General features: G+C 47.8%; 1 protein-coding gene across 1 annotated transcript; it reads right to left on the bottom strand.

Moving 5' to 3' along the window:
• Positions 1 to 24,841: 24,841 nt before the first annotated feature.
• Positions 24,842 to 36,082, bottom strand: SPRY4 (sprouty RTK signaling antagonist 4). The gene is made up of 2 exons (XM_065644333.1): positions 35,968 to 36,082; positions 24,842 to 25,787 (listed from the first exon to the last, which is right to left on the bottom strand). The coding sequence occupies exon 2, from the start codon at positions 25,739 to 25,741 to the stop codon at positions 24,842 to 24,844; it is 900 nt and encodes a 299-aa protein (XP_065500405.1). The 5' UTR covers positions 25,742 to 25,787; positions 35,968 to 36,082.
• Positions 36,083 to 53,524: the final 17,442 nt, after the last annotated feature.

Below are 53,524 nucleotides of genomic sequence, written 5' to 3'. Positions count from 1 at the left end.
CCTAATCTGTCCACGGAGGAGGAAACGTGGGATCTGCCCATTGTCCGTGCGCTTCCGCCTGTGAAAGGATCAGTGCTAATTGTCCGTGGCATCCATGTGAAATAGAGGATTAAGCTGAGGAATAAAACCATTAAGAGGGAGACCTCCCAGTTACTTAAAGACTTTTTTTCCCCTCTCCTCTCGCTCTAGCTGATGCACAATTGTATTTCCAAGAAGTTGACAAATATTGCTAGATTTAGGAATGAATTCTATAACCCTTTTTGCTTCACTGCAAAAGTCCTTTCTCACAAGCAAAATGCTGCAATGAATTCATTGCTTTGTGTTTTGGCCACACAAAGCCAAGGACTGACTAATTTTCGGTGGCTTTGTTGGTGGAAATGATTCAGGGGCTGCGTTGCCGTGACCTCTGCCGGCTGCTGCACTCGCCTCTTCTGAGAGCCCCGTGGTGGGGGGGCTGGAGCGGACCCTGCGGCACAACCTGGTAGGAATCACCCGAAAGGGCCAGAAAATGGGACTCGGCCAAAAGCCCAACCCAGCGTGTTAGTGCTCCCCTGTTCCCAGAGCGTGTCTGGGCACTTGCTGCCGTCTCCTTACGCGATGAGGTAAGTTTTCATAGTAGCCACGGTTGTTTTCATTGCCTCGTGTTTAAAAGACAGCATAGCTTTAATTGGAAGGAAAGAGAAACGAATGTGTTGCAAAAATACCATAAACCAAACCTGGTAGCAGTTGGATTCACAAACATTTTAAAAGCTTCGTGAATGCGGAACACTTCCAAGGCTGCTTTAGCGGGGACGGCTGGATCGTGCCGTGGAACCGCGGCACAGTGCAGGTACCACAGCGCCGTCCTGCTCGCCCAGCCCGTCCTGGCAACGCCCGAGTCCATCTGCTGCTCCAGCCAGTACATTTACATCAATTCAGCAGCTGTTTCTCAACAGTAGTTGAGTAAAGTTGCATATATTTTCATTTTAGGTATCTCTGTTGCCCAGAGGGTTGTGTTAGGGGCCATCCTTATCACGTGTATTGCTGAGAAAAAGTTATGGAGTTACCATGACCTTGGACAATGAGGAGTTGCTCCTGCAAATAGTTCTTAGCTGGTTTCCGTGCAAAATAATTGTATAGCATTTTTTTGAATAATCACTTGCTCTTGTTGTTTTGTTTTTGTTTTTGTTTTTTTTTTTAATTAGCGGAAGTCATGCTCAAAGTATCAGCTGGGGGTGTTATTATTGCGGTTTATCAAGTCGAGTACGTTTGCTGTGGAGCAGCAGAGCTCCCTGGAGCAAGCGGAGCACGGCAGCTTTGTCCCTGCACTGACCCACACGGGGACTGAACCCGCGAGCAGCTGAGTGACCCACACTCCTGCTATCTGGGACTCGGACTATGGGGAGAAAACCCTACCCGGCTGCTGGCAAATATCTCCAGGTGTTTAAATACAAAATACTGCCCATGTATTTGTCTGTGCTTTGGGATTTTCTGGGTCTTGCTGAATTGAAACTCCCAGGGAACAGGGAAGGGCTGCAGGGGGGCACGTGGAGCTCCTTTTGGGCACCCCCGGGTAAGGGAGGTGCCGGGGTAAAAGGAAACGCCTTTGGGAGATGCAGGCAAAGGTGCTGCTGGAGAGGGAAAATGGACAAAAGCCAGTTTGGGAAAGAAAATGTCAGAGTGCGAGTTTAACATAAAAAAATCAATCACAGGGTGTATCCTAGAAATGATTTCTAAAGTGTAGGACTTACACAGACACAAGCCCTGTTTTGCTAAGCTTTCACAGAATCACAGAATGTTAGGGATTGGAAGGGACCTCGAAAGATCATCCAGTCCAATCCCCCTGCCAGGGCAGGAACACCCAGATGAGGTTACACAGGAGGCGTCCAGGCGGGTTTGAATGTCTGCAGAGAAGGAGAATCCACAACCCCCCTGGGCAGCCTGTTCCAGTGTCCGTCACCCTCACTGAGAAGAAGTTTCTTCTTGAATTTAAGTGGAACCTCTTGTGTTCCAGCTTGAACCCATTACCCCTTGTCTTACTGTTGGCTGTCACCGAGAAGAGCCTGGCTCCATCCTCGTGACACCCACCCTTTATATATTTATAAACATTGATGAGGTCACCCCTCAGTCTCCTCTTCTCCAGCTCAGAGCCCCAGCTCCTCAGCCTTTCCTCACACGGGAGATGCTCCACTCCCTGCAGCATCTTGGTGGCTGCGCTGGACTCTCTCCAGCAGTTCCCTGTCCTTCTGGAACTGAGGGGCCCAGAACTGGACACAATATTCCAGATGAGGTCTCACCAGGGCAGAGCAGAGGGGCAGGAGAACCTCTCTGACCTACTGACCACCCCCTTCTAATCCCCCCCAGGTCCCATTGCCCTTCCTGGCCACAAGGGCCCAGTGCTGGCTCATGGTCACCCTGCCGTCCCCAGGACCCCCAGCTCCCTTTCCCCTACACTGCTCTCTAATAGGTCATTCCCCAACCTGTACTGGAACCTGGGGTTGTTCCTGCCCAGATGCAAGACTCTACATTTTCCCTTGTTATATTTCATTAAATTTTTCCCCGCCCAACTCTCCAGCCTGTCCAGATCTCGCTGGATGGCAGCACAGCCTCTGGCGTGTCAGCCACTCCTCCCAGCTTGGTGTCATCAGCAAACTTGCTGAGAGTACACTCAATTCCCTCATCCAAGTCGTTGATGAATATATGAATATATTGAATATATTGAATAGTATTGGCCCCAGAACTGACCCTTGAGCACTCCACTAGATACAGGCCTCCAACCAGACTCTGCCCCATTGACCACGACTCTCTGGCTTCTCTCCTTCAGCCAGTTTGCAGTCCACCTCACTACCGATCATCCAGTCCACACTTCCTCAGTTTTGCCGTGAGGATGCTGTGGGAGACGGTGTCAAATGCTTTGCTGAAGTCAAGGTAGACTTTCAATATGTTAATAAAACCTAATAGCAATGTAAGAAATAAAACAACAGGTGAGGATCTCTGCCTGGGCTTTGGAGCGCCAGAAGGGTCCGTGCCAAGAGTCAAAAGGTGCTGCAGTCCCAGGGCAAATAAAACACCGTCCACGGCCCAGGGGCAAGGGGAGCGAAGTCCAAGAGCACTCTGGACTGCTTTTAAAAAAAATTGAATTACTCAGTAGAAGTTATGCAAAGCAAGAAATCAGTGTTTCCAAAACGCCCATAAACTGTCTGTGAGCTGTGATGGGCTCCTGAACCGTGACCTCGGCTGTTTGTTTGCTGAAGCCACCTGGGCACCAGGAGGTGGTCCTTGGAGCACCCTTTGGGCACTGGTGGGTGCAGTGCCGGGGCGGGGGGTGCGGGCATCATCCCTCCTGCCCGTGGGCATCGTCCCCGAGCGGTGTCGCCTGCGGCAGCTGCCGGGTCCAGAGGCAGCACAAGGGGCTTCGTGGGCCAGTTTGCCCCATGCCCGCAGTCACGGACAAAGCAGGCGGCAGATTGAAGCACCGATGAGGAGAAAGGCCCATCTTCGACCAGATTTTGTGTTTGTTTTTGTTGTTGCTTTAACCAAAGTGACTGGAGCGCGGTAATTAAAGGCTCAGTGGCTCTAATTGGAATAGGTTTAAACTGGAGGTCAAAATCCCTTCTGGCACTTCCTCTGCCTAATAACCATCAACAGAAATCAAACAAATCCAACTGGCTCCAGCCACTAATCTGCAACCAGCAAAGGTCGCGGCGGCGATAAGGGAGCGCGGGGCCAGAAACAGCCCCGCACGGAAACCCCCGCTCCGGCGGGTCCGACAGCTGAGCGCCCAGGGACGCCCAGCCGGGGACGGTTCAACATCCCCGTGCCAGTGCCAGGGGACGAGTGTCGGTGGGGCAGTCCCTGCCTGCGTGCGATGGGTCGGACCCGGAGCTGCCCTTCTGGGGGATGGAGAGAGGACGGAGCATCTCATGCCAGTGCAGTGCATGTGATGGGGACGGGGCGTGCGCTCAGCATGGCTCTTTCACCAAAATGCCTGTTTTCTTTGAGCAGAGGAAGAAACCGAGGTTGTGATGGGGATTGGAGAAGGAGCTTTTGCAACTTGAGTGTGAATTCCTGGGCGCTGTGCGCAGCGCGGGGCTGCACCCCCAGCCCACCCACCGCTGCCGCTTCCTGCCACCGCCCAAGGTCACTGCCCTCGCCAGCTCGCCGCTTTAACTGCTTTTCTAATTATGCCCTAACTTGGACCTTTAAAGTGATCTGTGAGGAGGAAGAAAAAAGAAAAGCAAAGGGGTTGCAGATGTGCGGGGCAGCCAGGACCATCGCAGCATCCTCCCTCCCAGGACGGCTGGTTGGGCGCCGCGGGGCCGGGATGCAGCGGGTGCGTGCGGAGCCGTCTCTCCCCGGGGCAGCTCTGACTGGCCTCGCTGGGACGCCTCCACTCACTGCTGCCTACGGATCACATCGTTTTAATGTTTTCGGGCTCTTAGTTGAGCTCCTGTCTCTGCCAGCCCGCTCACACACTTTGTACTGGTTCGGTTAGAGGGTGCTGGTGAGTTACTGCAGCGTGTCCTGGGCTTCATTTGGAGGGTTTACTTTCCATGCAAACACAGACCCTGCACTGTGGCTGCCTGCACACCGGGGCTGCCCCAGGCTTGTTGCAGCGGCTCTTTACCAAACACACTCCTGCATGGGACAGAAACTCGATGTCCTGGGCTGGGAGCAAGGTGGTGACTGCACCGGCTGCTCCATCAGGGTTGCAGAATGTGGCTCCCCCGTGCAGCATCGTCCCACCCCAAAACCAGCTGTTTGTGCTGGGGGTGTCAGGGGATGGAGAAGCTGAGACGGCCCTCCTGCTGGCACTGGGACAGAGCTGCCCGTGCCAAAAAGCACATGGTGTGACGTGGTGTGGTGCCAGGACTGGGGCTGGCGGGCAGTGCTGTGACTGTGGACATGGCTCCTGCTGCTGGCTCTGCCACTTCTGATGGGTGTGTGGAGCAGCCAAAAAAAATGGAAACACTGCAAGAGCTGTGCTGCCGTGTGCTGCTCTATGACGCCTTGCAATGCCATGCAGTGCCATGGGAGACCGTGCAGTGCTGCACGATGCTGTGCAGGGCCATGCCACGCCACAGGATGCCGCAGGATGCTGTGCAGAGCCATGCCATGATGCATGATGCCGCAGGATGCTATGCAGGGCCATGCCGTGATGCAGGATGCTGCAGGATGCTCTGCGGGGCCATGCTGTGATGCAGGATGCCGCAGGATGCTGTGCAGGGCCATGCTGTGATGCAGGATGCCACAGGATGCTGTGCGGGGCCATGCTGTGATGCAGGATGCCGCAGGATGCTGTGCGGGGCCATGCCGTGATGCAGGATGCCACAGGATGCTGTGCGGGGCCATGCCGTGATGCAGGATGCTGTGCCAGGCCACGGCTGGAGAGCAGCAGCTGCAGCTGCCCTGGCTGAGCCCCCAGCACTCCCTGGGCAGTGGCTCTGGCTGGAGCTGCTGGAGCCGTGGGAGGCTGTGATGCAGCTGCAATTGCTGCTGCCTCCCTCCCACAGCTGTGACCAGGGTGGAAGGGCTCAAAAGCCCCAGCTGTGCCTGGTTGTAACTTGCTCTGAGGCTTCTGTGCCTGCAGCAGGTGATGGGGGGGCCCTGTCTGGGGAAAAACCATCTTCCCTACACTGCAGTCCAGCTCTGGGGTCCCCAAATAGGCTACAACCTGCAGCAGCCCCATTCTTTGCCGTGGAGTGTGCTCCTTACTTGTGCAAGGCCATGCTTGAGCTACTGCTTTATTTCCCCAAGTTGCATAGAGGTAAGTGGGACCTGCAGAAAATCTTACTGCTAACTATGATTTAACAAAAAAAACCCCCTGCCAACCACCCCCCGCCAAAACCAAACCAGCTTACCGATGCCCAACAAATCTAAAGATTGGTTGAAGTCTGCAAGTGCAATCGGTGACATAAAGAATATGACAAAATGATGTTTTGCAACTCCCAAAAGAAAAGTAAATTCAAACCACTGAAACATCTGTAGTCTGAAATATAAAGTACTGGGCGGTGACCAATGGTGGTAGAACGGGATTCACTTTGGAATATTGAGCTGATGTAGACATGAGCTGGTTCTTCTGAGCTTGGCTGGAAGCTCTTCATGCCCACACTCTGGGTTGTAGCTGGGGCTGTTGTCTCCTTGGACTGACCCCTGGTTTTAGGATGAGGCCAGGGGCTGAGCACAGGGGGACCGAGGAGCCTGGCAGGGCAGATTCCGTGCCAGAGGAGAGCTGGGGGTGGGATCTGGCACTGGCCAGTGCTTGGTTTGGGTACCAGTGCGGAGCTGCGGCTCTTGCAGCCGCCTCTCTCTCTCCCAGGAATGTCGCTGAAGGATACTACCAGCAATTCCACTAATTCCTCATTTTCAGGTGTCCCTGGAGCTCTGTGCGAGGCGACGGGCCGGGTCCTGGCGGTGGAGGCTGCAGACCTGCCTGGCTTTGCCAAATCCTGCTGAGCTGGAGGTGAGCACGGCACCGACGCGGTGGGACCTGGACGGCTTGTTTGTACCTCAGGGCAGCTGTCTCTGCTTGTACCTACACTGAGGCAAATTGGGCCTGGCTTTAGGGCTAGGGTTTGGGAAAAGCGGAGCTGCAGATGCTGCAGCGCTTTGTGAGTGCCTGAGGTGAGCAGGAGCTGGAGGCTTGGCTGCAATGATGGATCCGTGATGTCTTGCTGGGAGCAGGACCTGGTGTCAGCAGCTCTGAGCTGCCCTTTGTGTCCGGTGTGAAAATCCATTTCTCCGCTCTGTCATGGCTGGGTAGCGCAAGTTCAGGCTTAATTTTTCCTCATCACATGAAGTGATTTTTGTCCGTTAGAGCGCTTTTGTCTCAGTGCTCTCCTCTTTGTCCCGACGTGCGTCCTGCTTATCGGGATACGACTCAAATCTCCCCTGTTGCTCTGGGAAGGTGTTCGTGCAGGAGGCAGGACGGACTGACAACCAAAGGGTTGTCTCACTCCGTCTCGCCCGGAACAGCCTTTGAAAGTTCAGCAAGTGCCAGGAGGAGAGCTGCAATTAAGGCAGTTTGCTTTTTGGGAGATGCAATACTTCTATCAAGCAAGCGCTCTGTTTATGTCCCTGCTAATTGAAGTAAATTGCTTTCTGCAATCAAATTGGGAAGTTTCCCTTCCGATCATGATGTGAGTTGTGATTTAGTACACGATTTCCAGTATTTAGTCTGCTTTTAGTGTTCTTCCTTTAATTAATTTTGTGTATTAAGTGGATTTCTCTGAGCCTGCAGTGGTGGTGTTTGAAGGGCTCCGTTGCTTCTTAGAACAGAAGGGAGACAGAAGGGGTTTCTTTGTCTTGCATTTATTTTTCTCGTTCCCCTGCCTGTGTTTCCTGGTGCATCGCTGAGCTGGAGCTCGGATAATTTTGAGCCTGGCTTTGTCCAGCCATTAAACCCCAGCAGCGGCCAGTGCTCCCAGTGTGGGCTGCTGGATCCCTACAGGCTCAGCAGGAGGAGAAATATATTTAATCTGGTCCAGCAGAAAATTACTATTCCAGATTAGAAATGAGGACCATCAAGTAAGCATGAGTCATGCTATTTGCTGTGGTCACAGAATTTCCTCTTATTAATCTTACTGCCTGTTTTCACTGCTGCCCTTTGAATGGGAGAGGAGACAGTAATGTAAATGCCGTCTCCCTGGTCCAGCAGCTCTCGTCTGCTGCTCCTCGGGCTATGCACGATTGCCAGTATCCTTTTCTTTCTTCTTTTTTCTTTAATTCTTCCCATTCTGTAGAGTATCTCAATGTTGTCCCAAGTGTTTTGCAATAGCTGTGTTGAAGAACAAGGCCTTATCTGCAAGCAAACATATACTACTTTAATTTAACTAGTGTAAAACCCTGTATCAGATTAATACTGTTTTATTTTGGTTAAGTTTAAATCGATTTTGAATCGGCATAAAACTTAAAGGAAAAAAGCACTCTAGAACTGAAATAAGAATATGCACAGGAGACTCCACACCTACACAACCGAACTAGTGACTTCCACTAGTTAAGATAAAGTGGTGTCAGTCTCTGAGGATGCGGATGGACTTGGTGGGTGAGCCGTGTCTGGGGGAGCAGCCGGATGAAGTGGGAGGGGACGGTGCCCCCTGCAGTTCTGCAGTCTGGGCAGGCGGACACCGAGAGATCAGCGTGGTTACGGGGGTTTGCACAGGTGCAAGTAAACCACCAATGAAGTGTAATTAAATATTAGTAAATTTACACCCTTCGGTGGGCAGCAGGGTCTAGAAAAGGGGCCGGGGGGTTTGCTCTGCGGCCGGCGCTGGCTCTGCGGCTCTTGGCTCAGTTCTCGCGGGGTCACACGAGCTCTTGGGCCACCCCACAAGCAGGTTGTGTGGATTGAGGAGTTCAGCTTGGTCCTGTGGTTTCAAAGTCTAAAGCCAAATCCATCCCTGGGACAATCCCACTGGAGGCAGTGGTGCCGAACCGGCACATAGCAGGGTTTTGCTCTTGCTCGCGATAAGAACAGATTTGGGTTGCTTGTGGTGACTTGAATCACTGTCTCTGTGGCCAGTAGTCAGAAGAGAGGAGCCAGTTGTGTTCTGGACTGCGACAGCTCTGCACTGTGATGACATGATCAAAACATTAAGGATCCTGCTTCTTGGGGAAATGCAGGAATCCAAAACATCTGGTAAGTTTGTTTGTGCTCATGTTGCCTTCTTTCGTGCCTTTGTTCATCCCTTCCAATTACTGCTTCTAAGTATAAACTTAAAACAGAGACTAGGCTGAGTTTGTGGGGAACATATGGACAAATGGAAAATAAACAGCATGAGGAATTCCTGGCTAATGAGCTCTTGGATGATAAGATACCACCAAAAAAAAAAAAGACGACAGAGGTCTGAGCTTCAGCTCTGTCGTATCATGAGAAGAAAATGTCACTAATGATACCCAGCAACGCCTTGATGCCGTGCTGCCGTGTATCTCTTATGGTCTACCCGGGCTCCAGCCCACGGAGGACACGGTTGTGTCTGTTTTCTGTGCTGGGCCAGGACTGGGAGCTCGTTGCAGCCCCGCAGGGACCCGGCTGCGCTGGGGCCGCGGCCGCGGTCCTGCAGCCCCCGGCTCCGCTGCGCTGGGGCCGCGGCCGCGGTCCTGCAGCCCCCGGCTCCGCTGCGCTGGGGCCGCGGCCGCGGTCCTGCAGCCCCCGGCTCCGCTGCGCTGGAGCCCGGTGGCCGAGCTGCAGCTGAGCTGGTGGAGGAGCCGCGTTCTCCCGAGCCCGTCCCGCCCGTGGCACCGGCTCCGTGCTGGCTGTCCTCAAGAGCACGCGTTCCCCTTCTGGCCTCTCTCCATGCGTATGCAATTAATTACTCCAACTGAACAACAGGAACCCGGTCCTTCCTCCTCAAGTTCAAGGTTCGCGTCTCTCTTTCTTCCTGGCAGAAGAATAGATGTTTCCTTGCACTCGAGGCAAGAGTCCCTCTACTAGCTTTGCTATTTATTTGTGGTTAGGTGGCTCCTTGGATTATTTTTGGGTTTAGAGTTTCTGATCAGCAGTTACAGTCGTTGCAATTCAAGGTGTTCATCTCTGCTCAGGCACCCAGATCTGACCCGCAGTGCTTCTAAAACTCCCTCGATTTTCTCTAATGACCATTAAAAACTTCTGGAGCAAACTGGAGGCTCGCGGGGCACATTGAGTGTGTATCTTGTTTCTCAGTGCAGTGATTTACACCCACAGACTTCTTGTAAGTTCAAGGAAACTGTATTTTCCCATCCGAACACCACTGGGGACAGTGGAGGGGACAAACTTTGGGGCCACACAGGAGCTGGCCACGCATGAGCGCATCGCCTGGGGCGTCCCACAAAACCTCTGAAAATAAAAGCAAAGACCAGAACGGGTTGCCAGGGATGTGTGTGAGCGTTGAGGAGTTTCTACCCCAGCAGCCGGTGCAGGGCCATGGGACCACACTGGGGGCTGGCTGGGGTGGGGTTTTTTTGGTGGGGGTGATATTGTTCAAGCTGCTTCTGTGATCCAAAATAGCTGCTGCTCAATAAATGCAGTGCTGGACTGTTTCCTTCCAGAGGGCAGGAATGCAGTTATAAATGCCTCTATCATTCTCTTCTCTCTGGCCAAAATACTGTTTAAGCATTAAGCCGCGCCAACCAGAGTGAGGTGGCAGGTTTTGATCCAACTTGACAACAATTAGTTAAAAATCAAAGAAGCGGGCGCATTGCTTGTTTCCGGTTTATGCTTTTTTTTTTTTTCCCCAAGGGAAATCGGGATTGTTTAATTGGCTCAGCTGGAGAAAAAACCCCAGATCAAACAGCGAGTGAGCTGGAACAACAAAGGAATGTCCTGGTATTTCTTTTTCCAAGTTTAGAAATGGAAGTCAGGGCAGCCTTGGGATTTGTGGAAATTCCTCGGAGCATTGTTAGGAGGCAGAGGAAGCGGTTTCAAGTTTAGCTACTGGTTTCTGCATCACAAAGCGGGGCCGGTTCCCACTTGCCCCGTTCAGGTTGTCCCTGGCTGGGCTGCGAGCGGCCGCACGGTGCCCTGGACGTTTCCCTCCCTCCCGAGGGGCTGGGGGGTCTCGCTGAGCCCCCCGCCCGCTCTGGGGCTCTGGGATGGCACAGGGCCCAGGAACATACGTGGAAACATTTTTCCATTTCTGCTGGTGTTTCTTTCTTGCGGCTGCTTGGCACAATCGGAATTGGAAAAGGTGGTTTTTAGTCCACTATCAGCTTCTTGAAGAACTTTTCCCATTTCTACATAAAGCTGTTCATGTAGATATAGATCACACTTTTAACTTTTTACTGCTTGTTTCCCAAAGCCATTAGGGTCATTAGGTAACAAAACAGCCTGAAAGACCCTTGGGTAGATCATAAATCCATTGCGGGGGGGTGAAGAGAAGAGAGATCCTGGTTTAAAGCACGTATCCTGTGTGCTGTGACAGTATAAACGTTTTGTCGATGTTTGTTTTGGTAGTTGTGTTTTTCTCTTTTTTTTTTTTTTAATTTCCTTTGGTTTTTTGGACAGCATGCCCACATGGCTGGAGGGTAGAGGGTTTTCTCCGCTGGCCAGTCTGGAGGGGAGAGAGCCCGGGAGGCAGGACGTGGAATGGGATGTGCCGTCCCCACGGTCTCGGGGTCCCCCGGGGGGACACGTCCCCCCGCCGGGCAGGAAGCGAGAGCTCCATCAGCTCCTGCCAAGAAAAACCTCTCCAGAACATCCTCCCCGCTCTGCTGAGACCAGATGGTTTTCGCTCGGCTGTGGCCCCGCTCTCTGCCGCGGGACGGGCGTCACTGTCCCGTGAGGGCTGTCCCTGGGCTGGGGACGGCGCTTGTGGCTGTTGCCTCTTGCTGCTGCCACTTCATGGGGCGATGCCCTGGGGCTCCGAAGGCAGGGGCAGACCTTGGATCTGCTGAGCGGAGCTTCTGCACAGCCTCTTGGGAGGTTTTCCGCAGAGCAGGCGGTGTCAGCGTGGCTGTGTCACCGTGCCGGGACCCACCAGGGCCCCTCCATCCCCATGTGCCCCCCAGAGCATCTCCCACCCCAGGACCTGCCCCAGCTCTGCAGCGAAGCAGAAGTGGCCCAAGAGCACGAACCCTCTGGGCACAGCAGAGCTCTTGACAGATGAGCAAGTGGGATTTCTTTTTATTTTATTTTTATTTTTTTCCCCCAAGTATCTTGTGCCCGTGGGCCCTGTGGGAGAATGGCAGTGAGCAACTGCCTGAGTCTGTGTTTCCAGATCAAAGCCACCCCTGCACGAAGGTGCCTCAAGCAGCTCTGCCCACCACCATGCGTTTGCTTGTAACAGTGGATGACTTTTTTTAAGTGGTCATTTTTGCCTATATATCTTCTCTGTACATGGTTTATTCTTTGTTCTAATGTTTTAATGCAGTTTCTTCGTACAGTCAGTGAAGTGCTTTGGAAGTTAATATGAAACAGTATTACATTTTTGTGTGTTTTGGGTTATAAGTCTGGGCTTTTATTAGGCTTGTCATGCAAGTCATCATGCAAAAATGTAAAAGAAAAAATTTTGTGTGTGTGTTCTTACTGGGGACCAAACCCAAGACCCATCAATGCACGATGCAGGGAATTGTTCTTTGTTTTTCAGGGAAATTAAGACCCTGTACAAGGAAGCCCTCAGGGCAATGAGTGGTACCTATTGTGTTGTTTTTATTGATGCGCTCTGTCAGCCCTGCCTTTCCCAGTGCCCGCCACACACTCTCCCTTAGAGGTACTGAAACCGGGATGTGTCTGATGCTGGCGTGAGAGGGGCTTTGAGACACCAGCAGATCCCAGGGGTCCAACACCCGTTTTTTTTCCGCTGGGTTATATATAAATCCGGGACTCAGGAGCCGGTTTGGCAAGGCCAGTGCAGGCGCAGCCAGCTCAGTCTGCCCTGGCTTTGATTTCAGGCTGGCCCAGGGACGGGGCAGGTGGCACAAGCTCGATGCTTTGGGCAGGGTCCCCAGCACTGCCACCCTCGTGCCTGTGCCGTGCGGCGATGCCGTCCTCTCGCTTGCCGAGGAAGCAGGAGATGCGTTTTTGGGTGGGCGAGCTTCCTGGCACTTTTGCTGCAGGATGTGATCAGCTTCATATGAAACAGGGAAAAAGCAAAAGAAAACTAGAAGAAGAGGAGGAGGTTTGTTTTGTGCACAAGTGGTGCTTCAGTTCCCCTGCCGCTGGCTGGGGCTGAGAGGCAGAAAAGGGAATTATTGTGTTCCCAGAACGTAAAGCCAGGTGGAGGCGGCAGGAGCTGTGGTGAGGCTGGTGTCGGTGCGGGCAGAACACGGGGGTGGAGCGTGAGGGGTCGTGCCCGTCACCCTGGGGGCAGTTTGGGCTGTGGGGACAGTTACAGGGTTGGGCTCCCTGGCTCTGGTCTCAGTTGTCCTACCAGTGACCATGTATTGAAAGAACCCGATATTGAAAGAACGTGCCTGTTACAACACCTCAGGAATTGTAACTCGTGTAAATGCCGAAAAAATTTACATGATTTTTGGTTTATTTGAAATATCTTTTTAATATTCCTCAGGGAATTGAGAGGTGTCTGTAACATTTCCCAATAACTGACAGTCTGTATAAAGCCGAACGTTTCAAGCGGTGCTGCTGACTGCAGCTCTGCTCATTTTATTCGGGCTCCGGGCTGGATGCTACGGCTGCTGCTGCAGTAAATCCTGCCCCCCTAGGAGCTCTCGAGCTGTGGTAGAGATTTTTACAGTCCACATATGAATGAAAGAGACTTCCTTGACATAACGGGTACAACTTTCTGAATGATTCAGTCTGGAAGAAAAATTCAGCTCCAGGCCTCTGTCTCAGGGAGGCACTGTCCTTGCTTTGGGTACAGCGGGTTCGGTGCCCGCGAGATGCTCTGCTCCTTCTGCAGCCGTTTGCAGTGGCACAAAATAGCTGTAACAATCCTATTGTAATTCCACTGCATCTGTCATACTGTTAGAACCGAAGTACTTTTTTTGTCGGTGCTTTTAGCCTGGTTGCCAGCGGGGTCCCTGCCTGCGCCCAGCCACTGTCCTGGGCGCTCCCCGGCGCGGAAGCGAGGGAGCTGTTACTGGTGACGAACGGGGCCGCTGGAGCACGTCCTCCGCTCAGTGCAAACATGACATTAGAACACTTATGGCTGACATTTCAGCATTTTTAACTCCCTTGTTTCTTCCAAGGTATGTAATTTTTGGGGTAGCCTTTTTGTTGTAGCATAATCGTTATTGTAATGATTTTATTCCCAGTGCCTGTGGCGTGGAAACTGAGAAATCCAGAGAGAGCAGGAAAACTGTTACATGAACTGACAGAGTGAATCGTGTGAACTGAGCAGAAATTTTGGTGGAAGCGTGTTGCTGAGAGCTCCCGACCAACGGGACCTGCTCCAGGCTGAGGACACAGCTCCTGCTCAGGTCTGTCCGTCCATTACAGCTCTAGAATATATGGAACCAGTCAGTGGCTGGAAGCGTTTCCCCAAGAAAAAGGCAAGGAGGCAATTTTGACATTAAAATGACAAGATTTAGCCTCCCTTGAGCTCTTGGTTGTACTGGATGCCATCGAGTCGGGGTGCTGTGTAGGGTTAAGTACCGTTCTCCCAAAGGCTGGGTATTGCGTTCTGCTATCAAATGCCATTTTAGAGCATCTTACCATTGTTCTTTGTATTTTTATCTCTACACACAGTTAGGACTGAAAGTGCCTAGATGTGCCAATGTGTTTAGCCAGTGTTTTACTTGCAGCTTGGATGAGCTGTTTGAGTCTGGCCCTGGTTTGAATGAGTCTGGGTGGCTTCTCTTGAGGCCATCTGAGATCCTCTGTTGTGTGAGGCTTTCACATTGAAGTCCAAAAAAAGCTTGCCGTTCCTGGTTCTAGTTTGTGTATTCCAGTTTTAGGCAGGAAGCATGGGCTGAGCATCCCTCCCTTGGGTGAAAGAAAGCATTTGCACAGCTTTGCCTGCCCGAAGGATGAAGATCTTTGCTCCTGGGAGTCCTCGGGTGCTGGAGCAGCCCCTGTCCTGCCGGAGGGTGGGAGGGACCGTCCTGCAAACCCCCCAGCAACCCGGAGAGAAACCTCAGCTCTGAACTCGGAGCACAACCCGGGGTCATGGTGGTGGCGTGATGCAGTGGTTGGCTTCCCAACATCCCAGCGTGGTGGGACACCCTGCTGGGAACAGAATGGGCATGTCGGGAGAGGTTAAAAATGCTCAGAATTGAGAATATATATTCAAGAAAGAGAATCCTACTTGCAGAAGGGAGAAAGGGAGGAGGATGGGGAGAAGTTGTTTGTTAATAATGAAGAAAGAGCTTTTACAAAGCGCTTGTGTCCAAAGCTCTTTAACTTTTCCTGGCATTTCCCATCCATTCCATTGTTAAATCCTCTGCCATCGGAAAACAGCGCCGGGCCAAGGCGCTCGGTGATCTCATCGCGAAGGCTTCTGCAGTCGCCTCTGTTTACACGCCTCACAGCATTTGCTCCTCAGATTTAGTTTCCTACTTTGAAGGAAAAAAAAAAAGAAAGGAAAGAAAAAAAATCTTTCATTTGTGCAGTGGGCTGTGAGGAAAATAGCACCTCGGTGGTTTTTAAGGAGAGGGTGGACCGCAGCGGATTCCCACAATTTATAAGAGGAGACAGGAAGGTCTTCGTGACTCATAAACACTAACAGATTCTGTGTATGAGTTTCTCTTTGTTGTTTGTTATCCTTAATTTCATGGTTTTCCTTCTTTTGAGCATGTTTTATATTTTAGATGATGCCATCATTTTGTCAGGACACTTTGTGTGTGGTTCCCACACAGGAGCAATGTTGTCTGCCTGACGGCTCTGCGCAGAAAAATAAAAAAAGCAGCCGGTGGAAAACCTTGAGGGCTCCGTTTGGTGCCACATCCTGACATGCGGATCATGGGACAGTGGGAAGGAGCGGGAGGGACGTTTCCCTGGCATGTGGCAGCCGTTGCTTTGCCCCGAGGGGCTCAGGACCTCGCAAATGGGAGCAGGTCAGAGGCTCAGACTCAAAGGTCCCAGTTGCACAACCCTAAATCCATCGCTCCTTGGTCATTCGCACGGTGCTGGGAGGGTGACCTGGGCATTTCCCCATCCCTCCTGGGTTGTCCCAGCAAGGAAGCCGGGGGTTCCTAATTAATTTAAACACAATTATTTGTCAGAGGCATGGGATGAGTTTCCCTTGAGCAAGAAGGTCTTTATTGCTTTGTACGGCCATTTGTGTGGTCGGGTGCATCTGGCCTTACACAGGTGCCTGTTTCACTTTTCCCCCTGCCCTCTTGCCAAATCCTCCTGCTTTTTTGCTATCGCAATGTGTGTGAGCTGATACCCACATTTTCAGCGCTGGGGATAATTTAACCCTGCTGGGAAGCCCACATGTTAAAAGGCACAGAGAAGCCCCTTTTCAGATGAGGCATTTCGTTGATATATTATTTAATTCAGCAAGGTGGCTGTCAGCAGTTGGGATGGCTGAGCTGCGATGGTCACATCCCTGTGTCCCTGCAGATGCAGTCATCTGAAAGACCTTTTCATGCTCTTCTCTGGATTTGAGGACGATAACCATGCAGCTGTTTAAATACACTTGAAATTTCAGAAACGCACAAGCAAGCACTAAACTTTCCCAAGGTGGCTGAGTGATCTTGTTTGCTTTAGCATTTTAGTCCCCCAATTACCCAAGTGAAGGATATGGCCTCTTTAAACAGAGTTCAAAAAGCCCAAGAAATTTTTATAAATAGCTCACATCCTCTTGATAACAACCAGGCTGCTATTTATTGCCCACTTCCCCCCAGACAGACAGGTTGGAGTATTTAAAATCGCACTTCCCATGAAATGCAGAGGAACTTGGTTTTTCAGGTTCCTACAATTGTTTGTCATTCTGGGTTTCCTTTGCAGTTTACAGCGTTTAGCCAGGCTAACCCTGAAAAGGAGCCGGCTGAGGGATTGTTAAGATATATTGCTGCCTCACTGGAGTCCAACCCGCATTTTCCACTCGCTTCTTTGGGACAGGAAAGCTCATCACTTCCCAGCAGCATGGGGTCTTTCCAATTCCTTTTTTTTTTTTTTTACCTTCGGACCTCAGTGAGCACTCTCTGCCCTTACTTTACACCCCCACCTCCTATTCACTCAGCAGCCAGGTGGCCCAATCTCTCTCTCCTGGCGCAGAGCGGGTGGGGCCGCGTCCCGATGCTCCGGGGGGACCGGGTGCTGCAGGCACAGGGACCTCCCCGGGGGCACCGGGGCTGGGGAGATGCTGCTGCTTTCGGCGGAGTTTTAGGCAAATCTGCACAGGTGAGCTGGGATTTATCCTGTCCATAACTGACAATAACTCAATCCTGCTCGGCTAGGCATGAGCCCTTTGCTGTGCTTCAATCACTCTGAAATACGGCTGGGGTTTTCTTAGCAGTGGTACAGACACCCATCTAAAGGAAACAATACGTTTGGTGGTTGTCTTTATAAGGATTATTCACAGGAATGTCAGGGGAGCTGGTTCGTGCCAGCCTTGCAGCTACCTGCAACAGTGCAGCAGCACGATGAGGCTGCTGCGGAGGGGAGGCGCAGCTGGTGGGAACACGGTTGTGACTCCTTGTCCTCAAACATGGGAGATGCTAAAAACTTGAGTTTGATGGGTTCCTAAGTGCTTTAGACCATAGATCCCTGTTTAGACCCCTGTAGGGTCTAAAGTGAGAATCTGTGCTAATAGCTCACCCTCTTCGTGAAAAGCAATTGAATACTGTATCAACAATAACGTGGTTTTTTTTATTATTCATACTTGGGCATCTGTTTGGGCAAGACAGCTCCACTGAAGAGGAAACGTGAACAGTTTCCTTCCCAGCTCAGAGCAGGAGATTCCTTAGGGGAGGATTTTGCTGCTCCGCACACAGTCGGACGCTCCAGGGCAGTAATTGGAGTGAAGGGCCGTGGTGCAGAACGTCCCAGTTTCATGCTCCAAGAATATCATGTTTCTGATTAGGAAAACCCAGTTACATAACTGCATCACATAATCACAAACATACCTGGCATCGAGCAGAACTTGGGTTTATGATTTATTCATCAGAATTTCTTCGTGCATGAATTTCTATTTATTCCTTTGTTGTAAGGGGAGAAAAATGTCAATGAAAGCTGCAGTGCAATGGAGCACAGTTCAGTCTTCCCTCTGCTCGGTATACAGAAAAACAAGTTATTTCAGACTTTCTGTTGAGAAATTCCTGGGACTTTGTGCTTGGGAGCACAAACTCCGCTTGTGTTTGCAGAGCCCACGTGCAGGGGAGGGAGGTGCTGGGGGCCGCCCGCCCTGGCTGGTCCCTGGCGGGGGCTGCACCCCAGATGCTGCCCCACTGCCTGCACAGGGTGCGGGGACAGCGGGCTGGCAGGGGCGGACAGAAACCGTGGAGACTTGAAATCCTGGCTGTTTGGTTCAGAGCCTCTGCTCCACCTCCTCTGCTGTTTTCTGGGTTTCACAGGCAGTGGGCGTTGCTGGGGGGTTGAGCACTGAGTCCTGACTGTTGAGACTGGGTGAAACAGGTGACACCAGGGAGACTCAAAGGATTGTGCTTTGTTTCCTTTATTTAAAAAAAAAAAAAAAAAAAAAATCTTATGAAGACTATCTCCTCCAATCATGCCTTTGACAGCTCTTTCTCAGCTTTCTGGTTATTTTTTTTTTACATGTGATAACCACCCTGGAGGAAGCAGCAGAAGCCTTGATGCACGCAAGTTGGGTGCCCAGGGCTGATTGCCCAGGGGCCACGAGGAGTTCTGGTGGCCTGGGCACAACCAGCAGCTTCTGTGAGCCCCCTTCACCTCCTTCTGCCTCAAAACCAGTGACCCACTGGAGCTCCAGCTCTGTTTGGGTGAGCGTGGCTCTGTGCCCCAAAGCCCCAAAGCAGTGTGAGTCTGAGCCCCGAGCTGGCGTGGGGTGCAAGAGGAGGGGTGAGACCTGCATCCCCCTGCTGAAAGGCTTTGACCTTTGCAGCCATCTCGTTATTTCCCGGCAAAGGAAGCGTTTGCTCTGTGTGGGAGCGCAGGTGCCCTTGGAAGGGTCGCGGTCATTCTCTGCTCTTTGAGCAGATCCCTGAAGTTTTACAGTGCTCAGCGGGGGTCGGAGCGGGCAGCCTGCTGATTCGCTGTCTCACACAGGAGGTTATTATCGTTAGGAAGTAAAACAACATGCGAAGGCAATTCATCTTTATCCCAGCCATTTGTCTGCTGCTCACAAAAGGCCAAACTTCATCTATGGGTGCTGTGTGCTGGTCTGTGGATCCTCAGCTTCTCATCTGGCCGGGACACGGGGCTCTGCCTCCTGGCACAGCTGCCCTTGTGCCCGTTCACACACTGCTGGTGTCTAATCCCAGCAACAGAAATTATTTATTATTGGGAAAGAAGCTCCGTGGGAGGTGGTACCCACGTGGGAGCAGCAGAGCCGTCCCGTGCCGCAGCCAGGCTCCCCCATGCCGTGCTTGCCCCAGCATCACACCTGGAAATTCGAGAAATGAGAGAAAAGCCCCTGTATGAGCAGCACGGACGCCCACTGCAGCCTTTTCCTGGATGCCGTCCTGTCTATTGTTCCCCTCGCTCTTGCAGAGGCGTCACCATGGAAGAATGCATCCTGCCCCCTCAAAAAACTACCTCCAACCTGCCAGTGAAGGGGAAGCCCCATCTCCAGGGCTTTGGTTAGGTTTTGGTGCAAAGCCGTGTTTATTGCCATGTTTGTCTTTGAGGATGGATGCAGCTTGTGTCTGATGTCGCGTATTTGCTCTCCCCGTCCCCTCCTCCCACTGCTAGCAGTGCTGACAGATCTCCCATCTCACCAAGAGTGGTTTTTAAACCTTTGGAAAAATCTCAACATGTTTATTAAGTACATATTTTAGCAAAATAGCCTTAAAGGAAATTTCAAAATTAGCCTTTTCTCTCATTTCTATAAGTTTCAGCCCACTCACTCAGAATTGATGCATTGCTTAATGGGTATTTTGGATGCTTTGATTCACTAGAAATTCGCTTTCTGGTCTGACCTCCAAGAGCTGTGGTTGCTTTGCACCTGACAGTGAACTGAGAAGTCTGTTATTCTTTTAGGTTTCTATCTCTCTTTGCCACCTTATAACCTGTGCTTGTGGTATTGGACTTGGTTTCCTTCAATGATCCATTATTGAAAATGGTGTAAAAATGATTTCAAAAAAGATGATAATTCTGACTGAAAAAATATTATTTAACATCTACTAGTCAAATTAACAAGAGTGCTCTGATTTGCTTCCAGCAGAGAGACGTGAATGCCGAGTTGATATTTTTAAAGCTTTATGTGCAAGACATCAGCCAGTGTTGCCAAACTCAGATTTAAATCTGTACATCCTGGCTCAGTCTGTTTGGTTAAAAAAAACCCCACCACCAGCATAACAAATTCAGTATCTTTTTCGTATTGCAAATTTTTTGGCATCAGATGTCATGACATGTACAGTGTAGTTGTTGTCTCTTTATCTGATCCAGTGACTAACTAAACTTTATTGTTTTGATATTATTTCAGGGCAGGTAAAGCACTTGGGTTCTTTGTGGATGACACAACACGTGGCTTGTCTTTTAATGCGTCATAGCCTGAGCTCCATAGTGCATGCATATAAAGAGCAGGAATGGTGACAAATAACCTGAATACTTTATTTTTAGCAGTCTAATGCGACGCTGGTGACACCCGCGGCAGCAGCCGCCGTGGCGGCAGGCGGGGTGCTGCGTGCCGGTGGATGGGAGCCGTGGGTGCTCCAAATCCACCCTGGGCCCTGGCCGTGCCGATACCGGTGTCTGGGTAAATCATGCGTAGGAGCAGCTCTGACGTTGTGTCTGTGAAAATAACTAATTGTGAAGGGAGCAGTGCCCGGCTCTTTGGCGAGGCGGCCGCATTCGCGCATGTAGGACCTGGTGTGTGCTCGGTGCCGACTGCTGCTCCCACCCCGTGTCCCCCAGTAAACAGGGCTGGAGTTTGCATCCCACCCCACGCTGCCCTCCCCAGGGGGTCTGGGTGACGGCTGTAGCTGTGGAGAGCTAATGTTGATGCCCACCTATTGTTTTATTAACATTCGGATGAGTGCAAGAGGAGGCGTTGGAAGGACAGAGCCCTGTTCCTCTGATCTCCATCCCTGTCCTGCAGTCTGTCTGTCCTCACCCTGTCGGAGGGGCTGTGGTGTTCAAACAGACCCCATCTCTGGCTGCTCGGTGTATGGAAAACATGGGATTTGCTCCTAGAAGTGAGAAGTGTGACAGTAGGGAGTGAGTCTGAAACGTGGAGGGAGGCTCTGTAGGATGTGCCTGTCAGCAAAATCCCTCTATGTGACAGTATGTGACAGGTCCCGCTGACTTTGGGGTGGGTTGTTTTTGGTTTTTGTGTCATGGTGTTGTAATTTGTTTTGGTTTTTTGTTTTTATTTTCATACTGGAAGTTTAGCTCTAGTCTGACTTCAGTGCACGTGTCCCTGGCATATTTTAGAGGCAGAGGGAAAGAGACAATTGCTCCTATGAGTGGACAGCGCAGGGTGTTCTCCTCACCAAGGAACAAGCTCGTTCTGCTGCAGGTGAATTGGGGGATATTTAAATGACGCACACCCTGGAGAGCCAGGCCATGGGGCAGCACAACCCCAGCATCGCCTGGAGTTCCTCAGCCGGGAAAAAACAGGGTCTGTGATTCCCTTTGGGGTGAGGGGTGTCTGCACCCACACACCAGTGTCCCGGGGCCAGCGCTCTGTCTGTGTTACCAGTTCCCCTGCCCGGGCCCTCCATGATCACTCCTGGTGTGTGTAATATCAAATAACCAAGTTTGGGCTACTCTCTACTTGTATTTTTAGAATAACTGCTATAAACAGTGCTTGGGAATTTTTTGTTTTTAAAAACCACAACAGCCATTTATATATTTAACAATATATATTTTTATATATATATATATATATATATATAATTTCTAGATCAGTACATTCATCAGTACTTGTTTTTCTTCACAAACAGAAGAACTCTTACAATAGTAGACTTTCTAAAATAAATACTATTAAAATAGAGCTTCAAAATAAATATTCTATACAAAGAAAAACCTTCTGTGGTAACTTCTCAGGGTGTACATGTGATGGGGTGGCAACAGGAGAAGGGGGAAACCTTTCTCAGCGTGTCCGAGCGAGGGAGGGGAGGAGGAACACCCCGTGCTGCGACAGGGCGAGGGCTCGTCCGGGCGGGAAAGCCGGCGCCCGGGGAGCAACGGGGTGAATTTAGTAGCTACTCCTTGTACCCAGCAGGGGCTGGGACAGAGGGGGCGGTGAGGGTTTAGTCGGCTGGCGATGCCGCTCTGCTCTCGGTGAGCTCCAGCTGGGGACGTGGTGTGGCACCGCCGGCATGCCGCTAAGTCACCCCTTCTTGCTCTCCAAGCCTTTGCTTGTGTGTGTGGGCAGAGGCCAAAGCCCAGCAATGAGCCTGCGACAGCAATTAGCAGTTTGGGGCGGTAAAGCCAAAGTGCTCTGCCATCCTCCTCCTCAGAGCTGCTCCGTGGTGGCCCAGTGCCGGGGGAACCTGTCCTCACCTCCCCTCTTGCCTTCGTGGTCCCACCGCACCGACACGGATGTGGCCAGAGAGCAAGTGTCGTGCCTGAGATTTGTGCTAATTAGCAGCTGTTCATCAGTTTGCAGGAGGGGACACGACCTGCAGGGAGGATGAGCGGAGCCGCTGCCATCCTGCCCTCGCTGGGGCTGAGGTGACACGGCACAGTGCCCATGGTACATCTCAGGGGTGGCAGGAGACCCACGTACCTTAAAAGGGGATGGGGGAACAGAGGTGTTGGGATAGGGGAACAAAGACATTAGTCTTCGCCGCGGCCGAGCCCCCGTTTTGGCGGACCTTGAGCCTCTCCGAGCGCTTCCCAACGGGCTCGGCGGCTCCTGGCCGAGCCGTGGCCGGTGCAGCAGAGCCCGGCACCGCGCCGGGGGCTGAGGAGGAGAGGGAGGGTGGCTCTGCTACGTTTACCACTGCTCTAACACATCCACTAACGCTTCACAGCCTTCCAGCTTGGGAGCGGCTTACACCATAGCAGGACTTATATATTAAAAGAAACCAACAGAGAAATAGTTTACAAGTATGTACAATGAAAGGAAATCCAGAGGGGATTGCTGGGTGTATATACATGAGTGTAGGTTGGCACAGCGGCGACCACTCCAGCGGTGTATTTGCTTGCAAGGACCACGTGTCTAAGCCATGGATTTTGCTATTGCAGGTTTTCAGCACAGATCCCCCAAGAACAGCCAAGGACAGAGGGGCAAAAAGGCAAAACAACTGTAGGTGGAGGCCATTTGGACATGTGTGGTCCCAATAGAGGAGGGCAGCAGGTAAACACCTCTCCTGCTGTGTTTTCTAGCCTGTGTGCATCTTAGGAAAATGATTTCTCTTATTAAATACAAGACCTTATACATTCAACCAACAGTTCAGCTAGTTTGAGGTTGGTTTTCCTTTTACCCTTTCCCCTCTCATTTGTGCAAGATAATATACACAGCTTTGGACCCCCAACTGCTCCCTTCTTTCTGGTGTCCCCATATAGTCAACACAAGGATAAACTATAGGAATCGGTATCTGGTGACAGATATACTATGCCTTTTCCTATGATTTATCGTACACAAGCTAGCAAATGTTATAAATATAGAAAGTTTGCCTTTTTTTTTTTAATTCCCCATTCAATAAATATCTACAATTAAGTTTAACTAAACCCCAAGTCATCCAGGTTAAATGAATTCTTAAAACAAAAGACACCAGAACTCCAGAACAGTACTGTCAGTACGCTCCTGTCAACCCCCACGCAGCAACTGTGTTGCAACCAAGCAAATGGGATTCCTGGAAATCCTACATGAGCTCTGCCTATCGCTTATCTAATTAGAGATGACATTTCACTGTCGCTGCTGTGCATTTACTGAGGAAGTTTCTTCTAATTAAAAAAAAAAAAAGTGGCTAGATCAGTTTTCTGCATGCAACAAGTACCTACCTATTTATTACAGCGTTGCATGTTTGGACAAAGATTTTTATTTAGCACCTTGTAGCTGTTGAGAGAAAGGGGTTACTGCACCTTAGGGGAATGCAGAACTGGCCCTTGGTGAGTGCACAAACCCGATGATATTCACTTACTGAAAACCACGGGCAAATTTCTTAAATACGCTCTCTTCCCTCCCTGGCTTTCCCTAGCATTTGTTAACACTAAGATAAACATTAAAAGTACTCTCTACATTTAAAAAGACACACTTCTGTACAGAGGAGGCAAAAGTCAAACAGCAGCAATAGAGATGGGGAACGGGCTGTACTTCAAGCAAATGCCACTCTTCCCCAAGATTTAAAAAAAAACCCAACAAATCTTAATATTTAATGAGCAAAGAGGAGCTTGTTCCAGGAGAGGGGGTACTGGATTGATATCCCTATAAAAATACACCTATGTGTGTCCTACATTTAGGTTTTTGTGACTTGTTACAGTGCTTAAGAGGTTTAGAGAAACAAACACTGAATATCTGCACTTTGTGGCGTTGGTTAAGATCCGCTTTGCCCTGGCACTGGGGGAGCAAACGCGCGTTGGGGAAACGGGATCCGAGCAACATCCTTCTGGAGCGGGTTTGTACTGTTGATGTAAAATTAATACTCCATTGAGTGAAACCTGATGCTGTAGATCAGCTTCCAGCCAGAACGACACGATGTTGATACAACTGCCTGAACAAATCCTGCTGCTGTTCTTCTTGGAGAGGGAGCAACCTTGCTGCCACCTTGCTTTAAAAAGAGGCTCCAAATCAGTGTGGCCAGGTGGGTTCAAAGAAAGCAATATGCCTAAATGTTAAAGAGACCCTTAAACAAATGAACTGTATCTTTACTTCTGGTTCGAAATCTTTGAGGGACACAGAAAGCTTCTGAGAAACATGTACTTTGTGTGCAACTGGCCCTTCTAATGGAGTGGGAAAGGAGGGCAGAGGGAATTAACCCATCACCTTGAACAGGCTGCTGGTAGCAAATCAGGATTTGGACAGAAAGTGAAAACAAGAAGCCCACCCTGAATAAGAAGCCAATGCAGCTTTTTGCAGCTGGGAGTGGGTACTGCTTGTGCGGCTGTGCCTGCCAAGCGAGCAGTTAATGGTTCTTGTGGTATGCAGGCATGGTGAGCAGCCGTCTGGCTGGACCAGGAGGTTTTAAGCAGCTGTACTTCAGGATCTACATAGGTTTTCAGTCTTCACTCTACATTATTAGGATTACTCCTTTGGCCCCATCTATTTAAATTCTGACCAGTTCCAAAACCCTGAAAAACCCAAAGTGCTTCAGTTTGTGGAAATGGTTGCTTCTGCTTTCTCCAAAGGCAAAAGGCTAATGTTATTCTCAGAACACAGGTTACTAAAAAGAGCCAGTGCCACCCTCCCACCCCCCTGAGCGTCCTCCCACTCCCCGTCCTCCCAAACTATCAAAAGGGCTTTTCTGGCCTGCTTGCTTTGCTCTCCGGCAACGCCTTGCAAATGACGCTGTTTGTGTTTTTGCATCGGCACCCAGGCCGGCTCACTTGGTCGTAGCATCTCTGGGCCAGCTTGACGCAGCCGGTGGCCGGCAGGTAGCAGAGCAAGCAGGGGAGCACCAGGGACAGCGCGCTCATGAAGGACCAGCGGGCGCAGCAGTTGGAGTGGGAGCAGGAGCAGGGGTGGTCGGCACACGTGCCCTCGTCGTCCTCGTTGGTGCAGTGGTAGAAGACGCCCTTGACGAGACACATGCAGGTGGAGTAGTTGACCAGGTTCTGTGCTGAGCAGAGGCACTCTTGGTTGCACACCCAGCACGAGGGCAGAGTCCGGGGCAGCGCGCACTCCTTGCACTTGCATTTCCCACAGGCTTCACACAGCAGAAAGTGCTTGTCCAGTTCCTGAGACACAGGTCCCTTCAGGTCCAGGGGTTTGCAGTTAATCACCTTGGGCTGGATGCGAACCGCTCGCGGGGAGGACTGCTCCGCCATGGGCACTGGGGCCATGTGGTCCAAGAGCCTTTGGTCTGAAGATGTGCTGCTGCTGCTGCTGATGGAGCTGGGGCGCCCGCTGAAGGAAATCCAGGGGTGGGTGACATCCTGCTCACAGTGTTGCAGGTGCTGGTTGGTCAAGACCAGTTCCTGGGGGCCTCGGGGACGCTTCTGGGCTGCCAGCTGGGAAGCGGTGGGGTTGTCGGTGTAGTCGTTCTCTATGTGAGTTGTCTTCATTTGGTCGATCGGCAGGATGGTGAGTGGATGCTGCAGCCGCCCATATGGGATCCGGCTGTCCAGCAAGGGCTGGACCATCACAGAGTTGGGGACAACGGTGATGTTGTGGGGAACCCGGGGCTCCATGGATAAAGCAGTCTGATAAATGGTGAAAAATCTGCTCTTAAGTATCCTGCGGGAAGAAAAGGAGAAATAAAAGGGGCAGGGGAGAGAAAGAGTGCATCGTTATTGAGTTATGCCGCAACCTCAGCCCAAAACAGGGCTCTTTGCTGAGGCTGGTTGTTATGCAGAAGGTCTTATAAGGTAAACGTGGGTCCAAGGGAGTCAGAGCACTTGCTCAGGTACGAAGTGCCTCACTCCTCCTCTGCTGCTGTGTCCCTCTCCCTAACCTTGGTCACATCGCGCTCCTCCAGCCCTGGGATGGGTAGTTACTGCAGGCTCCTGAAGTGCCCATTCACCACTTTTACTGAGGGAAAGCACATCTTAGGGTTACTGCTGTATATTCACGCGTATTTTTGTCAGCAAACTGTCTGAAATGACTTATCTAAGATTTGAGGATTTTCCCCAATTGACACCAATCCCTAAAAAACCTGATGCAAAATAGTGGCTCACGGGAGCACTGGCCTGGTACAAAGAGGCTTTGGAGCGCGGGGCTGAGCGCTTGTCCTGGCTAAGCCGGAGTCTGCCTGGGGAGGGTGGCTTGGCTCGGGGAGGACATGTCCCGTCCCCAGCGGGACACGCTGGTTTCCAAGGCTGCTCTCAGCCCTCCCGCGGGAGGTGGAAGTTCTTGGCTCAGCAGCTCGTCTGGTCACAAACCGGTGTGAGAAGGGATGGGTCAGGCTCATCTGTCACCTCACACAGGTAATTAGGCACTCCTCTTCAAAACACTAAGTGGGCTAATATTTAGTTTAAGTGCCATTTACTAGCTAAACTAGCTAAGCCGTCTATTGCCACAGTTTCTAATTTCATTGAAAGAGTGCAATTTATCCTGGAGCCGATCCAGAGATTCAGCAGCGGCGTAGGACAAGAAACCACAGGAAGTAACTAAACTTAAATCAAAGAACGGAAACAACTTGGTTCAAATTTAGAAAGTGCACATTGTTTTCTAGTGGATGTGCCATTTCCTCGCAGGGTGACCTTTATTCATAAATAATATAATGTTGGAGATCAGTTTAAAGAAGTGGTGGGTAAAGCTTTGGAGCAAGTTGCAGGAGGGGATAAGCTTCTGGCATCAAGAAAAAGGAAACAGTGAACAGCTTAAGGCACTGCCAGTTGTTTGTGTTCAGACAAACAAATTAACCTTTTCCAAGAGCATGAAGGATTTTAATATTACAGCAGTTTGAAAAAAAGTCAGGGAAAAAACTGCATCCAAGTATAACCAAGTCACACGTGAGAAGTGTGTGTGAGAGTCCATGTACACCTCCCCCCCCAAATTTAACACAATGCTACAAAGATTGCAGCATGAACTCATTATGCATTTTGGGAAGGAGAATGGGAACCGCATTTTTACCGACTGAGAAAAGGTTACTAGAGTCCACTATTATATTTGTAAATCATTGCTTTGATAGATCACTTGGCATTTGCGGGGCTGAAAACCTGGCGGTTCTCCCGCGATCGGCAGGAGCGAGGGCTGGCGCGGGGGGCTGAGGCCGGCGCAGCAGCGTGGGCCGTTCGGCCCCTCCGCACGCTGGCACTGCGTCCTGCCCGCCGGCTGCTTGTCCATGGCACAGGACGAGCACGAAGAAGTGCTTTATCTGGCAGTAATGATGATTATTGCAATGCAGTCCTGATGCTGTTACTCTTCACTAGTTAAAGTTCTCTGCTGGGTCTTAGCTGTTCATTTGAAACTGTTTTATTTCATTATTCATAGCTCGTTGACATCCTGACTTGAAAAACAAGAGAGTTTTTAAAGCACCTATTTCTATTTACGGTATTTAAAAATAAAGAGAAGCAATGATTCTGACAACTATGGGGCATGTGGAGGGAAAAAAAAAAATCGATTTTCTTTTGTATATCAGAATCCAGTGTCATGATATAAAAAGTACTTGCTGCAAGTCAGGGTTTGGCAAAGCGGTCAGTTCTCTATTGGCTAGGTGGTAGGTTTGCAGGAAGACTCTGATTTCACAGTTGTGGGGTTTTTTTAAGGAGAGATGCAGCTGTTCTGGCTGGCAGGAGTGAGCGCAGCAGAGCTGAGATTAGATGGAAGGTAGCTGGAGGAAATGGTGGCACGCTGAGTGATGTTACAAGCTGATCTGTCTGGTCCCTCATGTCACCGGCAGCACTGCCTTCATTGCCTCGCTGTCATTTATAAACAACCTCTAGCACAGAGCTCTGTGTTCTCGCCTGAATTGATTCCCACTTGATATCAAGTCTCCAGAGTTTGCTCCATTCATGGTAGGTTTAAACTGGGTCTGTGGTTCATTATTTATTTTAAGGTGCACCATGTGTCAGGAGAGCCCTTTAGCCCTAAGGCAGCATCTGCTGTCTCGGTCGATGCGGAGGGGCTGACCTGCTGCTGATTGTCCCGCACGGCAGCTCTGAGCCAGGGAGGCACCTCGGGGGCATCCTGAATCACTGGTGGCACCGCAGCACCCAGGAGCTGGCGTTTAGGCTCTAGATTAGCTCTGTAATCGCAGTCTGCAATGGTCCAGAACTAGCGACGATATCACACGGAAGTTATGTCATCAAATTGATTTGGAGAAGGATTATAGCTACAGGCCCTCTTAAAACACCCAACCCCCTGGTACACAGACAGGACCATATGCAGGCAGACCTTAAAACATGGCTCAACCGAGATAATGTTAATGAGGATTTCAGAGTTAGTTATCACAGAAAGGAGATGAACCCTGGACTAAATGCCACACTTTAGAATAGTTAATGTTGAAAATTATTCATCATCTATTTTGATTATAATACAGTTTCAAGTTGCACTGTTTCTGCAGAGCAAGGGGAACAGGAGCCCTGACGTGGCAAACTCAAAGACCCTGCAGATATTTGGGCACAAGGATCTACATGGATAAAACCTCTGGAGTGAAGACAACCAAGCAGGACCCCGGTCTCCTAATTCCCAGATCCCTGCTCTGGAGACAATGTCTCTCTTGCTGAAGATCACGTTTCAAACACCACAGATACACCCCCACCAGTTTTTGGTGCTAGTGCTACACACGGTCCTTCAACTTCTGCCCTGCCTCCTCACTCCTGAGCAGAGGCTTTCCACAGTTAACTGCTCTCACCTTTCCAGCTGCTCTTAAGAGACACAAATTTCTGATATCTGTGGAATTTTCCAAGGACTGTGACTGCATTGCTACCGATGGTCTTGTCGTCAGAAGTTTCAGCAGCGCACTAAGATTGCTGGTGACAGATCCAGGTCAAGCATCTCCAGTGCCGAAGCACAGTGAGCTGGGTGGCGTTTGTTCTGCAAGGAGGCTCTCCTCCCTTGGGATCTGCCCAGATGACAACAACGATGACGTTTTATGGTGCGGTTGCTTCAGTTTTTGTGTCTCTGTGCTTCCACTGGCATGTGCCTCAAGCACATCTTTCCCTGAGCTATTCCTGCTTCAAGTTGAATGTCTGCATCCCACAAAAAGCAAGATTTCAGCAAAGGGTCCTGGGTTGCTGTGTTCATGCACAGACCATCATCTCTCATGGCAGAGAAGAGGAACCCAGTGAAGGTCTCAGGTGAAGGACTTGTGCTGGAGCAGAAGCAAGTCAAGAAGCCAGACTGAGCTGTGCCTGCCTGGGTACGTGCGTGGATCCTGGTCACCTCCCTTGAAGACCCTCAAAGGCATCAGATCTTGGTCTTTTTTGGTTGACGTGTTCCCCAGAGGGACAAATGCAGCTCCGACCAGGATGACTGGAACAATACAAGCAAGTCATCCTTTCAAACACGGTTGGTTTGCAGGCAGATATAAGGATACGAGGTACTCCTGGAAACACTCAGGAGGCAAGACATCTGCTCAGCAGCAAGAAAGCTTGTTCCCACTCCCAAAGTGGGACATCACGCCCTTCTTCAGCTCCCCTTCTTCACCTCCCCACCAGGAGCCCATCATGGTGCTTTTCAGCAAGGATGACATTGCCTTGAGCAGCAACACTGGTATCTCAGAAGCTGCAGCTCCTGTTCCAGCCACATGTCCCATTAACGTTAGTGTTTGGGGTGAGCTGGCGGAACTGAAGCCTTTGAAAAAGGCCAAGAGCTGAGGGGGTGTGACCTCGGGGCTCTTGCCTTGGCTCCCAAGGCCTGTGCACCTGAGCAAGGTGGGGCTCAGGAGGTCACCTGGGCCTTGTAGTTGCTGGTGGTGGCTCAGATGGTGAAGGGACCTAAATCGGCATCTGGCCGGCGGAACTGGCCCCTGTCTGCCTGAAGCAGCCCTGGCAGAAGCGGTGACAAATGTGAGCCCCTTTGGCTGGGGGGAAGGCAAGAAGCAGAGGCTGGGCGCTCCATCTCCCCCTTCCCCCCTTTACCCAGGGTGCCCGAAGCCACCCTGGGTGACCGAGAGTGGAGCGGCCACTAAAGATGAGCTGCAAATGTCAAACCCCTGAAGAAAGAACATTTCTGCTCATAGGGCTCATCTGCTGTGATAAGGAAGGACTGAGGTTTGTGATGCGGGTGTTGTGAACAGATCTTCTCTTTTTGGCAGCAGCAGTTGGGTACTGTCTGCAGATACTGAATTAATTGCTCAAACTGAACAGTTTTAATGTAACAAAGTGTGTTATTTAAATAAAATTGTAGATTAAAAGAAAAATAGAAGGGATAATAAAGCAGTAGATTTAAGATACTTTAGAACCATAACTTTGCAAAAGCTACAAAACTTTATGTAGTGCCTTTGTTGTCCCCTGCAGTAATCCAGTCTGACTGCAAATTGCATTTTAATTGAGGAAAAAATGCCATACAGAACTCTTGTAAACAAAATCAGCTAATATTTGATCATCGGTAATTACAGATATATTATAGCATTAATGTGGGTGCAAATTCACCGGTTGCAGTTGTACAGGCAATTTTCTGAAGGTAGGGAATAGGAAGAAAAATTCATGAGTATGTTCTTACATTGGGACTTTTTAATTCTTTAGAGGTAGGTGAAAAAATGAGGTTCTTTTCAAGGCAGAAATGTCGACAAACTTCCAAGTAGAGAAAATTTCTTCCCCCATGCCATCCAGGGAGTAAAATTGGATTCAAAAGTCAAGTTCACAAATCTGCTGCAGTGCTCATTTCACCTCTTCATCAAGATATTGCCAATTTAAAATTACTATTGTACTAGATAATTACAAGTCTTAAAGTTGGAGGAAACCAACTGTTATTTTAAAGTGTTTAGGTATTATTTCAGAGTTGGAAGTCTTGTAAGATTCTTTAGTCATATGAAATGAAATCAAAAGTGATTGTATGTTTTAATAGGATTTTGGACTTGCCTACCTAGTTTTATGGAAAGCTACACCCTTGTGAACAATTCTGCGAGAAAGTCATATAAGCCCCCAGGAAAGCTCATTCTCATTAATATCTTCAGAACAATTTTTGAAGCAATACAGTCCTAGTATCTTTATTTTCAAAGTAGAGTTAAATAACTTGTCTTCCACTTACTGAAAAACAAAATGGATCTTGACTTCAATATTTAATGAGCACAGACATATATAATGTTTATAACTGTCTCAGTTATCTATTAGCGAATAATTTTAATGAGTTCTTTCTCCCATGTTTAACAGCATTCTAGATGTGTGTGGTGACAAAAGAATAATAAGAATAAGGAACTTAGAGTCCAGAATTCAGTCATGTGTGGAAGGAATCCCGCAAATCACAGAATCACAGAAATCCTGGTGCTGGGAAGCGCTGGTGTGACTGAAGGATCCCAGTGCCCCTAGTCTTGGGGGAGTCACCAGGAAAATGGGAAAATGTGCTGACACTACCCGCCTCCTCTCCGCCCTGCTCCAGGTACGAGGTATCACAGGTTTGCCCAACCCATTTCTGGGAGATGCAGAACATTTCAACGTGAGATGCTGCTGTGCAGCCATCTGAACCTGTGCAGAAAAGTCCCAAATATGGTGCCTGGAGTGTGTTTGCTGACAGAGAGACAACCAGCATGACCACCACCAACTCCTTCTATCACTTGTAAGCTGCAAGTACCAGATCAGGGGTCACTTTACCTCCCCCTAATGAATTATGCCTTGATTACCCCTCATGAGCATCCTGTCCCTTCCATCATGTCTGAACAGCACTGGTGTTGGAGAAGAGCCGTTTGCCTCAGCAGACCAAGCTTGCTGCTGGGATTGCTGGTGCGGAATTGTCCTGGGCATGTTCCGTAAGGTCACTGGTGGCCCCTTCCCTTGCGCCCTACAACGCCGGGAGCTGCTGGACACACAGTGGGTGCGGTGCTGCCCAGTGCTACAGTGGTGGTGGCCAGCATTAGGACACCTGTGACGTTTATAGTGCTGCTAGGTGGGATGGAGAGTAATTAATGATATGGGAAGAGCCGCCTTCTGCCTTCTTACCATACACTAGAGAAGCATTCCTAGCAGAGCAAACCAAACTTGAATTTTCAAAAAGAATTTTTTATCACTGGTTTCCAAGAATTTTCCAAGTATTGAAGCATCACAGGCTTTTGTGAAGAAGGGATGGAAAAATTACCCCAGCAAGATGGAAGGGCCAGCCCTGGCCGGTGCAGCGGGAGCCGCGCCTGGGGCTGCAGCCGGGCCTGAACCGCTCGCCTGGAGTTCTGCTGTGGGTCAGTGATGGGGAGCGGACAGAGCAGAGACCTCCCAATCCTGTCGCCTAACACCTGGGTCTCACCTCCTCTTGGTTACTATGACACTAGACCTGTCATTAGTCACGCAAAAGCTGAATTACAGTCTCTGAAAGAGATGTGACAATCACCCCATTAAGATTAACATATGGGTAGTAACAGTTGCAGTAAAGGTACTGCAGGATTTGCCTGTTTTCTTTGCTATATGGGACACATGACACTCTGAAAATATAGGACAACAGGAAGAAAACAAAGCAAGCAATAGAATCTTTACAGGTAACTCTGAATACAAATTATGATAGTTGAAAACAATACACTTTGAAGCAGTACGCTGTCAAGGGAGGCCACGTAAGCCAAGGCCTGTGCAAGTCAACACCATGCAGAATCGATGGCAACCAGTGCAAAATTCCTCTGATTTACCACTGCTTTTGGAACAATCATGACTATTGTTTCTCCTGTGGTGGTTTTGTTACTCAGTCTAGAAAACCTTATCTAGAAGGTGTGGATCGCAGCTGCATCCCGCGCTCTGGGGATGTGCACAAACCCAGCCTGGACCCACCAGCCCTTTCCAGCTCCTCCCTAGAGCCGCTGGGAAAAGAGGGAAATACGCAGGACATGCGCTGAAAACACAGCTGGGTTATCTGGGGTAGGAGCTCTCCTTGCTATCAAAAAGTACTTGCAAAGATCTCTAGGGCTCCAAAGAGAACATGCCCCAAGTGGGACAGCTGGGGAGGGAGCTGGGACCAGGGGGGACCCGCTGGCCAGGGCCAATGGACCAGAGAAGGAGCCGCCCCAGCGGAGGAAGAGCTGATGATAAAGGAACAAATTCTGCCATTGCCTTTGTTTGGAATTAAGGACATCCTCTTGTCCAGACCTCCCAGCAGTGACAAGGGACACGCTGCTACTGCTGGAAGTCAAAAGGTTCAATAAAAGCTTTTAACTGCACTGGAACTTAAAGGAGACCTTTCAGTAAGCATATGTTTTTAATGTGTGATTAAGAATCACATATAACGTTAAGACTGAGTTAGGCTGTCTGAATTTTGAGTCAAGCTGTAAATGCTTTTTTTTTTTTAAAATCTCTTTTCCGTAAAGTGTGTATTAATATTAACAAAATATTGGTATTTCTCCTCCTTAGCAGCATTCTCTATCTAAGGACAGCTGGAATTTTCTGTACGAGCAATAAGGAAAAAAACATTAGAAAGCTTATTAGGGAAACCTGCCATTTTTAAAATCAGACGCTAAATTCTTGCCAGAGTGTGGAAATTCAGAAGCCGAGAAATGAGACCTGTAGACTTCCAAGAAGCTGTCTCTGTCCAGCTAAAGCCTGTTCTTATGGTGCAAGTGAATAAAGCACATTTTGGCCCACTAATGTTCAGATCTCTAGGGACTCAAATTTCTCAGTCAAGGCTTTTTATTGGATAAGAACATTTATTTTAAGGTCAAAAAACTAAGCTCAGATGTGATCTCTTAAGCCAATGGTACTAAAGGATAGCCATATTAGAAGGATTTTATGTTTTCTTAAGGAAATACATTGTATTGCATTTAAAAAGAATAAAAACCAAACAATATTTATACAACTGTTTGCATATAAAAAGACAGTTTTGAGTACTTGGCTGAACTGGGAAAATTGTTTAGCAATATGATTAATTAATTTTTTGTTTCTATGATTAATAATTGGAAAACTATCAGAACTGTGAAATAATTATTGTTGTAGCATTGCAAGGGTTGTGAATTTTATTTCACTGAAGTCTGATAGCAGGATTTTTTTAGGGGAAGGGAGAGGATTGCTTTTTGAGATGTTGCATATCCCAGTATGATTTGAGAATTAGTCATGATTCCATGAAAACAGCTTTTGTTTTGCTGTTTCAGGAGCAGAATAACTTCTCCCCTGCACATACCTCATGGAGAATTTCAAAAGGACTGCAGCATTCAGAAATAGTCCTTTTAATTTTATAATACCAATATAGGGTCCCTTCTAGCAACAGAAGACACAGTAGCCCATGGAAAATGGCACATTTATCAATGAGACATCCCCAGCAGGGTTCCAATAACTGAGAACAACCCCCCCTCCTGCTATCATTCATTTTTATATGGAGAAGGGGGAAGCCAGTCATCAGGATCATTGTGATTCAGTGCACAAACTGTAGCTTTGTTCTTTAATCCAAAATAAAGAGAGAGGGGGGAAGCCTTAATATTGGGAAAGTTGGGTTTCTCTTTACCTAATTAAACAGCAGTTTCTGAGCTGATTTTTTTGTCACACTGTACCCTTAGCATGGTATGGAAGAAAGGTAGCAGCTGAAGAAGTTTTAAGAATCTAGAAAATGCTTTTTCTACTCTGGATAATTCAGTGATACTTTTCCTTTACTCTCTCTCCCCTTTACCCTTGAAAGAAAAACTTGGGGCTATAAAAGATTTAAATTAAAAAATCAGACCCTTGGTCACTTCAAGAAAAAGAGTGAAGCCTTTTCCTCCTGTGATTATTGCTGATATCCATTTGCACTGCTATTTCCAGGGTCTGCATTTCCAGTCCTGCTTTCCTCTAAGACCTTTGTGGCTTTTCTATGCCCCTTTCTGTTTTTTCCATTACCCTTCTGATAATGAATTTTCAGAACATGTCGTCTCTAGGCTTGTCTTTCTCCTGTGACGCCAGGACTGGTACCAGAAAATAAAATCCTAGCTTATCTTTGCTACGCAGTTGGTAGAGAAGAGCAGCCAAGACAGGTTTGTCCTCCATATATAATATATTTCATATACCTTTATGAAATCATTCTAGGTACACATTTTTATCACTTATCTAGCCTTTAAAATATATAACCCATTCAGATTTAAAACTGAAGCAACCAAGTGTACAGCAAGACAGGGAACAGAACAGTGATGGAATAAGGCACTGAGGCCAAAAAAAAAAAAAAAAAGAAAAGAAAAAAAAGACAGTGTATGAAATAAAATGCTAAAGAGCAAAGGTCATGCAGGAAAGATCTGACACACCAGTAGCTGATCTCTGAAGTGTCCTATTATGGAGACGGCTCAGAACTACTTGACACTAACAAGACATAGGGCTTCGGAAACAAGAGGAAATGCGTATAACCAGTTTTCACATTCTAAAGCAAAAAATATCCCATTCTTATTTGTCAGCCCAGGTGACCATATATTTACGCTCCTTTTTTGGGGAAGGAAGAAGGGATGAAGGAGAAGACATCCCATCAACAGAAAGAGGAGCCTTATTCTTCTATAAAACCCTGCAAAGAAACCCGACGCAAGCATGGTGAAACCTGCCTGCCATATACGTACACCAAATGCAGATGTTGATGAAAGAACACAGAAAAGAGGTATAAATAAGAAACACAGGAACACAAATGCAAATTCTGCCAGAAACAGGATATTTCTTCAGAATGCAAAGTGTCCTTTAGGTCATGAAGCACCAGGCAGCTATCCACTACATATAATTATAGATAACTGCTGTTAGAAAAGTCATAGTCAGCAATATGCTTATGATTACTGATCTTTAGGGGACTAGACAAACACATCTAGAAAAAACCGCAAGATTTCCCCTCAGGGAGCAGGCTTTATCTTTTCTATTCAAAAAAATATTTAACATTTTCTGGAAAACACAGATCTCGCACTTACTTTAAATAATTCAGTTAAGACCATCTCTCCATAGGCGAGTTAATCCTAAATCCGAGCCGGACGAGGGGGGCCGGACCTGGGAAAATCCTGGCAGGAGCCGCCGGGGCTGCGGGAAGGGACCAGGAGCGGCTGTCAGCGGCTCCGCGGTGCTGCAGCCGCCGCTGCCTGGGAAAATGGCTATTTTATGAATGGGAGGGCAGCGGCTCCTTCTGCGCATGCGCGGCCTCCCGACTCTATGAATGGGTGGACACCGGGGCGCCACCGCGCATGTGCAGCTGCCTTTTATGAATGGGGGGCTGGAGGGGAACTTACTGTGAGTTGCGGAGGACGGATATGGCTCGCGCTTTTTTTTTTTTTTTTTTTTTTTTTTATGAATGGAGGGCAGGCGGCAGCTGCGCATGCACCGCGCCCCCCGCCCGGGGCTGGAGGTAACGGCGGCCGCCGCCGCGGGGGAAGCGGGAGCGGGGGGCGCGGTGCTCCTGGCAGCCGGGGGGGCCTCGCTGAGCCCTCTCCTCCCCTGCGAGCTCCCCCTTTCCCCGGCCGCCCCTTTCCCCGGCCCCTCCAGGCGCGGCCGGTAGCGGAGAGCAGCCGTGAGGTTGCCTCGAGCTCCCGGCAGAGCCGGTCCCCCCCAGCCGCCGGAGACGCCCCCGCTCCGCGGCCCCGGGCGGCTGCATGAGGCCCCGGGACGAAGGGCGGCAGCTCGGGCAGCGCTTGTGGCCGGGGCCGGGGGTGTCGGGCAGCCGCGCTGCCCCTGGGCCGGTACGGCTGTGTGCGGCGGGGGGCACGGGGCCCCGTTAGGCTGGAGGATTTGGCCGTCCTCATTTTTGGCGTGTGCGACCCTGAAGCGAGAAGACGTTCATCTGTGTGAATAATGATTTTCTTTCAGTACTGGGCTGAATTTTCCTGTATTTAGACCTGCGGTTCGTTCCTTTCACTGCAGTATCGTCACACACGCTTCCACTATGCGTTACAGCTTATGCGGTTTTCTGGCAATATCTATATGAAAATGCAAGCAAAAACCATGTCATATATGCAACATGTAGTTTTATTTTATGGCTTTTGTCTCTTGAGGCGGTAGGGTAGAGCTGTGCAGGTTACATAAAATCACCAAGAGCAAGAAGATGATCCTGATTTGTGGAAGTAAGGCAGTTCATGTGCTGTTCTCAGCTTTGCAATTTTTTTCCATGTTTAGGTTTTTGTAAGTCCTGTTGGGCCTCATCCTGAGTGCTCTGCAGTCAACCTGAGGCAGGCCCTCGGGGCCAGGTTTTCAAATGATTTTTAGCAAATAACTGCTATTCTGCTGTTCGACGTTGAGCTCCCTGAAAGCCTTGCCCTAACTGCATGCTGAGAGCTCTGAAATGTCCTTATCTGCTTCAGCTCCCATTCAGCAAATGGAGAATCTTGATTCTCAGCTGGTGCAGAAGCGGCTACAGGCTGAGTCTCTGTGCACATGGTGCTCCAGGATCCTCAGAGGCAGGTGGCTTTACACTGAAAATGCATTAAGAATAATGACGTATTTTTAATATGTGCGAAGGGTAATCTTCAGAACACAAACTGAGCCCTCTCTCATTTCCTGCCGTATTTCTGGCACATAGATTTAAAAGCTTGTCCTGAGAAAATGTATATGTTATTTATTTATCTAGTGCTAATATGAACATCATATGTTACTGCAGATACACCCCACAGAAAAGATTCCTCTCTCTGAGAGAGGCTGCTCTCAGACTGGTTGTTTAGTTCTGGATGTGTTTGTCTCTGAGGGCAGAGACCATTCCGAGTGGGAGCAGTGGTCATGGGTAAAGGCAATTTGACAAGGAAAGGACAGAAGGAGGCTCTCTAAAGAACAGCTTATCTGAGTGGTGCATAAAATATTACTAGGCTTCAAATACACTAGACTGATGCTAGCTTTTGAGAACAAATAGAATATGGTTGTTAAAAATATTGCTTTGTTAGTGGTCTTGTTCTTCATAATACTGCTAGAAGGACAGGCAAGCATAGAAATTCTATGTCTACGATTTGAAAATTGGTGAATAAATTGATAATGGAAGAAAATGCAATTTAATAAAAGATTATGTAGAGGGGAATTTAGTGTTGGAAACCAGCTCATAGCTGAGAGACTCAAATACCCGAGCAAAAGCATCTGCTCTGATCCCATCATTTTTCAGTGATAGTAAGTGCATAAATTCTGAAGCTTGATTTGAGTTTTGCAAGTGTGCTGTAACATCTCTCAGTAGTGGGAGAGTCAAACATCTTGGAATTAAAGGCTTTTATATATGAAAGCTGAGTTCTGTATTTCAGGGCCACACGTACAATACACCCGGGAAGGCCTTTGTTGCAGGACAGTCGGCAGCTCCCCAGGAGGGCCTGGCTGCCTCTGTGGCACTGCAAACTGCCGGGTAGTAGCAAAGAAGGCTGACGCTATAATTACATAGTAGTTACAGGCAAAGTCCAGCTAGATGGTACGCTCTTGACAAAAGCCCTAGCAATAAAACTGAAAAGAGGAAATAAGAATTACTATTTGTGTGTGTGGACAGGCGAGGAGGAAATGAGGTCTGGCTGTGTGATTCTAGGGAGGGAGAACTTGGAGTGAGAAAACTCGGAGTATTGGTAGTATCACTGCAAATCGTATCTGCAAATTGTCTGAAACCTTTTTAAGCACGGAATTCCAAAATGGTAAATCTTTGAGTTAATCAGCCTCTTCTTCATTCTGCCTTTATTCCTAACACATGTTTAAAGTGTATTTGATTCTGCCCTATGGACAGAGGTGTTTCTTGCTAGAGCTGCTCACATTTGCTGTGCTCAGACAAGTGCAGCCGCTTTGGCTGGAGCTGCGGGTGGGTTCCTCCAGGCTGCTGTTCCTGGTTGGGATTCCAGAGCTGAGCTGCGGGTCAGTGAAGCAAACCCTGGCACAAGGTTGGTGTATCGATTATCTGCACTCCAGGGCCTCCTGGTGCTTTCAGCTTCTCTTGGCGAGCAGGAGGAGCTGGGGATGCGCAGCTGCTGCGCTGGGTGGCTGCAGGGGAGCTGGCGTCTCTCCCCACATCTGCCTGGCTTGCTGCTCTGCTCTGCTTCTCCATCTCCTTGGTCTTCTGTAAGGAGATTGTGCTACTGCCTATGAGACGAGACTGTCCTTGCAGCGAGGGCTCTGTGTGGTTGGTAAAGAGTGCCAGGGAGGAACGTTGCATTATCATCATGCGATTCTGGAAGCTGAGGCTTTAAGAGAAATACCACTTATCCTGAGACATGCAATATCTTTATATGTTTTGGCAATACCAGTGATACAGAAGTCTACATTCTTTTCATGTGCAGGAAATTAATTGCTTATTCATTTCGTGCACATTTAAACCCTGAAATGGCTGTAGATTTTTGAATGTGATTTCTTCACTGAGATAAATTTTGGCACTGTCACTATTGCATTGCCTGTAAAGTAAGTTGTTTAATTTTGTTCTTGCATATATTTGGAAAAAAACCGAAAAGTTGGCTGTACTTTGTGATAGAGGCTATGTCCTTATCTTCTGCCAGGTTTTGTGTTACTTTGGCTGTCAAGTTCAAGTCATATTATTTGTTTTACTGAAACTGTATGGAGCAGCAAAATATTTGCCCAGTTAATGTAATACTGCCTGTTCCTGGAACATCCAATATCCACCTGTCTTTTTTTCCATCCCAGTGGGGGCAGAAAATACTCATCATCATCATCATCTAGCTAAACAATTTGGAGTCATCTTTATGTCCTGCGGTTAGTCAAACATGTTTCAACCCAGAGTTAGTTATTAGAGATGTGACTTTGGTTGTTCAGATGGAAGCTCAGTTTGGGGAGGTGCTGAGGTCTCGAGGCTCAGAAGCTGGATCTGCCTTAGAGGAATGTGTCTTGCCACCCATGTTTTTAAAGTTATCTTCCATTTTCCCTACTTTAAAAAAACCCCACCACAGTTCCCCTTGTAGCCAGGCATGCCAAATGGAATGTGTGCTTCTTCCTTTCAAATTTACACTTTTCACTATCACAAAATTATTGTATAAAGATATAACAAGATGCCGTAAGCTGAACTCTGGGCCTTGTTCAGAGGGGTCAGGCTGCTCAGCCAAACTTTCTTGTTTTTAAGCGGGCTCCTGCCTGTCCAGCCCGAGAGCCGGGTCTGTGCTGAGTGCCCGGCGCTGGCAGGAGCCGCTTCCTGGGTGTCCCTGGAGCCGCTCACGGTGGAACGTGGTTCTCCAGATCTGCCTGTTGGAGCGTGGGCTGGCAGGTCTCCAGGGAGGGCGCGTGTGTCTTGGCCCAAAGCTGGCGGTTCAAGGAAATGCATGGTTCCTAATCTACCATCAGAAAAAGGCAAATATGTGGGCAATTTAGCAAAGGGAAAGTGCAACCCCCTGGGGAATGTGTAGCTTGTGCTTCTGAGGTGTTCTGAATGTGGAGCTGTGATCTGTCTTAAATCTTTGGTCGTTTGGCATTTTCCTATCTTTAAGCTGGATCAAGAACATCTGTGTAGACTTTATCTGCTGAGGTTTTCATGTACCTCCAAATCCTTTCTGGCTGGTGTTTTAGGCTTATGGTAAGTCAGCGTGCAAGCAGTGCTCCTGCATGAAGAAGTAGCTAATTCCCTCTCTAAACTGATATTGCATGTGGAATTTTCTAATTTGCTTGCAGTGGGTCCAAGTTATTACAGAAGAGGTGGTTTTTAAACTTGACCTTGCGTCTTGAAACCGAAGGATGCCTTTATGGGTGGTTTTGACATCTATTGGCGATACAAGAAGGAAAACTTTTTTCCTTCTCATTAGTTACTTAACCATTTCTGTGTGTAAGAATGGAAAATGTAGATTAAAGTTTTCTTTAAAAAATGAGAACAGGGGATTTCAGGTTTTTTATCACCTAACTCTTAGAAATAGTTCATAAAACCTGGACAACTGGATCTCTGTCTTATAGTCCACTGAGATGATATACCCCTTGCATGGAAATGCATTGCTGCAAAATCCATCTCGGCCAGCATCATATGTTTCTTATGTGTTTGATGCTTGTGATGCTTCTGGCCATAGGCAGAGTAGGAAAAATTAGTCCTACTGATAAATTTACTGTTGCGTTGTGCCAAGTACTTGTCATACATATGTCAGATAAATTGTTTAGATGTTGCTATAGGAATTCTCCTCCCCGTTGCATTGCTAACAGCAGTTACTGTGCTGGTTTATCATGCCTGGAAATAAATAAGAGTAGTATGGAATGAGAAAAACATTGGCAAAATGGTGACTGCTACGCTGGCAGTGGGATTGTGGGCTGTTAGTCACAGTCTGAACCAGATCCCTCTTGAGATGCCAAACAGAAATTGGGTGCTACCAGACAGATGCCAAATGGCAAACAGAAGTGCATGCTTAGATGCAGAGACTTGGGGCTTGGGTGCAGCTCTGGCAGGGCTGTGCTTGTCAGCTTTTGAGATTCACAGACTCTGTGAGGACTGGAAATGGTTGAGCCCGTTGCTGCCCCGGGAGATACCGCTTCTCTGGATCTCCCTTTTTGGATCCTTTTGGATTGCAACCCCCCAGCCCCTGGGGAAGTAAGAGAGAAGCCCCAGAAAGGGAGCGGGGGAGGATGGATGGATGTGTAAGCAGAGCCTGTGTTTCTGGTGGGTATAGGGGAGGGCTGGGCCCGTCCACGCAGCTATACATCATGAAAGAACGTTCCTGAGCTTTATCTTGCTGCCTTGAAATGCCAGAGCACGGAGCGGGGGCCCTCCCCGGCAGCCAGGCTCCCTCTCCTTGTTATGGAATTACCTTGTGAGCTTTGTCGTCCACCCTGGAGGTGCCCAAGCAGCGTTATCTCGGTTATAAATGAAGCTATCGCAGTTGTCCGCTTCTGTGGCACAGATGAAAGGTCTGGGTTTCCTCTCTTATCAGGCACCTGTTGCTTGTATCCAGACATTACTCACATCCTTTAAGTCACATCTTGTTTGGCATAATTAACACCAACTGTGCTTCATTTCCTTCCTGCCCTCACAGTTGCTCTGGGGCCTTGCCTGGCTATGGAAACATTCAGTGTTATTTTTGAGTATTAACACAAGGAATGGAAATTGGCTTTGGCCTTGGGGGCATCAGCTCATGATAGGTGAGAATATTTTAGTCTGGTATAAGGGATGCTCTTTATTCTTGAACTTGTGCTGTGGCCATGGTCCATGGTGGGAAATTCTGTACCAGCTCCTTATGAGCAGTTTAAAAAAACCGAAGCAAACCTAAACAAACTCTGGACAGCAATCGCTTGCCACGCTTGGAAGGTCCTGCTCAGCAAAGGGCAAGTCCTCGGTCTCCCTGCACTTGTGCCCCGAGGACTGAGCTGGGGCCAAGGAGAGCTGTGCGATGCAGGTTGGGATGGGACCAAGGGGAACCGTTTTCCAAATCCCTGTCTCACTGTCAGTTATTTTCAGGCGATTTCTAGCACTGACACCTGGCAGCAGCCTGTACGTGTGCGGTTTGAGGTGGGAACCATAACATCAGCTCTTTTGCTCGCTACAGTAATTTATGATTCGCTTTTGGCAACTCACTTCAGCTTTTAATAACTATTTACCTGATTTTACATGAATAACTTCGTGTTTATGAACAATCGTAGTAACTGAATCTGCACCATTAACTAAACTGTGTGCTCAGGGAGGTAGGATAAAGGTGTGTGAAGTGAAAGGTAATGAGGAGTTTGGAAAGACGGTCTGTGTGAGTGAGACAGAAAAATGGGATTCTTCGGCAAGGAGGAGATCCTGAATGAGCAAAGAGCATCCAGGGCAAAAACTGTGCCAGACCTTCAGCATCCCATCAAATCCCTTGGGATTTATCCTCTCTCCTGAGAACACCAACAGGAGCTCTTTTTCTTTTGCCTCTTGCTGGCCTGTTTCTTGCTCCACTCTTGGTTCGTCCCATTTGGTGCAAGCAGGAAATAAAATGTAATTCTTGTAGCTACCAAGTCAAAAATCAGCATCAGAACTGACCTTTCTTCTTCACTCAGGCGCATTGCTTGGCAGAACAAGCAGCTCTTGCTAAATAGCTTCCCTTGGAAAAGGACTTTTGTTAGTTGTGGTTAAATTTGACTGATATCACCACTCAATGCCAAAAATAATTTTACTATTTTTTTCTTATGTACTTAAATCTGTAGATATTTACTTTGTTTCAGCATGATACGTTAGGTGTCTACCGTGAAACTGGGCAAAACCACATTATTTTAACTCCAGTCCCAAAGAATATCCAACTGCTCAACATTAAAGTGACAGGATGATGCTGGCACATTTAAATCTCTGGACTCCTGCAGTTAACTGGCACTGATGCAATAAAATTACCAGTCGGGAATTATTGGGTTATAGGTTTGTAAATGAGGGGGCTTTTGAAGGATTAGGTATTATTTTTCTTTATTTTTTGCAATTATATCTGAGCTCTGGCAACTTTAATTCCACCTGAATGTACTGTCTTTAGCACTGGCTTTTCAAAGTTTTGCCAGGTTGAAGTTGTTTTCTGATGTTTTTCCTTTCTTTAAAGGATACCAAGCTGATTAAGGTTTGCTGCGAGATGGGTGTCTCTTAGTCTCAAAATCTGGACTTGGTATATCGGAGCAATTTGCTGTTCACTGGGATAAAATATTCCATGAAGGTAAATGCAAATCCTGAGGCTGGTACCTTACTACAATGAAGATTTTTAGGCTGGCTGTTGTGCGTAACTGCCGTCTGCCCAGGTAGAAATCCTCGGGGTAGAGCAGCTATGGCCTGGTTGTGAGGAACAAACAGGATTCCGAAGCTGCTGTGATGGTTCCTGCTGTCCAACTGGCAGAAAAACAGCGCTCGTTATCAGGCGGAGGCCCTGTAAGTCTGAAATACAGATTTTTCCCATCATAGGCTCCAGGTCTGAAACTGGATTCTCCACTGGAGGGCTGTGGGTTATTTACCAATCTAGAGGACTCGGCCGCTCGATAGTAGATTGGTGAGGGCCCTATGGGAAATATTTCCAACTGTTTCTGATTGAATGGATCATCTCAAGTACCATAAATGGTGAATGTTTCTATTTTCTTTTTCTGAATATTTATTTACGGTTCAGGTCAATAATCTCCAGAAACACAATTCTGCTTACAAACGAAATTCCTGGGCTGCATTCCCAGGCGTTCCCATGTGACTTGAGCATTTTTAGCAACTAAGTGAACAAATGCAAACGTATTTTCAGGGCAGGGGAAGAGTTGCTATTCGCATTCTCTCTGAATGGCTGAGAGCTCTGGCCCCAGGTCTCCTGGATTGTGTCTCTGCCCCTTTGGGTGAATCTGCCCAGCTGCTGCCAGATGTGGCTGATGCTGCTGACAGAGGACGGTGGTCCCTGGCACAGCACAGCTGGGGGTTGTCTTCCCTAATGGGTTTATAGCCTGGTGAATAGTTGGGGTGTGTGTATATATATATATCTTTTTTTAAATGCAAAGGAAAAATTGACACTGCCAGCCTATTACCTGCTGGCATACCTTTCTCAAAACCGTATCAGTTTACTTATGACTAAGAAAATGAATTTTCATATGGAGGAAATTGTGTCTCCTGGCAAATAAAGCAACATTGTGGAAAAGTACTGACACTAAAAGTCATAGTGATTATAAAGCAGTGCTTTACAGGCCTTTTGGTGTTTGTATGGCTATAGTAGGCCAGTCTGATCCTGAAAGATCCAAATATCGGGATTGTGCTTGCTTCTCTGGCACCAGTCCGTAAAGAGAGCTACAAATTATTGACAGCAGCCTGAAGAAATGCTGCATCCTTCCCTGAAGCCCATGCTAATACTCAGTTATATTTTGAATTAAAAGAAGCTATAAGATTCCTAAAAAGCCACATAAATTTTCACTGCAAGGCTCCATTTAGAAATGATGTAATTAATGAACAGCAAAGCAAACGCTTAATTATCAACTTTTTGCACATATATTTCAATGAAGTGATCCAAAGCAGACAGCAAATCCATCTTTTTTTGGCAGGAATAAGATCTATACCTTCCCCATGTTATAGACAGGGATACTAATCACTAATAGCTCTACTGAATTAGTTGTATCAGCATAAAAACTCGAATAAGTTACTGTTATATTATTTTTATTTTCCCTTCTCTAGAATTGAGCTTTTCCTGAAAAAAGACTGCAGTGAAATGATCTCTGAGGTCTCTTCAGTTAAATAATCTGTTCTCAGCTTTAACATGTTTTTGTGGGCAATTAGTTTTGATTTGTTAGGTAAGATGTTGAGGCTCTTTCTTTAAGAAGAGTTGAAGTCGTGCAATGCAAATGTAAGAGTCACTTGAGCTCACAACTATTCCATTGCCAAGGCACTGCAAATGTTTCTTTCCTGTTGCATTTCTAGACTTAAGTTTGGATAACTTGTAGCAAAAAGAAACATATTGAATTCCAATTTAGCTACTGCGGTGGTCGACAGTATTTCTGTTAACTAATTTCCGTGATTTCTGAGGTTAAGATTCAAAATGCAAAAGCTTCACTGGAGGCGCTGGCTGTATGTGGCCGTTAGCCAGGTGCCTGTGCTGATGGAAGACAACTGGATATTTTTTGTATACTATAAACCCAATCTGTAATGTAGCTCTTACCTGTTTCCTCAAGATTGGTGATGATTAACTGCACATTTTAACCGCAGCTCCGTTGTGCCCTGGGACACTCATGTGGTTTGATGTGGCTCCTATTACCATCCCTATAACTGGTTTTGATTTTGATGTGATGCGTGTAATAACTATTACAATAGAAAAGGATGAACTGTGACACTTCACTAATGGTTTCTAACTTCCGAAATAAGTTGCAAGCTAAAATATTCCTCCCAGTTAAAGTTCCTGCAGGGAAGTACCAGTGCTCAAGCAGCTGGCGTGAGTTAGTTCTGAATTAAGGTTCAGCGTGAAGTTCCGGGCGGTTGCTGGGGGTGTGCTGCCCTCGGGGTCACCCTGCCGCCTGATGGGCAGCTCTGCTGTTGCACCCTGCGGAAGGAAAACCTCAGACAAGGTGTAAATCCAAATATGTCCTTACAAAGAGATCGCGAGCGAATGTCCCACTTCTCCCTCCCATCCCGGGTGAACGGCGGGAGCGGGAGCGGGACCTTCTCCAAAGCTCTGTCTGTTGGTCTAATGCATTATCTTTCCTCTCCCAGCCAAGCCTGGCTTTAGAAAAGGGATTCCTGCAGCGTGTTGCTGTCCTGGGGGGAGTTTTCCCAGCTCCGCACCGATCTTTGGCGGCAGGGGGACCCGAGTGGGTGCAGGTCCCGATTTAACTCATCAAGTGAATTAACGAACAAGAAATCCCAAACAAATGACCAAGGCGGTTTGCTTTCCCCAGGGAGTTGTGCTCCCTCCCGGAGGGCGGGTGCAGGGCCAGGCCGCAGGACGGGGCCTCGCGTCTCCCCCAGGCCCACGTCCCGCCCCTCCCTGCAGGATCAGCTCCCATTCCCCCTGTTTTTCCATCCCTCGTGCATTTACTCTTCCACAGGGTACAACAGTAGAATAAAATTAACTCAGCCTTTCCCTTTTTGAAGTATTGCTGGGTACTACAGAGTCACATACTTGTATATAATTACCATATTCTAACACTTAAATATTTTCCTGACTAATTTCCTCCTGTCCTTGCTTTGAAAATACCCAGATTATATCCATTAAAAAGTTATAGACTGGAACATATATGATTTCAAAGGAATTTTTTTTAACACTTAAACCCCACTTTTTTGTGGCCTTAACCTGTTACCTTTCACAGAATTAGTGGGATTTAGTGTGCTTTTTTTTTCTTTTTTTTTTTTTTATTTTAAAAAACCCCACAAACCTACAGCACTCTGAATGTTGTATATCAGAATGTTATGACAGTTCTGCTGGGCCGAGTCCAGCAGTCTATGCTCTGTCAAAATACCCATCAGTTCCTGTACTTTTGCCTAATTAATGGTGTGGTAATGTGGAAACTTAAAACAGCAACAGAAAGAAAAGTAAATGTTAAATGATTTGCCTCTAATGGATCTCAAAAAAGCTTTTTTTTTTTTTTTTCTTGCTGTGTTACTCATGAGATCTTTTTTGGGCACCTCCGTGTTCTTTCTGCTGTTACTGGTTCTCCTCAGAGTTTTTCTTTCTCCCTGCCTGGTGCTCTTATTGATGTCAGAGGCTCCCAGCCTGAAGATGAACAGTCCGGACGGCAAACTTCAGGCGATGTATTTCCTCAGCACAGTAATTAGCCCAGGCTGCTGACGAACAAAAGCTCTTGCCAAGAAAGGTTGGACCAGATGATCCTTAAGGTCCCTTCCAGCCTGGTATTCTGTGATTCTATGAAAATGAGAAACTACATAAAATAGTAGATAATGAGCGGGATCTGACTGATGAAGAAAAGGCCTGTACAGACCTGGATTCGAAGAGTTTCTCAGCCAGGACACCGCAGAGCTCCACTGGTGTCGATGGGAGCCCCCCCACTGCCCAGGGCCGGGCGGTCGGTGCCGTTGTGCACCGAGACTCGGGAGGACGCGGGGACGAGCGAGCCGAGTTTGCCGATCCTGTTTTACGGTGTTTTGGTTAGCTTGAAAAATATTTTGTTGTGAGAAACTCCAGATGGATGTGAATGTTCTCAGGGGTGGAGGGAACAAGTGAAGGGAGAAAGTTAGTCATCGTCCTGGCTGGCGAGAGCCGGCGAGGACAAGCGCTGAATGATGCACGCGGGCAAAAATAGCCCGAATTTCAAATGTAATGGGATGTGACGGTCAAGTTCCTCCGATGAAAAATACTCTGGAGTCCTTGCGCACGTTTTCACAAATGCATAGCGCAGTGTAGGGCTTTTCTTATTTGTGGGACAAATGAAAAATGTTTGGGAAATGGAAAACTAGAGAAGAGAAACAGATGCAAAAACATTCAAGGGCTTATTGGCTCAGAATTATAGGAATTATGAGATTTGTATTTCAGTCCCATCTAAGACTCCACTTTTAAAGTTTAAAAGTGAAGCCTCCTGTCCATCTAATGTTTGCTAACACTTTCCGAGAGTATTGAGTTGCATCCGATATTCTTTGAAAGGATTAGTGTTAAAAAGGAAAATTTCTTTGCAGAGATGTTGACCTGCTTATTCATTGCATTTATGAATTCCTTTTCATTGAAGTACATGTTGAAAGACACTTGATTTCACCTCAAAACTTGTCTTAATTATCCAGGTCATTAGAAATGGAATAGTTACAGTCTGGAATGACCCTGAATTTTCATAATCAAATCAAATTTTGGCCCCCAGAATTGTCAGGAATTTGAAATTCTGATAGTTGATCTGCTAATTGTTATCCCTGACTAGAACTTGTCAGCCAACGGGGCAGGGAGCCCTGGTAACTCTTTGTCATATCTAGACAAATTCGGTGCTATGGTTAGTAAGATTGTGTGGATTTGTCCTGCGGATAAGATCCCTGCGGTGCGTTAGTCAGAGTCCCTCATCTGCTGCTGCGGACTCGGCTGAAGGGCTCGGAAGCTCCAAAGGGTGGGGGAAGGTTTTGCTGTTGCTCTTCAGCAATTTATAGTGAAATTTGTAGAGTAGAGAAATCAGAGGTTGAATGGAAACCAGTACCTTATTCCACTTCTGTTTTCTGCATCCCAACAGGACCTTACCACTGAGCCACATTTTTTTTTCTAAAAAAAAAATATATTTCAGGGGGATGTCACGTGTCCCTTTTTTGTCCCAGGCTCTTTTATTAAGCCCAAAATGACTTGTCAAATATGCTAAAATTACTTTTGCTTTGTTCGGCAGGAACCCAGTAGGATTGTTTGAGGACAACGCTAACGAGGGCCTGTCTCGCACTTGCATGCTTGGCTAATTCCTATGGCGTGTCTGTGGTAGTAACGGAGTTTCATTTATTTCCCTGTATTTAATGGTCTTAGTGCTTACAAACAGAAATTATTTAATGTGAATGCTGCAGTAGCCCAAAAAGTGCTCCATGTTTTGTCAGTAGGATATTTGCGATAGGCGTGTTCTGGACGTGGTTTATCCCCATTTAAGGTTTTCATGCCTTAGGGATTGGATAGGGTTTTTTTTCTTAATGGAACAGTGTGTATCTCCAGTGGAAGTGTTTTTGTTTTCAAAGTCAAACAGCACATTGTGGACACATGGAAGTGTGTGGCTTTCAAAACAACAAACCACTATTTATGGATGCCTAAGCAGCCAGCGTAGGCCAGTTTGGGGTATTTTTAGCAGCAAAGTAGAGAGTTCACCATTTGATACGGGGGGAATGGGATGAACCGAAGGCTGGCAATTTCAATTTTGGGTTTTTTCATTTGTTTGGAGATGGAAAAGCCCTGGACTATTAAACTACTGTCTCTCCAGCCTTGGAATAGCAAGTTAAAATCTCCCAGGAGAAATTAGGATCTCATGCCATTCAACAGACAAGGTCAAGCTGTTGCATGGTAAGCTGATCCTGAGCTTGATCTTAGCCCAAGATGAAGTCACGTCCTAGTCTTTGGCCCCATTAGTTGCTTGTAGGCTATGAAAGAGGAGTCTTGTGATTGAAAGTCTGTCTAATAAAAACTAATTTTCTTATTAAAATAAAGTGATATTATTAAGACAAGTAATATTATTACTTTAAAGAGAATACATGCCAACTTGTTCTCTTTATCTCTTTTGTTTTGGAGGACGTGCTCACACTCCTCATTAAAATGTTACTATTCATAGGCATATGTGTGGTTGGTGCATGACAATAGCCTGGGAATTAATCTATACAAAGGTTAAATTAATCTGTAATTTTCAGGAGAGCAGTGCATGGGTATCGCAAGATGAGGCGGCGATTTCCTATGTGGTGGTGTATTTTGGTTTTAGGACGAAGTGTCGGTTCTGTAGCTGCGTGAACTGCCAGTCGCTGTGAGCACGACTCTGTGTATGACAATGGAATTACTGTACAAACAGTGCTGGTTTCTTCACATGGAAAAAAAATGCAGCAAGGAATTTTTAGCACGTTGTCATGCAGCACTCTCTGTTTCCTGGCTGGTACGTTCAAGATGTGTAATAATATTTATATACAAATGCTGACTGTGATTTTCCACCCCAGAGAAAGGAGGTGTCATTTAAAAGTGCTGTGCATGATGTAAAGCAGAGATTTTTGACTTGCGTACTTGCATATGGTGTGGGTGTGTATTTTAATTGTTTGAAAAGAGATCATTTAAAAAAATATAACATTCTTGCTACATAAGCACATTCTCCTGAAGTAAAGGTCATCTTGCTCTTTAAAAGTTGCTCTTGGAAGGGAGGGCAGGTTCCTCATGTTGTCTTTTCCCCTGTTCCTACCTCTCGAAATTTTCAGAAAAACATGAAGTAATGAATTGTTGGGCTGCAGCAGCTCCAGACCGTGTTCTGGCCGGGCTGCAGTGACCTGAGGGCTGCAGCCGTGACGTGATGTGCATTGGTGCACGCAAGAGCGTTTTGCCCCTGAAGAACCGTGCTGTTCCATCTCCCCAGAACCAACACCTGCAGCCACGCAGCCTCCTTGTGTGAATGACCACACTGAGTCTCTTCGGCTTCTCTGGAGCTGGGAGTTCCAAGGCAAAATCACTGCTTTTTGGCTCTGGCCAAGGGAACTGTTCTGATATCTTGCCAGTTACCAGCACGTTCCTGATGCTGGTGTCCTTGGTCCTTAGTTTTCCTGTTGAAGTCTCTGCTCCTAGCAATCTCGTAGTGGACTGTTCGTATAGAAAATAATGACATGGCAAGCTGAGATGTGTATGTTCCTCTTCTGATCCACGCTTGACCAAAGAAGGCTGGATCACAGCTTTGTTTTATCCTGCTCCAATGACAGAATCCAGATGTGAGGATCCTAAATCTTCAGTGGTCCTGTTTTTCTCGTTCATGAACTCTTTGAAGCCTTGGTTGTCATTCCAGGGCTGTGCTGACACCCCTTCCATCCCATCTCATCGGGCGCTAGAAAGGGAGTGACGTTGGCAAACGCCATGTGTCCCAGCCTGGGGACACCCCCAGGGGCCTCCTTGCCCCGGGACCTGCCAGATGTGGGGGTGTGGAACGGGGGCAGCGATGTGGGGAGCGGGGCAGAGTCTGGCCGGGCTGGTGAGGAGACACCTCCTCTCAGCATCGCACCCCGGCATGGGGTATGTTCTTACCTCTGCTGGGAAACCGAGTCTTTCTTCAGGGTGCAAAAGGGCACCCAATGAAAAAGAAATGTATTAGCTGTCCTTTTTGAACGAGCTTTATCTCTGGGTGGGTGGTTTTGGCCGAAGCAACAACTGCTGGGAGGGGGACACTGGTTTTTCACAAGCGGAGTGACGCGGCTTTAAAAGCCTGGGCTGGACAGGACAGCGAGAGCCAGCACTTCCTTCCCTAACACATTCAAAAGCAGTTTTAAATCGGATTAGGATTTTAACAAACACTTCATGGTTTACTCTCTGCAGGGAGGATCAAAGCCCAAGGAGGACTCTTCAGCTGTTTGCTTTTTCTTTGTGTAGATACTTCACCCTGGCTGCCCTAAAAACACCAAAAAAACCCCAAAAACATCATGAACCACTAAATACAATTAAAAAAAAAAAAAATCCCTTCTCAGAAAAGCGAATTACTTGACCACAGCCTAAAATAAGGTGTTCATTATCTGCTGACATTTTTCGTTTTCTCTGTTTGCTGCATTACTGAGCTCCCGTTCAGGGGCAGAGCAGGGAGCGTTCCCAGCTGCAGCTGAACCGGTCCCGGGACACCCCCACACCGGACCACGGATGTGCCTGAACGTGCTCTGTCATCACGGCTCCCGGGCAAGAAACGAGGTTCAGCATTTACTCCATTGAAAAATATGGTAGTGTGGCATCTCACTAGAGAAAAGGAGCCCTGCGTGGGTTCCTGTGTGGACTCTTCTTTTGTGATTTGGTGGAAATGTTTTAAAATAATAGCAGTTTGTGCGCATATCCCTGTTCAAGATGACCAAGTGTTTATCCTGCTGGGGGGAGGCTTGGAGACCAGGGTTTGGAGCAGCAGGGTTTAAACGAAAATAGTAATAAAGGGAAAGGAAAAAACCAGTTTTGTGATTAAGAGAGAGCACCAGGTCTGGCCCTCTGGCTGCTTCCTATTATTGTGCCACAAACTTTTCTGAAAGAAATCGGACAGGACTGGTCAGCCTGGAAATGTGGAGCCGAGGTGCTGCCAGGACTAGTGCAGGGGTCCCTGGGCTGGGGGCTGACAAGAGCCCGATCAGGGCTGTCTGAGCTGTGCCCACGTGCCCAGGAAGGCTTGGAAGGTCGATGGGCTGCGATGCCCATGATTTATTTGTAGGCTAAAGCCTGATTTCTCCTCCTGTAATGTGGTTTAGTTGAGAACGTGAACCAAATGCAGAATCAGCATTAAACTGTGTAAGCACTGATGGATGTTTTATAGGTGTTGCTTTGCAGAAAATCATTACTTTGAAATGTTGGAATAGAAAAGAACATTTTTCAGACTTTTCGGACATGTGGATGGAAGCTTGGAAGAGATGTAGTCATAGTTTATTCCATTTATCTTATTAAAAATAAAGACAATTTCGGCTCATTTACTGCTTTATTAGTTCAAATAAACAGCTTTTCTAATCAATGTGTATCTCAAACAATGCTTTCATAATTGGCGGTAGTGGTTCCAAAATTAATGAGACTCTTTGTTTATTGTCTGGTCGCAAGTCAGACAGTTACAACGTTGGTCTGATACTAATGTTCTTTTGTATTCATTTTTGTATAGGAAAAATTATAGTATCATTTTTAAATTTTAAAGCATTTGAGATTTTCTTTTCCTCCATCCGTTTGAGAAAATGCAGCTAGAACCGAGAAGTGCTATGCAGGAACTGTTGATGAAGGCAGGCATCTAAACTATATCTAAGGGAGTCTTTTGCTCTTATTTAGCTAGAGGTAGTTATTGATTTATTTTTTTTTCTTCCTTTCCAAAAATACTGATTTAATTTATGAAGTAATAGAAGAGGCTGGGAGAATAATTTTACCTATAAGAGTGCAGCATTGTCCAGCTGATTGGCCAGGAAACAGAGAAAAGATCTGCTGATCTAGCCCTGCAGATGTTTCTCAACTGGAATACAGGCCAATTCAGACCAATTCTAGCCTTTTTTTTTTTTTTTTTTTTTTAGATTACTGTTTATTTTGATGCTTTATTATGCTGCCATTACCACGAAGGAAACAGTGCACAGACATCCAAGCAAGATGCTGTTTGTACTTCGGTAACTTTTATTCAGTAACAATTTGGGGTTCAACCCCTTTCTCCCCCTTTTCTTTCCATAACTGTGAGCCCTTGGTTCCATCCCTTCGTTGGGAACCACACAACGTGCTGATGGATATATGGGCTGATACCCATCATGGTTGTTATATAAATTTTATAGATACATTAATGCTCATTTCCAGAGTGTAACTAATAAGGACCTGTTGGCTTTTTTTGCCACCTAGTGCCTCTGTCCCTGCATTACTGTGGGAGGTTGGTGTTATATGTGCGAGGGGTGAGGAACCATGTGCTGCAGCTTCGCAGCCAAATGTGTTTGATTTGTCAGAGAAGTTTCCTTGCACGAGTGGAATAAACTTAAACCTTCTCTGCTTTGCCAGAGAGCTCCCAAGGGCTGTGGCAAACCTTTCGGACACCGAATGGGAA

Source organism: Caloenas nicobarica, chromosome 13 (genome assembly GCF_036013445.1).
Source record: "Caloenas nicobarica isolate bCalNic1 chromosome 13, bCalNic1.hap1, whole genome shotgun sequence".
NCBI classification, from domain to species: domain Eukaryota; kingdom Metazoa; phylum Chordata; class Aves; order Columbiformes; family Columbidae; genus Caloenas; species Caloenas nicobarica.
Note: the sequence above shows the minus strand (reverse complement) of the source record. Positions and strands in the feature narration are given on the sequence as shown.

What these genes read in the sequence shown, in the direction of transcription:
- SPRY4 (XM_065644333.1), bottom strand. Translation starts at nt 25,741, where the DNA reads ATGGAGCCCCGGGTTCCCCACAACATCACCGTTGTCCCCAACTCTGTG.